General features: G+C 36.4%; 1 protein-coding gene across 1 annotated transcript; it reads right to left on the bottom strand.

Moving 5' to 3' along the window:
* Positions 1–15,409: 15,409 nt before the first annotated feature.
* Positions 15,410–50,848, bottom strand: LOC122790921 (CCN family member 1-like). Its single transcript, XM_044058606.1, has 5 exons — positions 50,395–50,848; positions 43,477–43,690; positions 41,959–42,357; positions 32,173–32,378; positions 15,410–17,821 (listed from the first exon to the last, which is right to left on the bottom strand). Exons 1-5 carry the CDS (start codon positions 50,461–50,463, stop codon positions 17,519–17,521), a joined length of 1,191 nt encoding a protein of 396 aa, XP_043914541.1. The 5' UTR covers positions 50,464–50,848; the 3' UTR covers positions 15,410–17,518.
* Between the last annotated feature and the right edge of the window lie 21,241 nt (positions 50,849–72,089).

The raw sequence follows: 72,089 nt of genomic DNA, 5'->3' as shown, positions 1-72,089 counted from the left end.
CAGGTCTCATCATCCAAAATTGGTAATCAGCATATCGGCGCTCCAATGATTGGACCTCTGTATATTTTGGAGCCAACATCGTTGACTCTACATTAGTGTCCAGTAGGCAACAACTGAAGTTCCTGGATATGAAACTCTTCTCAGTTATCATAATAGCCTTGTGTCAGTATCCATCTAAGTAATAAGCAGATGATTCCTGTAGTGTGGTATATAATGTAGTAGGACTCACAAGTTTGACTGTTACCAGATAGCTGAGTGACACTGCACTTTTTTCTTTTTTTTCTGTTTTAAACTCTTCTTGGAATTGTTCTTTGGAGCATGCAGAAATGAGAAGACAGAGGGCCTGCAGAAGTGTTTTATGGGTGTTTTCATGAACAGTGAATATTTCTAGATCCCCAGTTATTGGTGTAAATTGAAAAAGGCAGATGAAAGATGCCAAAATGAAGACCGCAGTGCTTTTCATGCTTTTTGGCCAGTGAAGGATTATGCGTTCTAGTTGCACATATTGTAAAAATCCAGATCAGCATTTTTTGTTTTGTTTAGTGTTTGGATACAGGATTACACTTTTAGAGTGATGCCTTGCTTGAAGGTTGCCTTGCAAGACTCACTGAATATCTTGGCGACTGTTTTTTGGCCACTTTAACATTTTGGATTATTCTCTTTTTGTTTTACTGATAACTTCATTTTAGTGCCGTGTACACTATTGTTTTATAATTTTGGTTGAGAGCTTTTAAAATGTGTCCTGTGGGACTCCATCTTTTTATATTGACTAGTGACATATTAAACTTGGCTCATTTCTCTCTCTGTCAATATTGCTCGACTCATTTTACAGATTATCATGTACTGTGTACTTCTGAGCATTGCTAGGATTCAGGGCCATAGTCATTTTTCAATGGCTGCTCTAATCACTACAAGCTTCTTAAACCATTTGTTTGGATATACTGCATTTATGTTTGAAGTATGTGTGTCATGGGCTCTTTATGCCATAAGTTTTATTAATTTTATTAATTGCAGTAGCTTATAACAATATGTGTTACTTTATTACAGTAGTATTAACTTTTCTATCAGCTCTGTTAACACTTTTTTGGTATTGTTTGTACTGAATTTTCTGAAGAACTAATCCATTTTATATCTTAATTTCTTTGCTGCTATAAGTTTTTTGGTAATTTTTCCAGTTATTCATTGTTTGGTGTCTTGTGCATGTAAAGCACTTTGGTAGAAACTCACTCTGATAAAGTTGAAGTCGACCTTGAATGGAGCCAGTTTTGACACCATTTCATTTTGAATTTGCAGTATAGTTTTGAGTCCTTGTCATTGCCGTAGATTGGGAGTTATTATCACTGACTATATTCAGTCAGTGAAAGTCAAAGTTAGTCAATAATAGATTTAAAATCTAGACAAAAATACATTTTTGTACCTCTAAAGTACATTAAACCATTATTCAACTATTTAAAATAAAACTACAATATCAAATAACTGATTCTGTTGCCTAATTTAGTTAAATGACATTTCTTACATATATAAAAAATGCAGATCCATCAGCTTCTTCTCCAAGGATATTTCAAAAATCTGTCCTAGTTGCTGCCTCTGCACTGTAGGCATCAGGGCATTTCCAATGGTTTGCTAAACCGTTTTAAGGATAAGTTTGAACTAGATTGTATACTTTATCATTTAAGACTTCAGTTGTAATGTCTGATACTGTATCTTCAATTTGTTTCATGAACTCAGATTGAGATTTTATAAAATACATTTGGAAACTGATTGCCCTAAACATTAAAGGTACAGAGGCATAGACCTCTTAATCGGTCCAGGATCATACTTTCCTTTGTATTTGGGAGTATATTTAATCCAGATATCATCTTGCACCCCCCCCCCCCGTAAGATCACTTCTGGGTTACCCATCAGATTTTATCAAAGCATGTAAGCATGACAGAGTGAAGCTGTAGCAGCTTTTAAAGCTGTTTTACCTTCTTCTGCAGATGTTCTTCACTGATAATTACTGTCTGTTGTTAATCTTTAGCATAAGACCCAATCTTAATAACACTTAGCTGCCCTTAAAAAAATTTAAGTACCCTTAAATACTTTTAAGACTGATCTCCTGCTAGAAAAGTGTTTTAACTTTTTTCCCATTTCAGAGCTGAACTGCAGAACTCCATGTGCTACATCAATGTGTAGGACTCAGTTGTGTGACTGAACATGTGTATTCTGTGGTCTATACTAGAAAGAGGAAAAATATGTCCAGGCAAGGATGGTGGTATGGGATATTAGGGACAAATTACATCAGGACAAGATATGTTGCTTGAAACACCTGAAATTGAAGGAAATGGCACCTAAAAAAATAGCATGTGGGACGCATCTGTTTTGGGTTCAGGGATGCTATTGAGCAGTGTGCCATGAACTGATGAAAAGGGGAAGGACTAATAGCTGTTCTGATTTTTCAAACAGGTCAGAAATACATCTTGGTTCTAAATGCTGATTGTAGTAGGATACAACTGTAAGGTAAACCAAGGGAGAAGTAATGGTAGCAGTGCAGCAAGACATGGAAGACAATCTAGTGGAGCTGATCACGTTATGGGAGAAGGGCGTTCATGTCAGTTAGAGCCAAATGATGTGCAAAAAGCCAACATTTCTGGCTGAGACTTTGACAAAAACTCCGAGACTTCAAAATGCAAGAAGGTACGCTTATCAAATATTTCATCACAGCTGCTTTTGAGACAAGGATGAGAGATACCTGGGTTGCGAAGATAACAGGCTGAAAGGATATGGGGGGAGGGTAATGGACCAATACAAGGAAGTTTAAGAAGTGCTGTAAAAATATTGATGCGGATAAATCTAAGCAATGCATTACAAGCCATACAAGTGTAGCCTATGGTTTTCAGGAAGATATTAACAGGGTTTTTCATGACTTTTCTCAGTTAGTTTGGCATAAGATAGATGCCAATTTAATCTTACTGTTTAAAATATAGATCTGTGATGCACCCAGGCAACTCTAAGCCAGTGAATATATATATCTGTGCTGCTGTAGCAGATATAAAATGATAAAAAGCTACAGGGCATCAAAGCCAAAAATGAGAAGCATATTTGAATAAACACCCAGAAACACAAACAATGTATTTCTTGATGAAATAGTTCTAGTCCTTATGCTTTAGGTCAATGGCACTTCCCGTTTTTGCTTTCTACTGTTTATGTAACTCTGACAGCACCTCTTCACACTACACTGCTATAACTGGTAGAGTGTTATCCAATGGCTGTCAGTATTAGTATGGTTAGTGGTTAAGGGCTCTGCCTCATACCTCGACATTAGTGTACAGTGTTCAGTGTTCTGACCTCCAATCACTCTCTGTATGGAATTTGTATATTCTAACACGTGTGTGTGTGTGCGTGCATGCGTGTATGTGTGTGTGTGCTTGTGTGTATACATGTCCATATACCTTTGGTTATATTGATGTTGGTTAACTAGGTCTGGCTATTCCAAGACTATTATTCATTTTATTTATTAATTTATTTATTTATTGCCATTTGATTACAATGAAGAAGCTCAATTTTCAGCTGAGGCCTGGGATAAAAACTGCAATGTATTACAAAACATTTTAAGAATAATAGTTTTCAGTCTTTAAAAATAATACAAAAATAACTACAGTCTAAATAATTGCACCAAATTAGACATAATATGGAAACATTGGTTAAGAATAGATACAAGTAATATGAAAAAAGATTTACTAGTTAGAGAAATGTTAGCCAGTTTATAGAGAACAGGAATTGCAATATGAATTTAAAGAAAAACAAGCTTATGATATATTTAGGAAGAAAGTCAGGGAATCTTGCTTGTTCTGCTTGAAGGAGGGTCTCTGTGTGAGGTTTTTTGTGAGTGGTTACAAACTTGAGCAGAAGGTTTGCCTGTGGCTAGTATCTCTTGACTTGAAACAGTTTGCCCCCTTCTTAGCCCACTTTCATAACTCCATTGACATCTTCCTCTAAACCTCTTAAAACCTAGTTGTTGCCTTCTTTTCAGGCTTGTTTTTGCTTGTTGAAGGCTGGTTTGACTGTCTCCTTCAGGCTTGAAGGCTTTTGGCCACTTTGAGAAAGGTTTGATTTTTTTCTCTTTTTATTGTTGAAACTGTTCTGTTTTGCTGCCTAGCTTGTTTATTTTTTTCAGCTTCTGCATTTTAAATTCTGTTTCTGTACTTCTGGTTTTTTTTTGAGCATTTTCTGGCTTTTGCTCTGTTTGATTTGCAATTTTTTGTTTATTTTTCAATGCTTTTTCTTAGTTTGCTAATTTATTTCTGTTTTTCTTTGTTGACTTTGTTTGGTTTCATTTGATTTTCACTTTTATTACTTACACTCATTGTGAACCATTGCTATCTGTGTAAAAACACAAAAAACAAATCTGCTTTTTTCCCAAACAAAAAGAAAAAAATGAAAGTTTCTTTGTCTTCGTTTCTGAGAGTTAGTTAAAACTTGGCTTTGTCCCTCCAATTTCTGGTTGTTTAAAGTTCCTTGTGTTTTTCCTGCCAAAGCAGGTTAAAAACCTTTACTTTTATTTAGTTGCTAATTTGCAATTTTTTGACAGCTGAGTTGCGATTGTAAATACAGGAAGCTGGAGTTCGCTTTGTTAAACTTTAGGGCAGCCGGGTTAAAACTTTACTGTTTCCTCTTACCTAACTACTGATCCTCTCAGCTTTTTCCTTCTGATAAAAAGATCATCTCTACTTAACTCCAAATCTAATCATCTTATCCGTTAAAAAAAAGCACTTGCTCCTATTAAGTAAACCTAATTACTTCACTAATTCCTAGCTGTGCACTAAAAAATACAACACTGTGTATTCCTCGGGTCACCCACTATGGCGGATAAATTTCATCCCCCCTTTTCTACCCTAGGACTTTTTAAAATCTTTTGCTAGTATCCTTGCTGCTCAGTCAGTGCCATGTCTAATATTGAGTTGTTGTTAATTTCCTCATTGACACAGAGTGAACCTTGCCTCCCTCCCACAAACACAAATACATGTAGAGATGCAAACATACTCTCCCACTATTGGAGGCTGACAAATAATACAGAGAGATGCAATGCAGCTGCCTTGACAAGGGGAGACTACTCTCTAGAGGTAGTCCTACACGCACCATTACAAATCTACAACTACTCACATACACACACACACCAGTACTACATACACATCAACACAAACTAAAATCATACAGCTCAACACAAAAAGACATACCAAACCCTCAAACCCACAAAAGACCACACCACCTCAGTACCACACATAAGCACAACCCAAACAACCACCAGACCTCAACACACTAAGCACAAATACAACCAGAGACACACACAAGTCATTGGCAACACTCACACCTCACACCAGACCGAACCACAGCCACCACACTGGAGGTCACAGTAGTCACATAGTCAGCGCAGTCGATCACGTCAAGACACCACAGGTAAAAAGGGAGAAACAGCTCAAGAGCTGCCTGATTCGCTAGAATCGGCCACATAACGCAAGCATTCTCACGCTCCAGAATTGTAGTATAATGGTCACACCATTAATGTGCTTGGTGGTAACGACCCGAAGCCGTAAACCACCTGACTCTGATGAAGACACAGACATGGACCTTCACCATCAATATCGATGCCACAATAGCCTGACCATGCCTTCATTCAGACTCCCACTTAAACAAAGGTGTCATTCAAAATACATCCAGTAGCTTCAGTTTTAACAATTGTTTTGACACCTGGTGTCATTCTCGGGCGCTAAGTGTCTGCCTGTACTCGGGACTTGATGGCCGGAAGCCACTTGCTTTTTCAGGCCTTCCGCTAATTCCCTATCACGGAGCTTGGCTCATATTGGCAAATTCCCACCTACCACCCTTAGAACCTTGAAAAAGGCTCAAATCTCTAAACCCTGCACAAAAGATACAAAAAAAGAAAAAACAAAATGCAATGCTGCTGCCAATGATCTTCGAAAATCACTCATACCATCGACAGTTCGTGCAGTGAGGTATGAGAACATCATGGTCATGCTGTGCTGTTCAAGAATATCAAGATGCTGCCTCATGCCCTCCGCCCTCCATATGAAAGGACAATACCAAGAAAGGAGGGGGTAAAGGTAAGAAATCAAGAACATACCCATCAAGAACAAGGACACGACGGACACCCGAGACTTGCACGACTGGTGGCATAACAGACCATGCTCTGCAAACCTGTGGCACTAACCAGTCTCTCAACAATGTAGCATGTTACAGGCCGGCCTCCTGAAACCACTAGATCATAAATACCCATCTCAAAACACCTAAATAAAGGGCAGACTCTACTACATCTTACTAGACTGGGAACATTACCTCAATACTGACCACCAGCCCAAAAAAGCAACAAATCCATTACCAAACACCCATGGACAAATTAAACTCCATACCTAAACTCAGATAACATAATTTAACTTCTCATCATCACCACACATGGGGAACTCATCAGGAACAATGAGGCACACCCCCCAACTGGTCGGAATCCCACCACCAGACCTCAGCCCCAGGTCTCATCATCACCCCACACCTAGCACAAAAGACCACCTGAAATAAAAAGACTGAAGTAAAAGACTTCAAATAAAGACTCACACTTCTAACTTCTGGCCCCCCCGAGGGCCGGAAAATAGTACCAAGCCCAACAGACAACCCTAAAATGCCCACTACCGCTGAACAACTACCCTACCCTTCCTGCCTGCAGGACTGGACAAAAGACCTAGCAATCCAACCACAACAAAGACTTGGGTACCAGCCCAAAAACAACTCTACCAAAAAAAAAGCCAAAAACAAACACAACAGCAAAAGGAGGAAGCTACAACAAGAGAAGCTAAGATCAAAAAAGGTAAACTATAAGCCTCCAAAATCATCCAAAAACTAAGAGCTCTCATAAAAAATTTTCCAAAGAAAATAAAAAAGAGCAAAAAAGGACAAGACAATCATAGACACTCAACCTCAGAAAAAAAAATAGAAGAATGAAAGGAGGAAGTGAGCAAAAATTATGTGAAAATGATGTTCACTACAATGATCCCAAGATACTACATTCAGACATTGCCAACATACTGGCAGTGCAAAACTTCCATCCCCCCCAAAGGAGAGAGATATAAATAAAACAAATCCACCCCCCCCCCCCAAGCCTTCTCAAGCTAAAAACAATACAGCTGCAATCCAAAAAACTCACCATGGCGCGTGCTCCATGAACTCCCCAATTGTGCAATTAAACCAACAACGAGGAATACAGCCCACAGCTCAACAGCTGTTTAATCAAAGTGTCTTGATGGATACTCCGACTGCACTGTACAGCTTGCACAAGTGGTACCATCTAATTCCAAGCGTGTGCCTCCACCACCCCTGAAATTACCGCCCATTAGCTTGACAAGCCTTATCTGCAAAGCCATGAGACCAAGTAAATGGGACATCATAAAAGAAGAATTTGCAGACTTTGATCATAGTTTGGCTTCCTTTTGTCAAACTCGCATGGCAGATCATTTAAACTTGACTTTTTCACTTTTTTCAGTCACCAAATTGATTGATGAGGGAAGGTCCATAGTACCTACAGCCCTCTATGGCTAAGGCCTTCGCAACAATAATCCCCCATACGGTATCAAACTTGAAAGCTCAGCTTAAAAATGTCAACCCACACAAAGAGTGGCCCCTAAACTGGTTGAGTGACAGAACCCACAGGGTCAGAGCTGCTGAGCGACAGACAGTCTGTCACAAGTGGTGTGGTGTGGCGCCACAGGGCTCAGACTTCCCCTCTCATCTTTGTTTGGCATCACCTTTCCGAGGTACAAGCACAGAACAGGATGTTTGGACAAAGTTTGCAGATGACTGCTGCAAACTGTATTTCATAAAAAACAAACTGACACACAGATGGTCCAAGAAGGGTCTCACAGAAACACTATTAACTGGTGCCAAGCCATGGGCCTAAAAATAAATGCCAAAATGTATAGTCAATTCCCTCTGAAAAAAAAAAGGGTACCTAGTACCAAATAGGTGGCAATCCACTGAGCACAGAAGAAGTTCAGGGACCCTGGGGGGACAGGGTTTAGTAGGTCTGTCTAAGTCTGGACCCAGACTTAAGCAGGTAGGAGAAAGACCTTTGATTCTCATCTCCATCTGAAGAGATGAAGATCCAGATATCAAGATCATCAGGGAGGTCATTGTACTTTCATGACCTCATCTTCAGATGTGGCAATGATCAATGATTCTGCCCATTCCGAATGTATCTGAAAAGACATTTGCAGCAGCAGGAGGTATGAAAGTCTTCCTCAAAAAAAGGATAAGGGTCTCAAAAATCTGTCCTATGCTGCCCAGCTGAAGAACTCCCAACTCAGAGAGTCGCTTTGCTGCTCAGGAGAGGTACAACCAAACAACTCACCATGATGAATATGTTTTGATTCAAAAATCTAAAAATCTCAAAGGCCAAGAGCCACAAGAGATTTCAAACCAGACTTACGCTAACCACGGCTAGGAATGGAGGATAGAGGAGGAGGACAAAGACTCAAACCAACGTGAAACAAAATCCCCGCACATGTGAGGCAGATAATCTTACCTCTGCCCCTTGTTCAGAGAAATCTTGACTTGACCAATGGATGGGAGATAGATAGGCCCATACCATACTCACCTCAGTGTCACTGCTCAGAGCACAGAAAAATAAAAAATAATATCCCCCATACTAAAGGTAGGGTGGCAAGCCAAGCCAAAGGCTAGGCTTAGGTTGTAAATGCCCTCGGGCAGATAGCCTAGTATGAACCTATGAACCTATGAACCTATGAGAGAAGTTGCTAGAAGTAAAGACGTGAGTAATGAGGGGATGATAGGGAGATGTAGGTATGGAATTATATTAGTCCATATTTAGGGATATGGTTTATCCTACTGTTGAGCAAGAACAGAGACAGCTTTTGGCTAGGGAGTCTTTCATAATGGTTTTCAGGATGAGAAGGTAAGGTATTGACCTGATGGATACAGATAAGCAGTTCCAGGCCTTAAAAACATGGTACGTGTACTGACAATGCCCAGCTGATTTTATAGGTTTATGGACAGATAGGAGTTTTTGGTCATTAGATCATAATGACTGACTAGGAACACAGTTGTGTAGAATGCTATTTAGTGCTTGACAGTCGGATTCTGGATAATTTTATAGATGGTTAGAAGCTGTGTATATGTTAGTTGACGGGCTAGTTCTATCCAATGTGGGGTGCTATACTGTGTGGGCTTCTGAACGGGATATTTGCTGCAAATTGAGCAGTTTTATTATAGTATTGTTCAAGTTTTAATTTTTGTGATGCCTGTTGGATAGTAAAGATGGAAACACCATAAAGAAGTGTGAGAATGAAATAAGTAGTGGCAAGTTTAGCTTTAGTTTAGTCAGTGACAAAGTTTTTGGCTCTATAAAGCATCCCTAGTTTTTGATGAGTTTTTAGGTTCATAGGTTTATACTAGGCTATCTGCCCTGGGGCATTTACAAGCCTAGCCAGAGTGTGTTTGGCTTTCGCCACCCTTTTCGATCGGGTTACTGTGCCTCTGTAGAGTAGGTCACAGAAGATAGCCCTTTTAAGGTTAGTTTGCTGTGCCCCTGTCTAGTAGGGACACAGAAGAGATCCCAGGGGTGAACTTACGATCTCCCATCCACTCGTCAAGATTTCTCTTGAAGAAGGTCAGTGAGGGGCTCTGCCTAACATTGACTGGGATTCTGTTCCAGAGGGAGAGCAGCCTCTGGGATATGAATCTGTCTCTCTAGCATGTCCTATTCATTTCTGTGCTGAGGTTTAAGTCCCTTGACCATGTAGCTCTAAGGGATTTAGATTTCCTGAGGTGGAGCATGTCCATTATTTCTGGGTTGGACATGGCTTTATACATCAGGCATAGATCACCTCTGAGTAGGTGGTAAGCAACTGAGTAGAGCTGGAGTTTGAGTCCCTTGATCTTCTTGGTGAGGTACTTTTGGGGCCTCTCCAGTTGCTGCAGGTGTCGGGTAAGGCACATCCCAAATGGGGCATTGTATTCAATTATGGGCCTGATGAGGGGCACAATGACCTCTCTTGTTCTAGATGTGAACCCTTTCATGATAAGGTGGGCTATACAGAAGATCTTTCTAACCACTCTGGCAACGTGATTGTCAAAAGAGAGGTTTCTATATACTTGGGTCCCCAAATCCCTAATTACTTCTTCCGTACTTAATGGATTACCACCTATGTGGTAATTTGTGGGCACTTTGTTTTTCCCGAAGGGGATGACTATGCACTTTTTGGCATTTAGCTTAAGGCCATGGCTCTGGCACCAGTTATCCATCTCTGTGAGACCCTTTTGGAGGATGCTTGTGTCAGCCAGAGAGTCGATTATGGCACCCAGCTTGCAGTCATCTGCAAACTTGGTCAGCCATAGTCCTCCCGTATTAGCCTGTACCTCAGAGAAGTATATACCGAACAAGAGAGGTCCCAGGACTGAGCCTTGGGGGACGCCGCTTGTAACTGGTTTGGAGTCTGACATGGCACCTGCAATACTGACCATGTGGGTTCTATCCCTGAGCCAGTTTGCAACCTATCTTGTGACATAGGGGGTAGATATTTAAGCTGGTGAGCTTATTTATGATGCCTGAGTGGGGTATTGTGTCAAAGGCTTTTGAGAGGTCCAGGTAGGCCGTGTGGACTACCTTCCCTTCATCTATGGCCTTGGTAACTGTTTCAAAGAAGTCAACCAGGTTCAAGAGGCAAGATCTGCCCTTAACAAAGCCAAATTGGATGGGATCCAGTGTCTGGAGGTTACCAATGTCCTTGTTTATGAGTTCCATGATGATACGCTCCATAACTTTGCAGACCAGACTAGTCAGGCTTATAGGGTGATAGTTGCTGGGTCTGTTGTGGCACCACTTTTGTTGAATGGGACCACTGTTGCTGTATGCCATTCCTTGGGTACATATCCTGTAGCAAGGCTGAGATTGAACAGTGACTTTATGTGAGGGTTTAGTTCTTCTTGGAGCTCATGTAAGATGCAGCCCGGGACACCATCTGGTCCCATTGATGCTGTGTTTTTTGCTTTGGAGAGGGCAGCTCTCACCTGTGCATTTGTGATGTCAGGGAGGCTACATTCTGTTGGGATAGACATTTGGTCTTTTGGGGGGGAAGGGAGGGGTTGCACTGAACCTGTCTGCCAGGATGTTGGCAATGTCTGTGGGATCAGTGTATTTTTTGTCAATTTGTACTAACTCAGAGCATATCTGGGAGTTGCCCCCCAGATTCCTGACGTAACTAAAGAAGGCCTTGTGATTACCTTTAGTGTCTTGTGCAATTTTCTTTCGAGGCTGGCCTTAGATAATTTTATGAGGGATCGTAGTTTCTTGCTAGTACTGATCAGAGATGCCTTCCTTTTTTGGGATTTTGTTCTATCATGTAGTAGCTTCCTCCTTCTGTTGTATAGCTTATTTATGGCCAATTTTCTTGCACAATTTTGCACATGCAGGTCAAATTTAAGATTATCATCCATAATAATTTGCTATGAGAACTGACTTTGATGGTTGTAGTATTGAGAGTGGACTTTACATTTTTGTTTTTTCATTGGACAGAAATTTGGAGGGGGGGGGTAGTTTTTTTTTTTTTTTTTTTTAGGGTTGACTATGAGTTGTGAGTTACAAAGTCATGTATCAGTTTATCAGTTGCTGTTGGAGCCTCCTGAGTATTTCTTTGGAGGTATGCCATGTTGTCAGATGTGCAAATGAGTATGGAATCATCTGCATACTGTATTATGGAGGCCTGTTGTGTGGATGTGCGGAGGGTGTTGGTGAGAATGTTAAAGGGGCGGGGGCAAAGAAAAAGCCTTGTGGTACACCAGTGGTTGACTGGGAGGTATGGAGAGAGGGTGGAGTGTCATTTTATTGACTGATAACTAATGGATAGGTAGCTTTTGAACCATAAAAGAGTGGGCTGAGACAGACCTAATGAGGACATTTGAAGTAGAAGTTTGCTGTGACAAACCATGTCTAAGGGTTTATACTTGTCTAGAAATAAGGACAAGACTACTTTGCTGTTATCTCTAGCTTTCTTGAAAGTATCTATATAGGTTAGAAGTGCAGTGTTAGTACTATGGGAAGGATGGAAGCCATGTTGTGTAGGAGATATGAGTTCTTCCTGCAGGAGATAATTTAGCAATTGTTTTTAAATTCATTTTTCAATTATTTTGGTGAGGTTAAATAAGATTGCTGTATGTCTAAAGTTAGTAATGCCTGTTGAATTTTCTCCTTTGTGCAAAGGGATAATGTGTGGCTTTTTCCGGAGAGAAGGAACACTGGATTCCTAAAGTGACCTATTTGTAAGGATTGAGACAGGATAGGCAATACTATCAGCTGCTGTTTTATGGTATTCACCTGGAAGGCCATCAGCTTAAGTAGAACATGATTTGAATTTGTTTAAGAGTAGATTTTTTTATAGGAACTGGGCACAGGTTTGAAGGTGAAAGTGGATGTGGTGATACATGGCTTTTGGGCAGGGCTAGGATTAGATGCTGGAGAATCCTTCGTTGGAGATCTATAAAATAAGAGTTGAATTGCATTATGGTTTCAAAAGATGAGTTATTGGGAGAGGGATTAGGGTTGAATTTATAGCCGGGATGCAAGAATTCTTTAATAGCTGTCCAGTATCTTTTAAGGTTGTGTTTACTGTAATTGAGAAAGTTATTATAGTACAGTTTTTTGTATTCATTAATTTGTTCTTTAGTACAATTGTGAAGAATTCTGAAGTTTTCAAGATATTGTGGTATTTTAGATTTTTGCCATTCTTTCCTGCTTTTTCTGTGTCCTGCATTAGCATTCTACTCTTTTTGGATAGTCAAATTGCCTTATTTGTTTTTAGTCTCTTTCTTCCAGCAGGCGCAAGGCTATTTAGGAAGCTCCAGTCAGTAGATGATAGGTTAGTAAGGAACATTTCCAGTTTGAACTTATGAAAGTTGCATGTTTTGTAAACATGCTGTTTAGGTGGATGTGTGAGATGACCAGTTGTTTAGATTGGGAGATGGTCGCTGAGACAGTCAGACATTGTACCTGAGGTGGTATACTTGCTAGCATGTGATACTAGGACCCAGTATAATAGGGAATTTGAAGTTTTGCTATAATGTGTGGGGCTATTAATTAGTTGTGTGAATCTGAGTAAGTTCACACTAGATGTAGGGGAGTTAGAGTTTATATCCAATCAACTGACATTTACATCACCTAGTAGTACTATTTCTCCTGGAATTGTTATAGATATCCAATGTAGGATGTCTTCCGGTATAGCTGTTATTGCCAGGAGGGATGTAAAGAACAGTAATGCATATTTGTTTATAATTGTTTAATTTCAGGAAAGTAATAAAAAGGTCTGCTGAATTGAATTTTGGTATTGGCTTGTTGAAAGGGGAAATGAGGACGTTATTGGGATATATTAAAGCAATACCACCACCTTTCCTCTTTATATGGTTATTACAAATGATATTCATAGTCGGGAGATGTAATTTCAGATTAATTTATGATGAGTTTAAGCCAAGTTTCAGTTGCAACAAGAATATCGGGCTTCTGTTGGATAATCCAGTCATGTAGTTCAGCAATTTTATTTCTTATGCTTCTAACATTTATGGCAGCAAAAGTTATACTACCAGGGTTGGTGGTTGTTTGTTTTAAGGTTAGAGAAGTGTGTGGAAGATAATTGTCTTAATGTTCATTGTGACAGGCAGGGCCAGGATTAGAGTGAATGTCACCTCCTAGAATAATTTTAGTATATTGTGGAAAAATAAAGACTTGTTTTTAGGAAAATATTTTTCCACATAATTTTGTTTTTGTTTTGAATTGGTATTTATAGGTAATACATTTGCCCTAATCCTTGTGAATTAGGCTTGTTCATATGGTTAATTAATGAATACTTTGCAATTACATTACACAGCATTAAGATACTCATCAGATTGCCAGGAATAAAATATACTGATATAACTTTCATTGTAAAAACTAATAATGTATTTTCAAGATATTTAGTAGTAAAACTGCTGATATTCTGACCTCCCTGTTTAATTCTTGCATCATATGTGTCATTTAGTGCAACAAATCTTTTTATAAATATAACATCAATTGATTTAGTCAGTCTGGATATATTGTACGACAATATAACAGAAATATGAGATGGTGCCAGGTTTCCATTTCAAGCTACAGTAGACAAAAAGAATATCATTTTATTGTTTCATATATATATAATAAAAGTTGATCTATATGTAAAGGTTAGAACCCTATCAAATCCTTTGCTGACTGAATACTTCGTGTCTAATTTTGTTCTCTGTCAAAAACTTGACAGAAGCAAAATGTCAAATTTATCCCCTTCTTTGAATAATTCATCAAAAATGGACAAGTCTGCTACAAGAAGACCACCAAGCTTGAGAGACTGACTCCCAATGCATGCGCAAAACCCTTTAAGAACAACTAGCAAGGAATTTGTCCTCTACAAAGGCATCAAGGCTCCTTAGTGTCAATGTGCTATACAGTTCTGTACAACTAGTCGAATCTATTGAAAAAAAATAACTCATGAGCACGTGATTCCAAAATGAGAGAATACTATCTCTACAATTCATTAACACCTACACTAAGTGTACACCATTCGGAGTTAACAGACAACACAGACAAAACTCACACCTTCTTCCTCCTAATTTTAGTTTTCCTACTGATACTCTTTTAGCCTTAAATATTAAGGGGGACTCATAAAGGTTGACACAAAGCATAGATTACACGCACAATTAGCATAATCTTTCTGAGTAACAAGAAAGCACAAAAACTGTGGTAGGGATGTTTCTGAGTACAGATCATGTACACAAAGTGTAAGCATTAATGAATGTGGCCCCACATCTTGCATCTTCCAATTAACCTACTATCCCAAGAGGTTTGTAATAGTCATCTATATCTAGTGATGGGTACAAATGATACAGCCTGCAGGCCTGTGGAGTTATTAACTTATTTATTTAAGACTGATTTAAGACTGTTTACCAGGTTAGGGTGCTGATGAACAATGACTAGTTTCTGGCCCAGTCTGGGTTGCTAGTCATCAGTAAGGTGAAGAAAACTGCTCTAAACTAATATATTGTGCCCAGAATAAATTCTATATTATCATCATCCGCTAAGTGTTGTTTTAATATGTATAATTTAAGACAGGAGAAGACTAACAAAAAAATGCGGATCTCAAGTTTCAGGAGGCAAAAAGCTATCCTTTCTATTACAGATTCTGTAAGATGATACACTAGGAAAGGCAAAGCCAACTAAAACTATACATTAATGGTTTCCAGTAGTAAATCAATGCATGATATGGTTTAGTTTAAATGTAACATAATGAAATATTTCTACCACAATAGCAAATCCACTAAATGAAGAGCAACAAAGGACTCAGAAAGAACACGGTTCCTTAAAAAGAAAAGCTTTTAATATAATTTGGCAGACATATAGAAATATATTAAAATACAAAAGCCTTAAATATACATACAAAAATTATTACATTTATATTACAGCACAGCTCCATTGGTTGTCCAGTTCACGCCTCGATAACGAAGCAGGTTCTATGAGAGTCACTCCACTTCTGTGAAGTCTGTACACAAACACCATTACAGCCTGATATTGACTGTTTCATTGTCTGGTCAATAAACAAAAGAGTTACAACGTTTCTATACAGGTACATATTTCTCCTGCAGGCTGTAAGTTAACAGGTGAGCTAACATATACACACAACCTTTTATATGTACTGTAAGAGTACATAGATGTTGTAGTCATGTATGCAAATAAGCTGATCGTCAGCGCACACAAACACACATGCACATATTTTCAAATCACATATGCACATATACACAGGCATGCATGTTTAGACAAATATGTATATTTGCACACATGCACACAAACCCAGATGCACCATACACACACACACACACACACACACACACACACACACACACACACACACACACACACACACACACACACACACACACAAACATACCGATATATAAAATTCCAGTTTGTACAGTGCATATCCATAAATAATTTAAAAGAAGAAAAATACACGCATGAGAATGTCTAAAAAATTAAATTTGTCAAAAATGATGGGTTTATAGCACTTGAAGAGGCACTAGTTTAGTGGTAACGGGACATTCTATAAGCAATTAGATCCATCTGGCAGAAAGTGATGTTGCACATTATTTATTTCTTTTCTTTGTCAATAAATACCCAGGGCATTAATTAAATACCCAGGGCATTAATTAAATACCCAGGGGATTAATTTTTGTTTTTGCTTGTTTTTGTTCCAGTGCTGCACTATAAATATGCTTTATTTTCTCAATGTAATACTGCTCATATAGTCAGCAAGGCAAATATCTCACAAAACCCAGTGTCTGCCTTTTGGCAATCACTTCACAATGTGCAACAAAAAATATTTTTTTCCCTCTGCAATGTATTCTACCCATGGTTATCTAATAACTGATGTTACTTTAGACCATTATAATGTTTTTTGAAGCACAATGCTATGAACTTAATTTGTTGCCCACCAAGTCACTGCCACAAACATCAGACCATCTGGCAGTGCTAGTTTTGGGATAGCTTACAGCCTCAACCACTTTTAGAATTTGTAGGCACAGCTGACTTAATAAATGTACCCCTATGTTGAAAGTTCTGGATGATTAAGCATCGGTTAAAACCTCTTATTACCCTAAAATACTAGTATTCAGTAAATATTTCTAATTTTTAAGTGAGTAACATTTCACACCGCTCACTCATTTCTTTGGGTCAGACCCTCTTTTTTTACATGTGTGGTGTCACACACTAGGCATATGCTGCATGTATGATGCAGTGTGGTTCTGTTCTTTGTCACATACAAACACAGCTACCCTGTGTAAATGTGTTATATCCTCCTTAACTAAAATAAGCCTGCTTTAGTTAATGTCTTCAGTTTTCTGTAATATGTTGGTTTCTTTATTATGTTTGTTTTTCCTTTCATAATGCATTCATTGGATAAGTGATGTGGTATTACGTAGTAGCAGTTCACTACAAGTTAATGCCATATAACTTGGCATACCTTCCTTCATTTTTCATGCCTTCCTTCATTTTTCTTTCTGCCTCCAAACTGAGATCTAAGAAGCCAAGTTAATAACTACAAACACTATGACTGTAGATTTTCTTTTTCAGCAAAGAAGGGGGTTCTCTTGCATCCTTTCATACATTATCTGTTGGCATTTGTTAAAAAAAAACCTTTGCTAGTCTATGAATTTTGCCATTTCATAGACATATGCTTGAACTGACAGCAAGTTAACAATGCCTTTCACTCGGTTACATTGTTGTGCTTGGAAAAGAATAATCCACCATACCTCTGCTAACTTATAACTCTGAATAAGCTAGTGGCCAAGAGGATTCTTCATTCAGCTCAGATATTAACTTGCAGAGAGTTTTTATGCAACCTCTTGGGGTGTCTACTAGACTGGGGAGGAGGGAATGAGGGGGCTAAAGGCACATAGTGCAAAGAAGTAGTCACTCAGAAAACCTGTGGATGTCATTGTGTAGTACATAGTGAGCAGGGGATGTTTCATTATAAGATGGGCAACTGGGGTCACATCGACACTTCAAGATCCACATCATATTCTTCTGGAAGGTCTCTCCATCATCACATCGGAAGCGGACATGGATGGTGCGAGTTTGAGATGGTGTGCAGCAACGGCCATCTAGACAAGCACCACAGGAACGGGGGTGATACTGTCTAATACTGCTACAGCCTGCATATGTAAAGCGCACTGCCTCATCAGATTTCTTTGTTCGCACACATTTCTTTCCTTTCTGAAAAATAAAGAAAACAGAATGGGTTTGAGGACAGGCACAGAAACCATTTTAAACAGGAAGTAATATCTATTTACATGACTTTTATAAACTGGATGGAGGAGACAAAGTTTTATTCTCTGAGATTATGTAATCATACATTTGCTCCAGATATGTTTTACAAGAAATGCAATTAACAAAAAAATGTTATGCATTGTGCCAGACCAGATTCTTAATTCAATGATTATAAAGCACTACAGTGGTGTACATGAACAGTATTCTTATATCTTTAATTACACCCATGATTCTAAAACACTACTCTGGTATATAATAACAATAGCCTTTAGTTTATTTCTTTAGTTACATGTGTGATTATAAACCACTACTCTGGAATATAAGAACACTATCCTGTACATTATTTCTTAATTACATGTATGATTATAAAACAATACTCTGGTATAAGAACACTGTCCTTAAGTTTATTTATTTAGTTACACTTGTGATTATAAAACAATACTCTAGTATATAACAACCATAACCTTTAGTTTATTTATTTAGCTACACCTGTGATTATAAAACAATAGTCTGATATATAAGAACACTGTCCTTTAGTTTATTTCTTTAGTTATACCAGTGATTATAAAACACTAATCTGGTATATAGGAACACTTTCCTGTAGTTTATTTCATAAATTAGATGTGTGATTATAAAAAGGTCGATATCATTGAACGCTCAAAAAAGTGAACGATGAATAATCGACCCCATGTAAGTGAAAGCTTACAATCTTGAAAGCTTCCAAAAGAAAAAAATTGAAAGGATACATAAAGTGGGGGGCTTTGACCCCCACACCCCCCAATGTGGGGATCTGTGCCCCCAACACACCCTTACTTAAATATACCAACTGCGAGATCACACTACAGTGCTGAAAATGGCAAAGTAATGGAAGCAGCCAAACAAATTCTTTCCCTGGGAAAGAATTTGCTTAAAAGCCGCTTCGTTATTTTGTCTTTTCATTGTTTTAAGATTGATCAAGATGCATTCGATAGAATGCGTCTTCAGTCATCTAATAGGAACCCTTATAAAATAATACTCTGGTATATAAGAACACTATCCTTTAGTTTATTTATTTAGTTATATGCCTTATTATAAAACAATAGTCTAGTTTATAACAATCATAACCTTTAGTTTATTTCTTTAGTTAAACCTGTGATTATAAAACGCTACTCTAGTACATAAGAACACTATCCTGTAGTTTTTTTTTAATTACATGTGTGATTATAAAACAATACTCTGGTATAAGAACACTACCTTTAATGTATTCATTTAGTTACACATGTGATTATAAAACAATACTCTGGTATATAACAACCACAAAGTTTGGTTTATTTATTTAACTACACCTGGGATTATAAAATAATACTCTGGTCAATATATATATATATATATATATATATATACATATATATATATATATATATATATATATATATATATATATATATAAAGAATACTATCCTTCTGTCCTTTAGTTTATTTATTTAGTTACACGTGATTGTAAAACAATACTCTGGTATATAAGTAACTATCCTTTAGTTTATTTCTTCATTAACACCTGTGATTATAAAACAATACTCTGGTATATAATAACCCTAACCTTTAGTTTATTTATTTAGTTACACCTGTTATTATAAAACAATATTCATATATAAGAACACTATCCTTTAGTTTATGTATTTATTTGGTTATGCCTGTGATTATAAAACACTATTCTGGTATATAAGCACACTGTCCTTTAGTCTATATCTTTAGTAACATCTGAAACATGCATTAACGTTTTTAATGAATTATGTCATGTAGTTTCTTAGTTACCACACTTAGCTAGCAGATAGATGCTAGATATCTCTATGTAGTGACTTCACAAAAATGAAGGCTTTGATATGAAATCTGATAAAATGAAGGTGCACAAACCTTCACTATGAGTCTTCAGCCTGTCTTCATTGGGATCTGCTACACTATGCCAATTGGATATAAAAAGATGTACAAAAGTATCAAGGATTCAATATACAGTGGCATGGCCAAGATAGAGAGCTGTTAGCAGCACTGAAACTTTGCTCTGTTTATTTTGATTTATTATGACAGAATTTTTTTATCAGAAAATTCAGCTTATAGTCTTTTTCATTGGAAAATTAATATTTGAGTAGTTATCTACAAGAGTTTTTACAGAAAAATATAGTTGGTGTTTTTTCTGTTCCTGTCAGAACAACTTGTTGCTTCATTACTACGCTGAGTCACTTGAAAGAAACTACGCAAGAATCCACAATGAAAAAAGAACTGCAGCCTATACTAACCAGTATCCAAGTTATTGATACAAAAATAGATAAACTGGAGATGAAAATGGAAATATTAAGGAATAAAATAAGAAGCAGTTGCAGCTATTGAATTAAGTTATTAAGAAACAGCAAATAACAGCAACTGAAGAAACAGTAAATGGCATGGATGGAAAAGTGGCTGGAAATGCAGAATTCTGAACTTATAATAAATAATCTTGAAAGCAGGTCAAGAAGAAATAACATAAGAATCTATGTAATATCAGAGAAGGAAGAAGGAGACAATATTATTTTATTGTTTTAAATAACTGGCTTCCTAAGTCCCTAAACTTACCTGAAGCTCTCTCGTTTGGCATTGAGAGACCAGAAAGCTCTCTCTCAAACACTTCCCTAAAAACAATCCACCTTCTCCTAGAATAACTGTAGTTAAATTCATGTCAAGATAAAGACTTAATCCTGAAAACAGCCTGGGCTAACTCACCTATAAAAATAAGAGACAACTACATAAGGTTTGATAATGACTATTCAACTTCTGTTGACTAAAATAAAGGCATGTGTTGCCTTAATAATAAAAAAAAAACAAAGAAAACATCAAAGCACAGCTTATATTCCTGGCTAAAGTGAGATTTTTTATATGAGGTACAAAAACATTCAACACCTTAAATGAAGCAGATGAGTTTGTACAAAAGAAACTTTTGGACAAGACTGAAGATATGGATTGGACAATGACATGTTTAAAGAGACAAGCCACAAGGAATAGATGGAATTTAAAAGAAAAACAAAGTAAAATACCTAAAGACAAATGAATGAACTTATATTTGACAAGTTGTAAGTTCTTAGTATACTCTTGTTCTCATTAACTTCTAAATAAGAGTATCATCTGAAAAAAGGTAAACGCTTTTTTATTTGATCTTATAGATAATGTTTTAATACAAAGTTACTTATTCAATTTGATCTATATATGGGTTACTGTTGAATACATGAACAAAAGCCAGGGAGCTAGTCCCCCTGATGGTAATAGTAGTATTGACATTGAAATACCAGCTTAAAGTGTCTCATTACTGAATAGTGCGATTAAATGGTATAATATATAAGTTCTATACTAACAAGAAGTAAAGATTAAATATTTAAAGAAGGGCAAACTTTGTAACAATGATAGTTTAATGCTGTGTGATATGTTAATGTGAATCTGTTTTTTCTTTCTCTCCTACTAAATATTTAGTTGTTTTAAAAAAAGCATATAGCTTATGTAGAGTGGCAAACTTACTTCCCTGAGGGATTCTGATGTTAAATGAAAGGTATACTTTTTTCATGAAACAACTTTACAGTTAATCTTTCATGTAAAAGTCCATTTAAAATGGATTTCTATACTGCAGCAGCTCAACTGATATGGTCATGAGTATTATACAAGTTTACCACCTGAAGCATATTTAAATGTTTTCTAAGCTTTGGAATGAGTCTCAAGCTGTTTCTCATTCACAGAAGTCCCACAATGATGTCATAGACTTGCTGTAGTGTCAGGAAGAACTCTTTGACCTTGTAACATTCTGTGAAACAGAAAATACTTCAACAAGGTTGCTGAGGCAGAGATGAGGAGTAAATTAAACAAGGTGAACGTTAAATATAAAGTTTTAATCTTAGTAAGTTAAAAAGTATTAAAGAGACAAGCCACAAGGAATAGATGGAATTTAAAAGAAAAACAAATTAAAATACCTAAAGACAAATGAATGAACTTATATTTGACAAGTTGTAAGTTCTTAGTATACTGTTGTTCTCATTAACTTCATAATGAGGAAAATGTATTTCTGACAGTATGGGAATGTATGTTTGAATATATGTGAACTGCACCGACTTTGCTGTACTTATTGTCTAATTAGTTATGATTTGGTGTCTTACATATGCAACTTGCAACTATAGGTAATATAAGAGAATAAAATAACACTGAAGTAAGTATACAGGTAGGCTGACACAGTCATATAATTGATATAAGGAGATAAGGCTATATATATCATTTATATTTCCCAACATAAAGAGTTAGAAATGTAGTTCCTTTTCATTCACATTGGTATTCTATTTACTTAAAGTAGATGTTTGGGTTTATCTTATGTGCATAAACAGGTATTTGTATATGTATTTATGATTGAGAGCTGTTTAGTGGGTGGTTTGGCTAACACAGAAATTAATATATTACATGGAATGATACATAGTAGATTGGGCATATTTGAAATATATACGAAATATTCCTTTGGGGTCCAATTATGTCTTATATGTATTGATTGTAAAAAAGATAATAGGTACATTTTAATTTTAGTTCAAACATAGTTAGATTTATGGTTATTTAGGTATGTTGTGGTCTGATTCATTAGTACTTTATTGTTTCATTTTTCTCTTTCATTTCATGTTGATAGTGTCAGAGGTCAGGCTATAACAAGTATATGATATAATGCACTTTTAGTGTAATATGCTTATATTATAGGCTGATGTTATGTATTACTTACAAGTGGTAATTCAGGAACTGAAACTAATATATGGGCATACCTTCATTGAAGGTTGTGCGTCAGGGCTGGCAACACGGCACGTAAAAATCTACTGCCAATCATTAGCAGACCTGAGTTCTGCTGTGGTGACCCCTAACCGGGAAAAGCCGAAAAACACAACAATATAAGTCAAAAAATTGATCAATTATCTAAAAAGAGGTTTTGATAATATAGTAATGGAAAGTAAATAAGCCTATATGTTTCATGTTAGTGGTACCAGAGATCCTCAAGGTATTATATAATTCATTTATATGTATACAAGTCATAAAAGATGTTATGAGTGGGGTTTTAATAATAATATATTCTCATTTATACATTTGGTTTCTGTAAATATAGAAGAATAATAATGTTATATACAAGAGCAATTTTGCAGTTTAAGCACAAAAATGGGGAGAAAATACAGACCCTGGGAACTATCGCCCCATTAGCCTGATGAGTCTGGTATGCAAAGCTATGGAGCGCATCATCATGGACCTGCTTAACAAAGACATAGGCAATCTCCAAACTTTTGACCCCACACAGTTTGGCTTTGTCAAGGGGAGATCATGCCTACTGAACCTGATTGACTTCTTCAAAGCAGTCACCAAGGCTGTAGATAAGGGTAAGGCAGTGCATACAGCCTAACTTAACCTGGCCAAGGCCTTTGATACCATTCCCCACTCAGGAATCACTGATAAACTCACCAAAGTAGGCATCAATTCTTACATCACTAGGTGGGTTGCAAATTGGTTCACAGACAGAACCCACAGAATGAAAGTTGTGGATTCCAAGTCAGACTGTTGACCAGTCATGAGTCCCACAGAGCTCTGTCCTGGGCCCTCTCCTGTTTGGCGTCTACTTCTCAGAAGTCCAAGCCAACACAGAATGACTCTGGCTGACTATGTTCACTGATGACTGCAAGCTAGGAGTCATTATCAACACCCCAAGTGATGCAGACATCCTACAAAAGGGCCTCTCTGAGACCAATGACTGGCGTTGGAACCATGGCCTGAAGCTTAACTTCAAAAAATGCTTTATCATCCCCTTTGGAAAAAACTCATTTGCCATGAATTACCACATTGATGGGAGCCCACTGAACACTGAAGGGGTCATAAGAGATCTTGGCATCCAGGTCAACAGCCACCTCATGTTTGACCACCACATTGCCACTGTGGTCAGAAAGTCCTTCTATGAGGCACATCTCAACCAAAGGTTTCGCATCCAGGAAGAAAGAGGTCATCATTCCTCTCTACTCATCCCTCATTAGATCAATCATTGAATATAATACCCCTTTTGGCATATACCTGACCAGACACCTACAACAGCTGGAGATGTCACAAAAGTACCTCACAAAAACTATCCTAGGCCTTAAACATATGTCCTACATGGACAGACTCAAGAACCTTCAGCTGTTCTCAGGCTCTTATCATCTACATAGAAGTGATCTCTGCTTGACTTACAAAGCCATGTCCGACCCAGCCCTACTTGAAATGCTACACCTAAAGAAATCCCAATCTCCCCCATGTCACATGCTCCAGAGATCACAGATCACAACCTCATTACCACAATTAACAGAACATGCTGGAGGGACAGGTTCATCTCCCAAAGACTACCCATACTCTGGAATAAGCTTTACATTCATGTCAAGCAGAGCACCACCCTGGCCCTCTTCAAGCGAAGTCTTGATGAGTGGATGGGTAACAGAAAGTTCACCCCAAGGATCACTCCAGTTGCCCTACTGGATCCACTGTGAACTAACATTGATTGACACGGTGCCTGGGCAATTTTTTGGGCTAGGCTTGTAAAGGCTTCAGGGCCATTAGCCTAGTACACACCTATGAACCTATGTGTCACTCAACAAGAAATGTATGCGTGAAGTCACAGGCAAATTTGCATGGCATGTCAATCATGCATCATTGCCATACTACCTTACAGGCACTAGACATGTCAGTCACTTTGGACATGCCCATTTCTGCACAAAACAACTGGTTGGGTAGTGCTGTAAGGCAAAGCCTTATAGTTCTAATAAAACATATGTAACAAAAGGAAAGGAAATTGAGAAAACAGAAAAGTAAAGCAGAACATATGAAGACTGCACTTTCTTAATGCTTCCTACCTGCCGTCTATTTACTTCATCATTATCATTCTGAAATTGAGTTCTTCTAATTCATTAAAGCAAAATGACAATATTTAACACATTTATTTTGAATATTTTATATAAATTAAAACAATAATTATTTTACATACAAATGTATAATTAAGTTAACATTGTGGATTCTTTTCTGATCAAAAGCCCCATTTCCTTTAAATAACTAAAGTTATATTCTATATGCTGAAGTTTTTTGAAAATTGCACACATGCATGCATATCCCTTTAATAAAACTTTTTATTATGTCTGTCATAATCATTTTTATCTTCAAGAAGTGTAATATTTGACAGGAACGCTAGTATAACCCTTATGCATACTTACTATTTCTCTTCCTGGGTTTAAAATTAAAGGTGTATTATGCTCTTCTCTTTTTGACCATTCCATGTCCAATATCAATATAATAACATTTTTGTAAAGATCTGTGTTAGTAAAAGTGTCATAAATGTAGTGTTTTCCTGGATTTCATTTGATACTCTGTCTTCTTAGGTTTCAGTAAATGAGTGAGATGCAGGTAGACTTATTTGGCTTACATGTGCATCACTATATTGCAACAATTCTGATTTAAAATAACTTGAATATTTAAAATGAAAAATGGTGAAGCTTTTCTAAGACTTAAACTCTTGTTATTAAGATATTAAAATGTTGGTATGTGTATTCCCAGACTGATGCATATTTCACAGTGGACCACACCGTAGATGGGTCTAGACCAGAACTCTTTCTATCTGGGGCTTTTAATTAAATACTTACTAGACTCCAGAATGACCTAATGTCTAAATGCACAAGCTTGCATTCAGGTTGAAATGTTACTTTCACGGACAACTAACTATGGACAAATACCTCACTGAAACAGGAAATGACACTATTAAGCTTCTTACACAGAAATAATGAACACGTTACTATTCCTCCTGTTTGGTGTCTGCAGTTTTAATACTGTATATAATACTTAGAATAGATTATTGCTTTAGGCTTTACTTTTTATTAGGTACTCATTGTTGGCCGGGTTAGTCATACTAGCCCTTTACTTACTGTTATTTGTTTTATCTTTGTAAAGAATCTGGTCAGATATACTGAAGTGTAGTCACACATGTATCCTTGAGAACTGCATTCTCTAATGTCAATTTAGTCACAGAAGTTAGGATTTGTGATGCATCCATCTCCAGCAGACATTGTCATGGGATCAGTGACTTATTCCAATTTGAATAATTTGTTTCTACCAATATTCAGATATATGTATATTTGTCCTGTTCATATATTTCCTTTTGCAAAGCGAAATAGACATGACCACACCACAGGCATATTCATGACTGACCTCTGGATTTTATTTCTTTACTATGGCTTTTTTCTGTTTTAAACTGATAAAGTCCCAGTTAAAGAGACCATAAATAACATTAGGTTTCTTCAGTAATTATAGTTTTTATTGTAAAATTTCATTCTTTTATTATTATTTTTCTCGATTTGCCTCAGCTTAACTGTTCAGTATTTGAAGTTATCGGCATGTTGTTTATGTAAGTTTTTAGTAAGAGAAGATCATGACAACCCTTGAAATCCTTATCTGTTTAATATGGAAAATTGCTCACTGTTGGTTCTAAATTATTAGATATCTTAATTTGTGTAGTAGCATTAAATAAATTACATTGGTCTATATTGCCTTTATCAGTTGTATTAAATCAAGGAACATGTCAGAATAAATGAAATCTCCTTTGCAAAAATCCTTATTATACTCTGATAACAATTAAAAGACCTTCCTTATAGGCATTTAATTGAAGCAAGCACATATCCTTATATGATTGCTCTCACTCTATGGACTGTAACATTTATCTCTGATATTTTATTTTGAAACGTGTAATATGTTTATATGTTTTTTCCCTTTTTTTCTTCTTTTAACTGTATAGTTAAAATCTGGACAAGTTTTTTTCTATAGTAATTTAATAGACTTCAGAATACCTATTAATTTTCATAATAACTCCTTCTATAATTTCTACTTAATTATGCTTATGCTTTTATGTTAAAATTTTAATTGAAACATTTACAAAAACTAGTTTGCTATTTTCAGTACAGAGTGAATATTTTGGATAGTTAGAACAAGGAACAGTTTTTTTGACTGAGTCAGAAGGTACACTTGAATGGTAACGCTAATCAAGTGTGAGGTTTTATACATCCTAATGGGTTTACTTTGTTATTTTAAAATCTTATCTTAATTTCTTCAATGCAAACATCTTTGTCTTTACAATAGACATTGTTTTATGGAAATATATTCATCAAATCTATTTTACTCCACATAGAATGGAATTAATAACTAGTCAAGAATTAGGATGTTGGAGATGCAAACTAAAAGTGATTTCTAACTGGCAACACATGTTTTATGAATGTAAGTTCAATCTTTTTGGGAGAAAATTATTTTTTTGCAAACTATTTTTAAATGATGATTTTCAATTGACCAAGTCAGTGATTTTGTTTAATGCCCCTATTCCCAAATCTATTCCTAAATCTAAATAACCATTGCCTTGGATTCTATTAGCAATTGCTTGTAAAACTATTACTACTCACTAGAAGATCAAGATTTCTCCTACTTTTATAGAATTCAAGAACATCACTCAATGTTTCACAAATGGAAATGGCTACAATCAAGACAAGAACTAAAAGAATTACTTCCTATTAAAATACTTGGATTAAAGTTGTGGAGATACTAGGAACACTGACTGTAATATCATTTGATTCACATGTTTAAACTGTAAAGTCTAAAGTGTTTATTTACTGGACACCCTTGTAAATACTTTGTTGTAATTTTTTTGTGAGTTTCATATGTTTCAAATATTCATTCTGTAAGTTTGATTGATTTAACAACTTTGAATCTATTTCTATTTAGTAATATGCAACAGTTTTCTTCTTATAAAAAAGTTTAATAAAAAATGTTTTCAGTAAAAAAAGAAAAATGGGAATGACAAAATATCAGTAAGAATTCATTTTATGAATGCAATTTGAGTAGAAGTGCTGAAGCAAGGATTCTGAAAATAGTCATAGTTGTGGGAGAAAACTAGCAATGGCAAGTGAGGACTGTAAATTGAAAGAAACAGTGAACAAGATTCTGCACTCCTTTCACAATAGGAACAGCTACTATCTATTCAAACACTTCACTGTGATGTTTACTCATTCGAATTATGTAAGAAGGAATGGGGGAGTACCTAGGGAAAACTAGCACAAGAATAGGGTCAGCATGTAATCTCCATACAGAAAATATGAGGAAGTGTGGAGTGAACCAACCACAGACCAGTGAAGCAGAAACTTTAATGACTTTATTTAGAAGATACAGTAATTAAGCGACTAAGTTCTTTCATCAGCTGTAGTCTCTATACGGTATTAAATAGTATCCTTTACAAAAGCATTACTCAGCAGAAAGGAGCTTGGCACTATCAGATCCAACATGTCAGCATGCTCTTCCATACTAAATTCATGATAGAAAATTGACCGTGAGATTAATGAATTCGTTTAAAAAGTCAGGAAGATAAACCTGAAGCTGTCACTGTTTTTCAAGAAAGCACCAATGTGGGTCTAATGCAACCAGAAAATTACACAGAGATTACTGGTTGCGCTATTTGGAACATCCCCTTTTCCCACCATTGTGTCTTTTTTTGCTTTTTTTCACTCATGCAGCTGACCATCAGTGCATCATGGTGTCTCCATCCACTGTTGGGCCTACTAATCCTCTTAACCTCTTCTGTACTCAATCTGATAGGGTTAGGCTGAGGTATGCTCATCATATCCTGCCACGTAGTGTTTTCTTTCATTTTTTGACCAATACAAATTTTCCCTGTACTTACCTGCACCTGTCCGAGGACCACAGATGCACTGGACAAATGTTGGCTTATCACCCCACCACGTCAGTAGCTCAGCGTATGTCCTCCCCTTCCCCTCTTTGGACAATGCCCCCACCATGAATTACAAACTGGAGGGACACCAGGGTGACTATCCCCACCACCATGGTATGGCATGCCTATCCTTTCCTGCCAGCCCTTGTACATGCAAGGCACTAACTGAAGCCAGGTTACCTGGGCCACAGACAAGGTTTTATCCTTCTACACCATGCAACTGACCATCAGTTTTCCCACTATTTATTTATGCCGAAGTTTCAGTCCAGTAAAGTTCTCCTGTATTTTTTAAAGTGACTCAGAAATGTGTTACAATAAAATAAAAATAATTTGGATTTTAAGTGGTCTAACAAATACATACATATATGTAAATATATGTGTGTGTGTGTGTGTGTGTGTGTGTGTGTGTGTAAATATACACATACACACACACACACACACACACACACATATATATATATATATATATATATATATATATATATAGTCTATATTGAATTAGCGAAAGCTTAGAAAAGCGAACGCTAATTCATCGACCCTTTTTAAGCGAAAGCTTAAAATCTCAAACACCCGGAACAGCAAATATTTTCCCTAGGAAAAAAAATTGCTGTTCCGAGAAACACACACACAACACAAGCACACCAAAAAAACAGCAATCCAAACACATTCACTTAAAATCCTACATCTACCCTACACTAAACTGCACATACACTACTATCTATCCACTTATCTTAACCCAAACCCTAACCCTAAGGTCCGTCACTATCCCACACTTACCTGACCTGCACCCTAACCCTAACTCACCTACCCCGCCCTAATCCTAATGTCTGTCACTATCGCACACTCACCTCACCTGCGCCCTAACTCACCCAAACCGCTCCCTAACTCTAACATCTGCACAACTGCAAACTTACCTGAACCCGACCTGTAACTTCCGACCACAGAGCTGAAAATAGCGAAGCCACAGAAACGGCCAACCGAATTCTTTCCCTAGGAAAAAAATTGGTGTTCTGCAGCTTCGCTATTTTCAGCATTCACTGTTTTGGGGTCGATATTAGAACATTCAATGTTTTAAAACTTCGATGTTGTAATATAGACCCATATATATATATTTATATATATATATATATATATATATATATATATATATATATATATATATATATATATATATATATATATATATATATATATATATATATATATATATATATATATATATATATATATATATATATATATATATATATATATATATATATATATATATATATATATATATATATATATATATATATATATATATATATATATATATATATATGAATATATATATATATATATATATATATATATATATATATATATATATATATATATATATATATATATATATACATACACATATATACACACACACATATATATATAGGCATTATATATGTGTGTGTGTGTGCGTGCGGGTGCATGTGGGTTTGTGTGTGCATGTAGGAAATGCCTACTTAAACTATATATTTCCCATCTCTTATACTCCTTTTCTATGATGAATTTTGTTGTATTAATCTTCTTTTCATATAGTAATCCCCCAATCCTTTTATCTACCCACATGACTTTCTGTTGTTTCACATTTAACCCTTTTTGCTTGCACATTTAATCAGGTCAATAACCATTTCTTCTTGCTCTTATTTTTAATACTTCTGTGTCCTTTCTCAGTACACCTTCCTGCAGCACTTTCAGTTTCATCAGTTTCTGTCAGACATTCATCCTGATTTGCAGCATGTTTCCTAACAAAATGAATTCTACCTGCTGTAATTTCAAATGTCTGCCCTTATTACCCTTCCCATACTAGTACCCACATTCTGAACCCCACTACAGCTTGATTAGTTGTGCAGAAGTAATCTCCTTTCTCTTCAAATTAACCCCCTCCCCCACCCTTGAGTCAAAGATAGTCCTCTTCCATGTATTTCTTAATCATTTGAGTAGGTTCAATTTCCATCGAAATGTTTCCAATTTGCCAGCTCTGTGACAAAGAGCGATAAAGCCATGTCTGGTGTCTAGATGATCCAGGTTCAAATCATGACCTAGGAGCTGCAACAGCCAGAAGGAGAGAAAAGGCAGTCAGAGGACAGCAGTGGTTCAGCCATCTTAAGAGATGGATTTGGATAAGTACTATCATGTGAGCATCCCCCTGGGGGAAGACACTTAACATACACTCTCTATATGCATGGATTAAAGACTGAAAACAGCCAAGGTGTGCTCTCACTCCAGACAAGCAATGAGGGTTTGTAGAAACATACACTCCTCCTGCTCCCAGCATAATGGATATTATGCTGAGCTTGATTGCCAAGAAGGTGAGTGCCTAACATCAAAAATCCCAGGCATTAACAAGGATAAAACCATACAGAGATTACACTCACTTGTCTAACTACTCAAAGATGTGTGAGGGCACCACCTTCATAACCTTGAGTCTGTTCCAGGACAAGTCAGTATTGTACAATGGAGGGAATGGGATTGTAGAGCATGGCTTATGGTCCGACCACTACTCTGACCAAAACGTAATCTTAAAATAAGCTGTATCAATTTTTCCTTCCATGTTACCTTAAATTTGGGCACTTTTCAGTTTACTGCTATAAGATAAAGTTATTCAGATACCTTACTTCTCCTATTTGAGCATAGACTCTTCCGTATCCCAGAGCTTGTTGCCATCTTTCTTACCCGCATTTGGTGGTCACTTTATGGTGGCTAGTCACTACAGGTTGTCTGTCCTATCTTTCTAAATTATATGGCTCACATGCAAGTTCTGATGTGATGAAGTTCTATTTGAATGAAAATACACACAAGAGTTTTATAAAGATCACTGCATTTTAACATTGAATTTGAGGACCAAAAACATAATAAATTCTTTAAAAAGAATGCAAAGACTCCACAGCTTCTCCCCCCCATTTTTTTGTGGTCCACTCCTGCAGATAGTTAGATTCTTAGAAATTAAATGGCAAGATCTGGCTAAAGAGAGACAAGCTCTTGATATAACTGCAGGGTAATTTTAACAGTTCTGTTACTTCTAAAAAGAGTGACAGTGGTATGTGAACATGGTACAGTTTGAAATTACTGCCCTTAGTTGTTTTTCCCTATTGCAGTTGAACTGGTTCATTGATGATGTTTTTTACTGCAGTCACAGTAGGCCCTGGAAAAGTAACTGGAAGTTGTCAAGCTTTACTTTATTTTGGCTACTGCTGCAACCTCTACTGGTAAGCAAAACTGCACTCTGTGGATAAGAGTAGTAATTTTGATTACTGCTGTAATTCTGACCTTTCTTGGCAGGAATACTTTAGTAATTAAATTAGCTACTATCTTATCTGTGACTTTTTCTGAACACATCTCCATCAGACATCTCTCAAGGCAGATTTTTTTATTCTTGAAACTTGAATGTTTTCATAGCATACAATCTCTATGATGACTAATAATAACAATAACTATAAGAAGAAATTCAGTTTTCATTCTGTTTGCCGCATACCTTCTGAAGAATTATGGTTAATGTGGAATTGCATGGTCGTAGCTGGCACAGCCGTGTCTGTTTTGTGAGTTTGCACTGGGGGCTGTCATTGGTAACCCTTGTTGATATTCCTGTTCCACATGACTTAGAGCATGGAGACCACTCTGTTGTTTGAATAACGCATTTTGCTCTGCTAGAGTGCTGGTCCTCAGTGTCTGCTTGCTGACCTAAGAAAACATTGATAAAACATTTTCAAAATGACTGCACAACATTCTCAGATACAATAGCTATTCCATAACAAATATTTCAAATAGAAAATGGTTTGGTTTGTTAACATGCAAGCAACATTTAAACTTTCATCACTGTAAAAATACACAACTATGTTATTAGTTGAGAGTTCTTGCTATGAACCTATTGACATTTTATAATACAGCATCTGGCAACTTATTCTCTACATCATGATTATGTAAAAAAAAAAAAAATATATATATATATATAAAATATGTGTACATATATGCACACATATATAGCTATATATGTATATACCTATCTCTCTCTCTCTCTCTCTCTCTCTATATATATATATATATATATATCAGCAAACATCAAACCAAAAAAAGGTGAAACAAAAAATAATGATCTAAAAAGACAGAAAGTAAAAATATTGAAAATAAACAAATATTAAAAAAAATATTTTATGCAGGGGCAGCCCCACCTGCAACCCCACATGTGAGTGGCTGTGGCCCCACAGTTCCAGCAACTTATACATACCACCTCTAAGATCGCACAACAGTGGGAAAAAGGCAAATTCCCACTACCCACTATATAGTAACCTTGCATATACATTGGCAAAGCCAGCAGTGCTAATGCATGCATCATTCGATATTCTGAACCTTTGGCATTAGTGAGTAATACCATACAAACACATGCACACATACATATAGCTAGAGAGAGCTGGATATATATTTATATTCCATAATTCCAATACTGACATTCAGATGCAGTTTTGTAGTAGTAAAATGAGTAAAAAAAATTTCCACTACCAGACTCATTTATTATCAAAGATATGTGTGACCAAGTAAAGATGCTTTTAGAAAATTAATTAGTTATTCTCTATTACCCAACTTCTTCTATTCTGAAAAATTCCTAGAGCGTGCAACAATTGTCAGTAGATTCTAACTAAAACTATGCAGCATCTTGACTGAGAAACAGTGGGGCACCTGGTCACAGACTGCTGTCAGAGAGTTTGACAGCAATAAGAGAGAAAATTCATATTTAGACAACACAGGGAATCCTACAAACTTATGTCTTATAGAACTAGCAAATAAATAAGGTGAATTAAGAGTAGTTGAGAAAGATATTATTTTGCTGAATTCCTATCCAGTCTAAAGACTGATTTTTATCATCTTCCCATCAGAATCTGTGCATGTTGCTCTGGGTCTGTGCATGGCTTGGTAACATGGATATTAGTATTATTGTCACAATTACTTAGACCCCAGGTATAGTTCTCCACCTCTTAGCACAAAAAGCTAGACAAAGCCCCTAAAATAGGGACACATTTTTAATATTGGTCTTAGAACATTACTAGAATAAAAGGTCATGCATTTTCTGAAGGACATGAAGACTGAAACTCAAATGCCTGTATTTATTTAGTGAATTCAGTCTTCTCTGATTTGCCACAAAAATCCAGAAAACCACAAATACTGTGAAGAACAGACCAAACATATGATGCAAAAAGCTAGATATTCTGTGAAAATCTGGACAGTTGAAAGGTAAGACCCCAGGTTTGATCCTCACCTAGGTGCATTCTGTACTGTGTGTGCTTGTTCTAGCTACCAGTGTATGTAGTTTTCTCTGACATTCCAAAGGCCAGGCTGGCAGGGTGACTAGTGACATTATATTGTCCTTAGAAAAGTGCATTTGCTTGATTGTCTGAGTGCCCAATGCTGGTGATGGATCAGCATCACCTTAGTCAGAGCTGCTTCCTGTCATGTGGCTGTATTACATGATGAGATTGGCTCCACAACACACAACCAGGAAGTGGAAGGGAACAATTGTAGAAAATAGCTGTCTGGCTGTCTGGTTGTATGAAAAAGATGGATAAATGGATGAACTGGAAGATATTGCACTTTCTAGATACTGTAAGGTAGTAACTAAACTAATGTTCCTCTGCAGATACCAACATGTCTCCGTCTTATTTAACTTTACAAGTTCTTATTCAATAATTATGTAAATTGTACCTTCCCTAATAATTATAACAGAAAGATGAAAAGTTCTTTAAGGTCAACCAGCCCACACTGAATAGTCATTGAGAAAATTGTCATCATGTAAATGGCTGACACTAGCCTCACAGTTACTGTTACAGCATGGGCTGCAGTTCTTCTAGTCACTGCTAAGCATCTTGTAAATCCATATGATGGGCACTTGGCCCCTTGAAACCAAATCAGTAATGCATCTCCTTCAGCCATGAGTTATTTCTCTTGTTGTTCCCTGAAGCTCCAAAGCAGTGCCACAAGGGGACACCAGTCCTCTGTCAACAAATCAGTCTCCCACCAACAGCCTGACAAGGATGGATGCAACTTTCCACCTGCTAAAACCAACCTTAACCCACCAGTAGATATCACATTAGACACCTCAAGACACAGTAATCTTATCACATAATAACCCACACTTTCACTTCAAAGAAATGTATTCTAAACAGTTAGAAAACTCATATAAATGTCTCCCAGAAGAGCAGGTAACAAGCTTTGCAAAGGTCACCCTTATCTGATCCAAAATCCAAACTTGTAGACAAATCCATAACTTAAATCTACAGTTTATCACTTACCTCAAAAATGATGCCTGCACCCTTAAAATATGCAGTAATTATTCCATTATTACAATTACTTTCTGCAACAGCTCCTAAGTGTTTCAGACCTATTGCTGACTTGTCTGCTCTATCTAAAACGTTTGAAAAATGGTTTACAAACAGATATCTGACAACATATATACCACCACGGGTTACTTACAGACATACAGCTTGGTTTCATAATGTTGTAAACACTTTTACAGCTCTTTACTCAGTTGCTAATGCCATTTAGACTTATATGAAGATATATTTGTGGATTATTTTTAACAGTATTTCATTAATAAGTAAAGAGTTGTCTGCATCATAAGTGAGGAGTATGAAACGTTAACTTAATCTTTATTGATCTAGTTTTGTAGTCAGTAACGATAAACATTCTTTTATGGTCTTTGCATTTATGTTGACATTATACGTGAGTGCGATTGATTTTTTTTTAATGCCATTGCTTCAATATTCTTTACTTTTATACTTTCCCTTTTAATTCGGCTCCAATGCAATGGGTATTCAGTCATCACTAATTGATTTATTGCCAAATGAGCAACATTAAACCAGTGAAGTGTGTTATTTTCACAATCATAAGTAGATGAAGTGACACTTTGACCAAGATTATCAAAGGCTGAAAAATATTCTGTATGAGGGTAATGTCCCCACATTTCTCATGCAATGATAGACCCCTGTACTTTACCTCATATAAATACCTCTACTTAATTCTCAGATCACATCATTTTAAGGAAAGAACATCCTGTAATGACTTCAGAGAAATGCCATGCTAGAGCTTTTCCCATGCTTGTGTGGTCATCAGGGAGCTGTCTTTCTATCAATAAACCATTCTCATTTTAACTTTGTAACATTCTTTAATTTTTCTAATTGTATTAGCTATTTCTTTTAGTTTAATCTGGAGTTCTCAACATTTCCCTTTCATTTCATCTTTACATTTTATAGAATTGTCTGATGAACCTGGATTTCTTTCGCAAACTAGTTTTGTTAATTGGAGAAGCCTGTGTATCTTGGAAGCCTTCATACTGCTAAAATATACACAAATTGGAGTGCAAAAAGGATTGCTATAACAGAAGAGATTGACACTAAATCTTCCACATGGTATAACATTAGTCTACTTGTGTATTATGGTCTGCCTCGTATTTAATTCATTCTTTTATTCCGTGGCTACATTGTATCATTCAAATGAAATAGATGAGCTTGAGCAGTTTACCTGTCATCTGTGCTCATCAAAGTCTTTTGCTGAACAAAAGTGAGCCAACATGTCAAATCTCTCAGAGGTTTATCTAAGCAAGAGTCAGACAAGCTGCATGCCACATTTCCCAAAACATAGTTTTGCCTTTTTTTCTTATTTTGCATTTACAATGGTAAGTCAGTCGGCTACTGTCTGCCGAGGAGGTGACAGAGAAAAAGTAGGTGGGAGTTGTAGTGTGGTAGTCAAGTGACTGCTATTCAGTTAGGGGATTATCTGATGTATGTTGGTCTTTTGGGAAATTATTTAGGGAGTATTGTATTTGTCATACTAAACATGAAAAGTGAGATAAAGAGTTTTGTTTAGCTTGTCACCTGATGTGGCTTCATTGAAGTATTATTGTTTGATTTAGGAGACCTGAATACTGGTCACACTAGTGTTGCCCCCTCTCATTTTGCAGGGCATTCGTGATTTGGGCTGTGGTGTCCTATGGGGAAAAAACATGAAAATGGTGAATGACTTGCTATTTTAGGGGAATAAATGTTGTCAACCTTTCCTCTACATATTGCAGAAAACCATGTTATTGCATATGAAATACCTAAAATAATATAAAACCAAATAAATGACTACATAAATGCAACAGTGAGATTCAGTTTGGTAATAAACTGAAAGTTAGTCCAAAGTACTTAAACCAATAGACTGTCCTGTAGAATCATACATTTTAATGAGAAACATCCCACTCTGGCCGTCTTAAAAGCTGACAACTCTAAAAGTTGCTCACATACTAATTATCATCAGTAGTATTATTTTACATTTGCTCCCATACTAACTATCATCAGTAGTATTATTTTAGAGATGCTCACATACTAATTATCATCATTATTATTATTTTACAGGTGCTCACACAGTAATTATCAGTATTATTTTACAGGTGCTCACATATTATCATCAGTATTATTATTTTACAGGTGCTCACATACTAATTATCATGAGCAGTATTATTTTATAGGTGGTCACATACAGGTGCTCACATACTAATTATCATCAGTAGTACTATTTTACAGGTGCTCACATACTAATTATCATCATTATAATTATTTTACAGGTGCTCACATAGTAATTATCATCAGTATTATTATGTTACAGGTGCTCCCATAATAATTATCATCAGTATTATTATTTTAGAGGTGCTCACATACTAATTATTATCAGTAGTATTATTTTAGAGGTGCTCACATAGTAATTATCATCAGTATTACTATTTTACAGGTGCTCACATACTAATTATCATTAGTAGTATTACTTTACAGTTGCTCACATACCAGTTATCATCAGTATTATATTTTAACAAGTGCTCTCATACTAATTATCATTAGTAGTATTATTTTACAATTGTTATTTTACAGGTGCTCTACAGAGTAATTATCATCAGTATTATTTTACAGGTGCTCACATACTGATTATCTTTACTGTTATTATTTTACAGGTGTTGACATACTAATTATCATCAGTATTATTGTTTTACAGGTGCTCACATATTAATTATCATCAGTATTATTATTTTACAAGAGCTCACATACTAATTATCATCACTAGTATTATTTTGCAGGTGCACCCATGCTAATTATCATCAGAATTATTATTTTACAGGTGTTCCCATACTAATTATCATCATTATTTTTTATTTTACAGGTGCTGACATACTAATTACCATCAATATTATTATTTTACATGTGCACCCATACTAATTATCAACAGTAGAATTGTTTTACAGGTGCTCACATACTAATTATCATCAGTAGTATTATTTTACAGGTGCTCACATACTAATTATCATCAGTAGTATTATTTTGCAGGTGCACCCATGCTAATTATCATCAGAATTATTATTTTACAGTTGTTCCCATACTAATTATCATCATTATTTTTATTTTACAGGTGCTCACATACTAATTATCATCAGTAGTATTATTTTACAGGTGCTCACATAGTAATTATCATCAGTATTATTAATTTACAGGTGCTCACGTACTAATTATCATCAGCATTATTATTTTACAGGTGCTCCCATACTAATTATCATCAGTAGCATTATTTTACAGGTTCTCACATACTAATTATCATTCAGTAGTTTTATTTTACAGGTACTCATATACTAAATATCATCAATAGTATTATTTTACAGGTATTCACTTACTAATTATCATCAATATTATTATTTTAGAGGTTCTCATGCACTAATTATAATCATTGTTATTATTTTAGAGGTGCTCACATAGTAATTATTATTATTATTATTTTACAGTTGCTCACATACTAATTATTATCAGTAGTATTATTGTACAGGTGCTCACATACTAATTATCATCAGTATTATTATTTTACAGGTGCTGACATACTAATTCAGTAGTATTATTTTACAGGTGCTCACATACTAATTATCATCAGTAGTATTATTTTACAGGTCCTCGCGTACTAATTATCATCATTATTATTATTTTACAGGTGCTCCCATACTAATTATCATCAGTAGCATTATTTTACTGGTTCTCACATACTAATTATCATTCAGTAGTTTTATTTTACAGGTACTCACATACTAATTATCATCAGTAGTATTATTTTACAGGTGTTCACTTACTAATTATCATCAGTATTGTTATTTTAGAGGTTCTCATGCACTAATTATAATCATTGTTATTATTTTAGAGGTGCTCACATAGTAATTATTATTATTATTATTATTATTTTACAGTTGCTCACATACTAATTATCAGTAGTATTATTGTACAGGTGCTCACATACTAATTATCATCAGTATTATTATTTTACAGGTACTCACATACTAATTATCATCAGTAGTATTATTTTACAAGTGCTCATATACTAATTATCATCAGTACTATTATTTTATAGGTGCTCACATACTAATTATCATCAGTAGTATTATTTTACAGGTGCTGACATACTAATTTAACATCATTAGTGTTATTTTCACTAATACTGGTGATCAGACATAGAAAAAGGTTCCAATCATTGGTACCAGCAACTTTTGGTTGACGTACCAGTAAACTGTTTGCTGGAGTTTCCACTGGAAGAGTGAACAATTAGGACAGATATTTTAACATTTGCTTAATCAAGCTCAGGGAAATAAACTCCAATGCATTCAAATCATCCTCTCTCTACCTTGTTTTCCTACATATCTCACTTTTTTTAAATCCAGTGGCTGGATTATATCTTTCTGCTACATTTTCACTTGCTTTCCTCTCCTTTTATCTCCTGTCTTTCAGGCACCCCCCACCCTTATCAGAAGAAAAAATATATATTTCTCTCTCCTAAACTCCCTCATAGCTACAACTACATACTTCATATTCAAATCCTGTTTTATTTTAAAATGGGTAGTTTTTATGGACAATACATGAATCATATATGGCACTAAAAAGCTTTAATATGGTATTACTGTTCAATGTGATAAACATGCACACAATGATGTCACAGATTCTGCTGATGTGGCATTATTTTTATGTATAAAAAATGAAAAAGCAAAAATCTATTCCAACCTTACCAGAAATCTTGAGGAAAAAATAAAAACAGAGAAACTAGTGGTCTTAAAACTTCATTGATGAGCTCAGTTACAATAATTCTAAAAATCATGAAAAACAGGTAGTGTTTCAAAGCAACAAGCCTTTATTTGTCACAGACAAGTGATCCTGAGTAACAAAAATCAGAAATATTTTACAGTGTTAAACATGTCACCTTTTATACACTTAGCAGTAGATGTGGAAAATATATGTATTGTTTAACTTTAAACTAGCCTATTCAAGACAAACAATATAAAGTCCATAACAAGGGCATTTTAGAATAGCAAGTACCCACCCCATCACACTACTACTGATTAGGTCAAACTAAATCCTATTTAAGGAAAATACTACCTATCTATTTGCAAGCCACACTCCCAAATCAGGTATTAAGAAAAGCATAACAGACACATAAAAAGACTAACTTTTTAACTAAAATCACTTTTGGCTAACTAATGCAATAAAGCCTTCATCAGGTCTGTGACAAGATTTTAAATTATATACATTGGTAGACAAGTAAAAAGAGTTAAATGGATTGTTGCAAGAAAAAACACACATAGCCATCTAACCATAAACATTATCTAAGTAGAACACTATAAAAATAAATATATATCTGTCTGATAATATCTATGTATTAGTATGCATAAAAAACTAAGTTATTTATTGCTCAGGAAAAAAAATCATTTAGAAAAAAAATATTTCAGAAAAAATTATTTTATTTACAGCTCAGCAAAACATCAGTGCTTTGCAGTTAAAAACTAATTCATATTAGATATTATTAGATGGATATATATTTATATTTATAGTATTCTACTTAGATAATATTTATGGATAGATAGCTATGTGTTTTTCCTTGTATCAGTCTAATTAACTCTTTTTACTTATCTACCAATGTATATGATTTTAGTTCTTGTCACAGACCTGATGAAGCTTTTATGGCATTAGTTAGTCAAAAGTGATTTTATTTAAAAGTCAGTCTTTTTATGTGTTTGTTATGCTTTTCATAATACCTGATTTGGGAATGTGGGTTGCAAATAGCATTTTCCTCAAATAGGATTTAGTTTGACCTAATCAGTCAGTAGTGTGAGGGGGCGGGTACTTGCTGTTCTAAAATGCACTTTTTACGGCCCTGTTTATATTGTTTGCCTTGAGTAGGCTGATTTAAAATCAAACAATACGTATATTTTCCACACCTACTTCTAAGCATAAAAAAGTTGATACTATGTTTAAATATGTTTAATATGTTTAATATTGTAAAATATGTCTGATTTTTGTTACTGAGGATCTTGGCTTGCTGCTTTGGAACATTACCTGGTTTTCAAAATTTTGGGGAATTATAGTGACTGAGCTCATCAACAAAGTTTTAAGATGACCAATTTCTCTGTTTTTTAATATTTTTATGTATCTTTCCATGTCCTGTACAATCTTTTGTTTCTGACATTTCAAGCTTTAGCTACACGTTTTATCGTTATTGCACTATGATGTTTCAATAGGATTGCCTGCATTGAAATCAGCACTTGGATATATAAACTATTTAATAAACATGAATATGAGATTGAGGGATGATCTATAGCACAAGACAAAATGTACTGACATTATCTTTTTTGAAGGACTACAATACATCATGTTATGTCTCTACTCTTTACATAAATGTTCAGCTTTTGTTAATGTGTGCTGTTTCTGTTTAATAGAAAAAAAACAAGTAATCTCTGTGGTATCCCCAAAGTCTCAAAACAACCCACTAAACAAGTATAGTGGGTCCAAAAACAAAACAGTGCAAGAAACATCTCTGTGTGGAAGATTTTCAGTCCATATATCTCTAGTTAATCATTGTATATTAATCTTGTCTTAAGTCAAAAAATATATATATAATTGTACAGAATTACTAAGTATTCAAATGTAATCCAAGCAAGGCAGGCAGTCTATTTCCAGTTGGATTTTTGACTGGAAACAGACTGCCTGCTTTGCTTGGATTTCTTTCGAATATTTAATAATTCTGTACAATTATATATTTTTTATTATTTTTTTTTTTTTACTTAAAACGGGTTTAAGTTCGCTGCTTCTACTACTACTGTCTGATCTGATTAATATACAGTGATTAACTAGAGATATATGGACTGAAACTTTTCCACACAGAGAAGTTTCTTACACTATTTTGTTTCTGTTTAATAGCAATCACTGAGTCTGTTTCTCACCTTGCTTAGCTTTGGCTTCATTGCGAGACATAAAGACCAATTCATTACTAGACAATGTCTCAGCTTCATCGATTTGATCTTTAGGGTCTTCTTCCTCTGATGATGATGATGATGAGGATGAGGACTTGAATGCATCCTCCAGGTCATCCATTTTCTCTGCAGAATCATCAGGAATGTGATTGTTATCACAGACCCACTCTTCACAACACTGACCAGGAATCTTTACTAAATGTGGTTTACTGCAGTCTTTTGGGGGTACTGAGAGTTCCTGTGGGCAAAGCGGCAGACACCCCACTACTCCATCCATGCAGGTACAATGATGTTTACAGTTTGGCCGGAAGTTCTCCCCTGTCTGGTATATTTTTCCAAAGAATTCACATGGCCTGCCCTCTGGTTTGGCTACAAAATACATATAAAGGTATTGTTACACACTGGACATAACAAACAGACAAATCCGTTGCATATTACCTTATCCTATTACTTTTCATTAGGTTGCCATTTATACCTAGCTAAATATGTTATGCAATAAATGTATGACCACATGTATGTTCAGGATATACTGGTAGAAGTTAGAATGCTGAAAATTAATGAGCTTTAACTCACTTTATTTTGTTTGCTATATTATCAAACAGGCCCAGCTTTGTGGCATAGAGGAATGAAACCCTGACTATGACTCTGATGACTCAAATTTGACTCTTATCAGGTATCTGGAAAAGCTTGGCAAGGAAGGATGGAAGTAAACAAATGCTACTGCTTCATTTATCCTGGGGGAGTAGGGGGCCATGGTTTTAGTCTACCTGTCAATAACCACACGTGTGGAGGCTTACAGTGCATCAAACTGGTTAGCATGGAGGCTGTAGGCTTGATAACCTTAAGATGGCAATGGTACCTCTCACAAGTTGTGGATGAAGCTACATACAAACAGTGGCAGGGAGTAGGGTGTTTTATGGCATCAGAGGTGCTCAGTCAGCCACCAAGAGTAGGGTTAGTGGCACAACTGACATGCCCTTATTGTTAGGACACAGGTGAGGGCACAAACCCCCTTTATGGTTGCCTGGATAATGGCACCCCTTGTAGTATGTTGCTCCAGTACAAAGGGAACCTAGTACAGGTAAGTGATCAGGCTTGTGACTCAAGGGGGGAATGACTGTTTTCAGCAGGCATGGAAGCAAATATATAATAATAAAAACATGGGTCCTGCAGGGGGGCAGCTCTTCTTTATGGTAAAGGCATCATAACTTAATGAAAATTAATCAGTAGTTCCCAACAAGATGCATCACACGCACATGCACACACACACACACACACACACACACACACACACAAAAAAAAACTGAACTCATGCCAATAAATAGATGTAGTATTCAGTATGTATATATTATATCATATGCAATAACATTGTGGGGAGGAGAAACACACCAAATAGTAAGAGCAGTTATTTCAACCTCATTAAGCACCAGCATGTTTAATACATATTCACTACCCTTTGCTAAACACACAGCGCTAAAGTTCACTTACCTCTGCAGATGCCCTTGGTGAGGTTGCCACTGCCCCCAAAGTCACACTGCAGGCTCTTAATGTAGTCACATGGGTAGTCCTGGCTACAATCTTCATTGTACTGCCTGGCACATACCTTACAACAGCCACAGGAATCCTTTATCAGGCTGACACCAGGTGCACAAACAGGTACCTCTGCAGGGCAATTGCAGTCAGAAGGGCAGCCACAATGTACCTGGGATACAAAACAGGAAAAAATTAGGCTACATTTTTCAAGACTGCATGGAGTAATAAAGCACAAAAATGATACATTTAAATTAATGTCATTGCTATACCAAATAAATTCTTAAGCAATTTACGTTTTCCTAGGAACATATCAGTTAAATGAAAAACATGTTATGACAGCTTGGAGTGAACTATGGAATACAGCAATATAGGAACAATATTATATTCCATAGTGAACTATGGAATAGAAAAATATAGGAACAATACTACGTAAGTGTACATTAGGACTATAGGATGCCTAGCCTTAGGCAAATAAACATGAAGGTCTGTGCCTCTGTTTTCAAGCATTTAACAGTGCTCACACTCCAAAATGGTGCCATTAACTTATGTCTGAGGTACTATCTAAACCATTTTTTTGGTTCTGATAAGTTCATGATAAACTTTTAAACAAATGTACTCCCTGTGGATCCTTACTGGTGCATGAAAGACTAGCCACGGTGATAGAAAATTAACAAAACAAACTGTATGACAGTAATATAATACCACTGGAAGCTGTTAAGTGGTTATTTTAAAAGCTAAAGTGACACACCAGCAATGACATCACAGTTAAAGACATCACTGACTAATAGCATGCTAAAGATTGATTGAACTGCTCAATATTGTTCATTTCATTCGCTAGCATCATTCTTTGTTCTCTAGAAATTCTGTATTTTTAGTGAACTGGTCTAATATCTGCATGCTATTTGTCAATTTTTAAGTAACCACCCACGTGTTGCCTATGTCAAACATATTTCAGGCACAGTTGTTGAGAATATTGATATAATTGCTGATGCAAATATACCATATTGTTTTTTATTATTATTATTTTTTTTAATTATACCATATTATTAACCCTTAACAATAAAACAAGAACATCTATTGCTGCCTGGTGTTGCTAATTCATCTGACTTCAGCTGTCAGCACTCATTTTTCATGATCACAGCTTATAAATGAGTACAAACAAGTTTTTAGAAAAAGATGATTTCCTGCAGCAAATACAAAACTATAATTTAAAAATACATATTTTGAAGGTGAAAACGAAATGCAGCATTGTTCACATGTTGCTATGAATGTGGTGCCTTCTGAAATCTAACCAACCATGCTTCATCAAAACACATTTCATAAAGAATCCAAAGAAGATCCATTGATAAGTAAGTAGAACTGTTGAGAAAACAGCCTTTGGAGTATGTTTTAAGTCATCGAGCATGGTTTATGTGAGTCATGGAGATTAAACAAATCAGCTGACTGTAAAAAAACCTATGGATATGCAAACGTAAGGCTAAAATGTCACCTCTTTTTTTTTTTTTAAAACAAAAAATGTCACCTCTTTAGCAAAACAACCATCATCATTTGAGAATTTAAGTTACTTTTAGCTACACTTCTCAAAGCAGTTCACCACTGTCCATTCAACAGTATGTTTCTCAAGAAAGTAAGCCATATTGAACTTGTGAAAACTTCAGATATTTTATACATCAATGAACCAGAGTGCCACATTTTGACTTGTGAGCATGGAAGTAATGGTGAGGCCACTGTACGCTTGTCATACTGTAGTACAGAGATATACATTAGAGAAGGCAGCGTGAAACACTCCAAAGCAGAATTATGCCATCAGCCACACAGCACCTTGACCTTGTTTAGGTGAGGGATGAATTTTTAGCTCTAACAAACACCACTGCAACAGTGTGGACACAACAAGCCCCCAAACACATATTTAGTTTTGTACATATCAACTGAATTTTCTCTGCTAGCCTAGTTTCCTCTTGTAATGTGTTCATCGGTAGTGCCAAAGTTGCATCAGTTGGTAATTTAACATTCTCCTGTTAAAATTTATTTATTTGTATTGTTTTAGTGGTGCAGTGGTTAACATTGGTGCCTCACAGCAAGAGGTTCTCCGGTTTGATTATCAGCTGGGATGACTTTTGTGCGGAGTCTGCATGTCCTCCCTGCATTCATGTGTATTTCCTCTGGGTGCTACAGTTTCCTTTCAAATTCCAAAGACATGCATCTGGAGCGTTTCTCCCTGGGACTCCACTGAAAATAGGCTCTGTCCTAGTCGGACTTCCCCAATCAATAAATGTTAAATAAATAAATAAAATTTACCAGGAAAGTCTGACTGGGCAAAACCCCTTTTCATTGGAGGCCATGAAAGAAAATATTAACTTGCAAATTTCAGTAAGTAAAATAGTTATTGCAAAGAGCTTGTATAATAAATTACAATAGCAAATATAGCAAAATAAAATGCAATGATTAATATGTAGTGAATGGATGAAAGCAATACAATACAGTACAATGAATAGATGAAAACAGAAGCATAAAGGTTTACAAATCAAAATTTAGATACTTTGAAAAAAGGAATGAAACAGACAAACATTTGGATTTCCTTTGAGTATCTAGATGATTGGGCTTCATAGTAGTTTTACGAGGATACAAAGTTTGCTTTGTTCTTTTTGGAGGAGTGAGGCTACTGAAAAAGAAAAATGATTTATTTTAAGTTTCAGGTTGGTTGTAGAAAGCAGCAGCTGATAAAAGTTAGTGAGAGCAAAGTATAAATGAGCTAGCCTTTGTGAAATGGAAGAAATGTAGGTTTATAGTGCTAAAGTGAAGAAGGGATAAAGACTATATACAAGTAACATAATATTGCTCAGGTAAGGCATTTATATAGTGTTATTATACATCTGTATAGATATTAATTAGTTTAGGTCCTTATATCCCATAATGCCAATCTGGCCTGATCATCCCTCCTGACACTCAGATTCACTGTACCGGATTTTCTTCTGTAACCTGCAGGGGGCGTAGTAATGTAAGTATCTCAGCATGCAGCACAAAGCTTAAGCCTACTTATGTATATTACAGTCAGCAACTGGTCACTGAGATGTGCAAAAACTATGCCAGTTACCTAATATCAATGCTTAAAGTAGAGATGATATGTTACTAGAAAAATTGGCCAGTGACTATGACTCCTAAGATCAGAGTGTATTAATGTCTCCTATAACTATGAATCATCTTAAAATATTAATTTATCCTTAAAAAGAGGATAAGAAAGGAAAAAAAGCCCAAGACAAAAAGAAGAAATGTGTGTTTCATATTGTTGATTTTGTTGATAATTTGTGTTCAACACTCTTGAGTTCCTTAGTTGTCTGTATTACAACACTGGCCATTTGTCCAGAGTAGTCCTGTCTAATACACCATGGCAATATCTCCGCAACAATGAACTTTCAAAACACAAGTGGGAAGGCCACATGTGCTCTATTCAATTAGTGGCATACTTCAATGCCAAACGCACACTTTTTTCTAGAGTACTTAGCTCAGTGTAATTTTTCACCATGTATGTGTATGTGGGTGGGCAGGTACCTGGATATGTGTGCATGTGTCTGTGTGAGAGACAGTATGGGTGTGTTTGGTTGTGTGTGTGTATGTCTGTTTTTGTATGCAAGTGTGTGAGTGTGTGTGTGTGTGTGCGCGCGCGCGTGTGTGTGTATGTGTGTGTGTGTACGTGCATGTGCATGTGTGTGTGCATGTGTATGTGTGTTGTGTGCTGAGTCAAATCTCAGCCTTTATTCTTCAGTTTCCCTGTAGCTGTTTTAGATTTTTCATGCTATCCTCACCAACACAGCAGTAAATAGGCACAGACAAACTACCTAATCTAATAAAAAATAATATGCTGGACTGAGGAGGGTTTTATTTACCTTTCAGTCATAACAATAACCTAACAAGAAATAGATTTCAAATATGTGCAGTAAATGGGGAATCAAAGTTTTTAAATTGTGTTCTTCTATGGAAATTACCTGAACAATAAAAATCATTCAATAAATAAAGACAATGAAGTTCTATGCTTTTGTTTGATCTTTCAGGAACTTTCTGAAAAAGATCTCAGGTAGAAATGTTGATTTTAAGTTTTTTTGTTGACTGAGTATTCACAAAATTCAGACAGAAGTAGTTCTGTGATGCTGCTGTTCCTAACCTACACATTGACATATTACCTTGTTTCACTTTAGAAAATAATAGAATATTTCATTTATTTGTCTAAAAGCAAAGGTACAGAAGATAAAATCAAATGCAAATCTTTAATTTTTCTGACTTGTATGATCTACTTTGCTTTTCATAAAAGATTTCAATATGCAAAGTCCAACACCGAGGATATTTCATTTGTTAATCTTACTAGTCGTATCATGTCCAGTGGGTGTGTTTAGGTGTAGCACCACCCACTGGAGCAGGCTGTGGGCAGGTTTTGCAACTGCACATTTGCGGAACCAGTGACCTGGACACTCAGTAATACAGCTACAGCCAGGCAACTCAAGTAAGTAAAAGGTTTCTGATTTGCAATGCTGATAAGGCATAGGATCTGCTATGGACATCACTGGCATGAATATGAACCTGAGCACAGAGCTACTGCTGTCTGTTCCTGAGGAGAGAACTGCAGCAGAATGTGATTTTAGATTACATCTATGTGATATTACAGTAGTAAAGCCATAGTCATTGTCTAACAAAGTATTCAGTACAGATGGGCTCTATGTGATATTACAGTAGTAAATTCATAGTCACTGTCTAACAACATATTCAGTAGAGATGGGCTCTATGTGGTATTATAGTAGTAAAGCCATAGTCATTGTCTAACAACGTATTCAATACAGATGGGCTCTATGTGATATTACAGTAGTAAAGCCATAGTCATTGTCTAACAAAGTATTCAGTAGAGATAGGCACTGCTAGTAACTCACAGCCATCCATCCACAACCCCTTTTCCCATTTTTGCACATGAGGTTGAGGTGTCACTTTGACAGTGACAATCATCTAGAGTCAGAGTTCACATCACTGCGTGGGTAGTCCTTCCATACCTCACACTCACACCTCATTCATACCTATGACCAATTTAGAGTGTCTAATCCTCATATGATGACAGGAAAAAAAAAAACTTCCGTTAATAAAGACATTGTTCTGAGGTCCTGATCAGCATATTGCTGACAGCATGAGAGATGATCACCACTGTCCATGTTGTTGAAGTATCTCTGACATCCATCTGTTGGGTGTATGCTGCTACTGAACAACCCGTGGGAGTGAAAAGTGTATAACAAAATACTATTTCCACTGGAGGGCATACTATCCTGTACCCTTACTCTTGGTGATAAGCCAAATTTTTTCCTTAACTACTTACATAAAATCAGCTTTCAGAGCAAACTTTTTCATAAGAAATATATGCCACTGAGCTACAGCTTTGGGAAGTACAGTAAACACAGTAAATCTAGTGCCAAAGTTACAAATGCACAAACTAGATACATATGCCACTGCTAGTAAGAAGGAAATTATGATGCTACACCTGCCCTCCGCCAAAAACAGGTATACTATATGGCTTAAGAAACTGGCAGATCAGAGAAGCACATCTCTTAGAAAGTTCCAGGATGTCACCACACATAGGATCTTTACAGCCTTCCTCTCCGCATTGGACAGTTGTCTGTGCCACAGATTAACATGAAACTTGTGGCCCATAAATTATTTCCTTCCAGTTGTCAAGGGTTGCTGGGGACATTAGACAGTAAAGTAGACATCTAAAAATGTATTTCATTACATTAATGTTCCTTGTGTGCACCAGCCTGAAGATTAGCCTGGATACAGCTGCAGTTTATCACCATGGAAGAGTAGGCACACAGTCTGCCACTGTTTATAATTTGGGACTGCCCCATAAATAACATTTGTTGGAGGTGCCAAAAAAAAATACTTAGTGTTTCTCTCTCATCATAACTGCATCCAGATAAACACAGCTGTGAGCTTGTCATCACTGAGACAGTTCAAAACCATTGCACAATTGTATTCTACTAGCCTGTACAGAAACATTGACTGTGGTGGCAAATAAGGTTTCCTGCCTAGTTAATTGATGCTTTCACCCTGTGTGTAATACTAAAGCACTGCCTATCAGATGGCATCACAAAAGGATCATTCTTAGGTTAGTATGGACAGAAGCAGAAGAAATAATTCTAATGCATGCAATTCTAAAATCAGTAGATATTTTAGCTTTATCCCACGTGACAGTTCTCCTGCGTCTCTTAATGTTTATTCCTGCATGTTTGTTTTACTGCATACACTTTAACAACTGCGTTTGTGGGCTTTTCTAAATTTATGTCACTTTAATAACTAATGTTTGCTAATTACTTTTTATGTTCTTTTATGATGTTAAGGAATTCTTTCATTGCCCAAGCCATTGTATTTAGGTTTGACCTTTGAGCTATAACATTGCACGTCACATGCTGAATTATCTGTAAATGTTAAAAACTATACAGAAATAATTAATAGATACATATTATTTTTAGAATTAAACATAAAGATGGGAAGCAACCTGAACAGTGTTTGTCACACTAGAGTTCAGCTTACAGATTAGTGGCAGCTTGCTCATTATTTTATATGATTCTATTATTTTATATGATTCTAGTCTGTTTGTGTAGTAAAGCATGAAACCTGCAAATGCACAGCACAGTCATAGAGACAGCAGGTTCTGGGAAAATCATACAAGTGTCAGTTCATTTACTGCCTGCCAGGCTGAAGGAATGCAATGTGCAAAAGTATCAATTTTGAATATGTTATCACGTGAAAATGCACGGTCTGTAAATGTCTCCTTAGCTGGTGCAGAAGGTGCAATTAGAATTAATACCAAATAAAAATAAACTTTGCAGGTGCAGTACTTACCTTAGTGACTATGAAACTGATAGCAAGCATGAACAGGCAAAAGCAGGGTGTTGACTTCACACAGGTCATTCTCTCAGCTTTGCTTTCTTAGTTTTGGTCTATTAGAACTGTATTTTCTTTGTTTTTTAGGAATCCTGTAATTTACAAATTATAGTCAGATGCTGCAGGCATTCAATCCCTGCCTTTGTAAAAAGTGAGGTTTTTGAGACCAGTGAGAGTTCAGTTGTTATATCCTTCTATGCACTTTGCTGTTCCTGCAGTCTTCACTCCCTGTTCTGAGGTTGTCTGACTTTGTTTTGCATCTGTCACACTACTGCAGAGTATGCTAGTCGTCTGCGTTCTGCTACAGCGAGGAAATGCGTCTGTGCTGTCAGAAGTAATGCTAGCAGCTGAAATTCTAGCTGGTGTTTCCTTTTCAACTCTGAGCCCAGGAGGTCAGGTTTTCATTGAAAACACTGTAGACGAGTTGCTGTTTTATAGCTGCTTGCTTGCACACTTTGCCCCTCCCCTCTGATGTCAAACATTCCTGGCTCAAGTCCCAGTAACTTTACGGAGCCGTACAAACATACAGTAGACATGTCCCTCATTAACATGCATGCATTTGTGATATACATTCATGCCACAGCATACAGAGAAATCTCATGCATCCAATATGCCGCTTACAAATGTATTGAAACGGTCCATGCACAGAAGTACATGACCTGTAACATTGATAAAAGGAACTAGTGAAGTCTTATTCAGTAATAAAGCAATCATAAGAACAGACTCCATTACAGATAAGCAATAAATATGGCATAATAACTCAGTGAAATGGCTAATATGTCACACCACAGGGTGCATGCTGCTGAAACATATTCAAGACACTTAGGAACACGTGGTTCTTCTTCAATAAAATGTGAAACTAATCTGTTAGTTATATGTAGCAATAGGAACTGCAGTGGTGTAGCAACTGATTTCTATTTTAGAAATTGAAATACCTATGGTGCTACTTTCTCAGCTTGTTTCTCTCCAGTGTGATATTCTTCAACCTGTATATATATTAAGAAAGGGTGAACCCCCCCCCCTTTCTTTTGACTTGCTATTTCTGTCCTGATAGTTGCTGTAATCAAAATGTACTCTAAACACAGAATTGCAGAAGCATGAAAAACTAGTAATTTTTTTTCTTTTCTTTCCCCTTAAATGTGTTTTCAAAATACATTAAGCTAAAAATAGAAACAGACACGATTCTAAAAGGAATCCTGAATGTTGTATTAAGGAATATGCACAAAATGTATTAATGCTATTTTACAGAAACATTTCCAAAATAAAACTTTATTTAAAGGCTGTTTGAAGGAACACTTCAGAAACAGTGGTGTAAATGCTTACCCTCCTACATGACTCAGTACTACTGTATGCATTCTTGCATAAAACTGCCGGGGTGCAAAAATGATACAGAGCGTAAAACTGCATGCAGTTATATCACAAACCTTCGCACCTGTACGATATATTGCTTGAGATATAAGCATGCAATATGGAAGGGCTGTGTTGCTTTTCACTAATGGCATCTTAATGCAGAGAGTTAAAACTATCAGCTGCTAATGAGCTTTGTTCAGGAATGGATTTTCTCAGTCCCTATGAGCCTTCTTTGTGACTGATTTAATCACTTAACCAGACAGTATTGTCAGGTTGACCTTGGCAATGTCTGCTTTTACTTAGTCGGTTTACCTGATTAACACATAAATAAAATAATATGGAGGATGGCACGGTCAGGGGAGCTACAGTCTCAGGCAAAAACTAGTAAGTGATTTATCAAGTAACAAATCAAATTGAATGTACACGGCCATCTTTTTCAGTATTCTGTATTTTTTATGAGTGGAAATTGTCCATTTAGTTGGCACATGTTGCACACCCTTATAGCCTATCCCATCTGTCTTGAGCAACTACTTGACTATTCTTATATAGGTTATGGTAAGCAATTAGGGATCACTTGTACAGTTGCCATTCATGCTTACATGACAGCATTGGGGATAGACATCTATGGAAGGAAACTGCAAGTTACCATTTCCCTTGTGTTGTGTTGGAAGGGGAGATGCAGTGTTACAGCCTCAGTTCTCCTTTACTGAATTGCTGGTTGTCTGTAGCAGCTTCATCCAAATACTAAACAGTTAACCATTCAAAGATAAAAAACAGCAGTCTGAGGGGATTATAGCACTCCATTATAGCCAGTGTTCTGAAGACCACACACACTTCTGGACACTGGGGTACCAGGAGTAAGTATGATTATTTCAATATTTTTTAACTAGATTATCAAAACTGTATCAGACTGTGCTGAACCATCTAGAGTTAGTAAGTCAAATGAATAATGATTCAGGTCATGATATGAAGAAACCCTTGAAGATCTGTTTAATAATCCTAGGGAGTGTGGAACCTATTGACTAGATAAAGCCATTGTTTGATTTAAGGTGGCACCTTTTGTACTCTTGTCCAACAGGATACAACTCCTGCTCCACCTTAAAATTCAAACTTATCTCGAGGTGCATAGAAAAAGAAATCCATGTAAACAGAAATCATTCAGCTGGGAGGATATAGCTGAAACAGCAGAAGAAACTGGGATCAAGCAGCATTTTACCAGCTTACCTATCCTTGGTGAGAATTAGCATGCAGCACTGTCACATCTCACCTATCCTGGGAGGTAAAGAACAAGCAGCATTGTTCCAGCTCAGCTATCCTGGGAGAAAAGGGAACAGGCAGTATTGTTCCAGCTCACCTATCCTGGGAGAAAGTGAACACACAGCATTGTTCCAACTCAGCTATCCTGGGAGAAAGGGAACAGGCAGTATTGTTCCAGCTCACCTATCCTGGGAGAAAGGGAACACACAGCATTGTTCCAGCTCACCTATCCTGTGAGAAAGGGAACAGGCAGCATTGTTCCAGCTCAGCTATCCTGGGAGAAAGGGAACAGGCAGCATTGTTCCAGCTCAGCTATCCTGGGAGAAAGGGAACAGGCAGCATTGTTCCAGCTCAGCTATCCTGGGAGAAAGGGAACAGGCAGCATTGTTCCAGCTCAGCTATCCTGGGAGAAAGGGAACAGGCAGCATTGTTCCAGCTCAGCTATCCTGGGAGAAAGGGAACAGGCAGCATTGTTCCAGCTCAGCTATCCTGGGAGAAAGGGAGCAGGCAGCATTGTTCCAGCTCAGCTATCCTGGGAGAAAGCGAGCAGGCAGCATTGTTCCTGCTCAGATGTCCTGGGAGAAAGGGAACAAGCAGCATTGTTCCAGATCACCTATCCTGGGAGAAAGGGAACAAGCAGCATTGTTCCAGCTCAGCTATCCTGGGAGAAAGAGAACAATAATCATTGTTCCAGCTCAGCTATCCCGGGAGATAGGGAATAATCAGCATTGTTCCAGCTCAGCTATCCTGGGAAAAATGGAACAAGCAGCATTGTTCCTGCTCAGCTATCCTGGGAGAAAGGGAACAGGCAGCATTGTTCCAGCTCAGCTATCCTGGGTTGTTCCAGCTCAGCTATCCTGGGAGATAGGGAACAATCAGCATTGTTCCAGCTCAGCTATCCTGGGAGATAGGGAACAAAAAACATTCTGACAACTCAGGTATCCTGGGAGATAGGGAATAAGCAACATTCTACCAGCTTACCTGTCCTTGAAGATAATTAGCATGCAGCATCATCACATCGCACCTATCCTGGGAAATGGGGGATTACGCAGCATTCTGCCAGCTTACCTATCCCGGGAGATAGGGGAAAGCAACGTTGTACCGACTCAGCTATCCTGGGAGATAAAGGGTCAAGCAGTATTGTTCCACTTCAGCTATCCTAGGAAGAGAGTTTCCTGACTCAGTGCTAGAACCATTGATGAAGATTGGGGATTCTAACCTCAAAGCAAAAGTGTGGGAACACACCAGTAGCTTATTGGTAGATGGTACTTTGGGTAGGACCACTGCTCAGGGTGCTGTCATAACAGGTTGTCCTGATCTCTTCTCCACTCATTTCCTGACCTTACATACTGATAATCCCAGATTAGCAGTGCACCGTTCCATCAAGGAGCTCCAGAAGTACTGGGTATGTTGGAGTGCAAATCTGGAGGGATTCTGGGCATAACTGATGTCAGACAGCAATAGAAGGAAGGGTAACCTTTCAACTATTTTATTTATAAAGGGCAAGCAATTATACATAACAGCATGCATTAGGGTCAGCAGAATGTACTCAGTAAATGGTAAGCATAAAATACTATTGCCTCTTATGTTAAGGCTGTAGTCTGTTAGATTCATTGAACAGCAGGTTAGATAGATAGACGGACAGATACACAGGCAGAAAGATAGATTTTAAACTTGTATGCTTTATATCAAATTACTAATCTGGACTGTCACTGAAGTTATAAAACAGTATTAAGTAATAAAAGTTAATACAATGCAAAGAATAAACTGTTTATTGACAAACCAGAATGTAATGTAAAACGATATGTCATGCAAATTATATTAATCTCACAATAAATATATCTTTTTTTATTTTCATGTTCCCTGACAGAATTAGCATATGTTTGTAAAATGAAACCTATCCATAAGGAATGACAACACAGGAGAAAAAAACTAAAAAATATAACTGGATATAAATGACTATCCTATGCCTTTTTATATGCCTTGGATGTTAGCCTGCTAGTGTACTTAATGAAGGCATTATAAAAATCACAAGCTAATGTATATAAAATTAAGAGGTTGTTATTTTATAAAGGTTGTTTTTAGAAATGGAAGGGACCATCCTTTTTTGAATGCTTGGTTGACAGAGTTATTTTATTCAATGACTGTGGCAGGTAATGCCATAAAAGGAAAAAAAATGGAACCCGTGAATCATGTTATTTTTCTGGCTTTTCATATTAGTTTATAAGTGTAATTCATATCCCACTAACTGACAGTGGCATCCATGTGTGTACGAGATGCATCATTTTAAAATCCACTCAGGGAATCTGAATGAAGCCTAAAATAATGGAAAGAGAAAGGCACAAAAATAGGGACAAATTGTAAATGTTGCTCTTATAAACTTGGAAAGTTGCTTCAATAACATAATTTGTGTTGGTATGCATTTTCTGAAAGATATAAATTCTGAAACTCAAATGTATGTCATTATTCCGACTTCAGTACTCAGTGATTCTGCAGAAAAATGCAGATTTTGTGAGGAACATACCAAAAATGTGAGGCAAAAATCTGGACAGTCTGTGACAATGTGGACAGTTGGACATATGTTAAATGATCACATGAGAATAATACAATGTTAAGAAAAATGAATTTCAAACACTGCCAAGCAGCCAAACTCTAACTTTTACATAAACTCAATGAAGTGTTCTTTAATATATAATGTACATGAATCAGGGTTATGGTATATCAGTGATAGTTATCATCAACAATTCTAGAGAATCTCATTAAGAAAAATACAGACATTTAAAATGGGATTGAGAAATGCTGCTTTAGAAATATTTGTATTCAGATTTTATGGTAGTGTATGTGAATATAATGAATAACTGTATATGAAGTGGCGGAACAATTTGTGTGAAAAGGAAGGTTTTATTTTGTAATGCTAAACCAGTTAACAAGTATGAGTACCACTGCATAACAGCTAATAGTTTCAGGATTCATTCTACCAACATATTACAACCAGATATTAACAGAATAAAAGAAATAACAGAAATTTCTATTAATCTGGCATGTGGGCATAGAATAGGCTGAGAAATTTAATTTCAGTACAGTAAAATTAGCCATATGGCAGGCATATGGTAGACAATCCAATGTAGCCACATTTCTGAAAAGGCAAATAAAATTTGGCCAGCGGACAGGAGCTGTTATGACCATACCTTCCTTTGTGTATTAAGTTACATTGACCCAGGAGATTAATGCATAAAAGAACAGGGGTGTAACATCAAATTGCATGAGACTATGGGTGGCTTCAATTCCAAAAGAAAAAATGCTTTCTATTTCCTGAAATGATGCTTGATCAGAATTTCATCTATTTTTTCTAGTCATAAAGCTGTTTTTGGCCCCAAATATTAGACCATGCAGCATCTTTGGTATAAACTCATCCAAGAAGTGCACCTTATTTGTTATGAAAAATTGTCCTCTGTTAAACTACACAGACTCCTGATGTCTAGAATAGCACACTCAAAAAAAGGACAAAAAGAAAATTTGCCTCACTTCGAAAACTTTATACTAACTGTATAGAAATGTGTCAATACCTAAAGACTTTCCATGTATGGAAATGTTTTTCACTTACTGTTTTATGTTTCATGTTAACTAAATTATTAATTATGAACAACATCTTTTTCTTTGTTGTCTGTGTAAAAGATGTTTAATTTATTCTCAAACCACATTTAAAATGTTATTCCTTTTTGGTATGTTTGTCATTTTATGAACTGCATAAAATGTTGCTTTAAACTCGACAAAAATAGTTTTTTGAATTATACAAAATTTTAAAATTTGGAGTAAATTTTAGTGGCCTAAATTACAAAGAACAAATTCTACAAAAAAGTATTTTTGATTTTCATGTTCTGCTTCCACAATGGCATAGCTATAAGTATTTTATTCTCACAGTGCTTTTTGCTCCAGTTCACAACTCATTTGGGATACGTTCTGCTCAGAGTCTACAGATCCTACCAGTATCAATGTAGGTTTTCGCTGGATAGTCCAGCTTCTACTCACATCCTAAGGTCATGCCATATGTGGATTGACATTTCTCTAATTGGCTGCATATGTGTCTGTATGGGGGGTGGCTTGTGGGTCTGTGCGCATATGCGCATGCCTGTGTATGATTCTTGTGATGGTTTAACACCCAGTTCGGGGTTCCCTCTGCACATCTTAGTGTTAGTGATGTGTGCTAGCCCTAACTCTAAAACTAACTCTAAACCTGCTCCTAACACTAACCATGCAGCTTACCATTAAAAAGCCCTTTCTATAACACACACACACACACACACACACACAATAAATCTATCACCTACCTAATGTTTATGTAACCCTAACCTTAAAACACTCACAAGCATAGTAAATCTATCCCCTTAACTGACAGTTACTCTAAATCTAAAGCACACATGCAGTCACACACAAACTCCCAGCTTAGCCTTACTTTTGTCGACCAACCAGGAGGTTGCCTGGAAAAATGTTCATAGAAACAGCCATTCGCACAACACATTCTATGCTTTACTTAATTTATATAAATCTCTGTCAACCAGTTCGCAGTTGGTGTTGATGGTTATGGCTGTGTGCTGTAATTCACATGGCACAGGTTTTGATTCCCTTAGCTTTCATTTGCTTATTGTGTGACTTTTAGAAAGTCACTTAACCATTCAGTGTTTAGGGGCAATTGGTAATTTAGGCTAAACTCTTAAATGGTTCCTTGGACTCCAAGCCTTGCAACTACCTATATATTAAATATATATATATATATATATATATATATATATATATATATATATATAATGTGTGTGTGTGTTTGTATCTTGACACAGGGATGGTTAAGGAGGGATGAAATGAAAACAAAATATGAAAGGTTAATAATAGTGGCCCATGATAGTGGACTACATACAAGTTGGTTCCAAAATCCATGAAAAAGGTGAGAGAGACAAATGCAGGCATGGTAAGAAAAAAAAAAGAACTGAAAACAGTCAGATATCTTACTGCTCAGTGAGATCCACACATGGCAGAGGGCCTATATACTGAAAGTCACAATAATGTGTCCAGACTGTTGTACTGGGGATTGTGCAAACACTACAATATAGGAGCAACTAAGGAGCATTGCAAACATGAACCACAAAGCATTATAGAGAATGAAGAAGTGTATATTAAATGAGATCACTCACTACCAACAGTTCAAAAATTAGATGTGAAAAAACATATATAGTAGTCCATGAAAAAAATACAAAAATAGCAGTGATCAGTAAACCTGCTTCATGCCGTGATTACAGTGTGTCATGTACAGACAACGAGAGATGCAAAGTCATAAAAGGTCAGTATTTGCATGCTAAAAATGAAAGTAATGTGGAAAAAAATATACTCAGACAGTTCCAAAAGTAGAAGGAGCAATGCACGTAATAAAAAAAGGATTTACAGTCATACTTAGATATGTTACCAATACATGCAATCCCATATAAACTGCAGAAGGAATTCATTCTGGACACATTGTGGGTGCTGAGGCTAGCACTTTGGCTAACATGCAAGAATGAAACAATGTTAATTTCATGAAGTATAATCATACCCTGACTTAGGAGTGAGGTCCATTCCATGAAATAGTATTAGAAACCCAAAATACTTGGAGAAAGTAAATCAAGCAAGTTAGGAACATCAGAAAACAACATTTACTATGGGTACTATGGGTAGTTTTAATACTATGGGTACATATTCCTGTATGAGTAGGGGAGTAATTTATGTGATTAAATGTTCCTGTGGTAAAAATTATATTGGGGAAACTAAAAGAAGTCTAGCAGAGAGAATAAAGGAACATATTAGGGATATTAAAAACAAAAAAATGTCGAGTCCAGTGGCAGAACATTTCCACCTAATACATGGTGGGGCTGTCAAAGATATGAAAGTTACAATTTTAGAACAAATAGAAAATCAGCATGGTGATGAGAATTTGTTAAAGTGCATTTTAAGGAAGAAAGAAGCAGTATTGATTTTGAAATATGGAACTTTGCAGCCTAGGGGGCTTAATAAGGAGTGCAATTGGCAGGGTTTTACATGTTGATTGTTTTATTAATTAATTATGAATGAATTTTATTTAATTATTTAATTGATTCATTGGAAATGTTAAGAGAGTATATAATGTGGATGTATTACTGGAGAAAGTTTTTGTACTCTGTAAAGGCAACAGCCGAGGCGCTAGAGACGAGATTACTAAGTTTTACCAATAAATTCATCTAGGTGGAAAGTAGAGCTGTCTTTCACTGTTTTTTTCTTGTGGTTACAATAATATTGTCTTTTGGTTTGTGGTTGCAAACATTAACTTTTGTTTATTGAGTACTCAAAGACACTCGATTGTGAAAACCATAACAAACTGAGAAATTAGCATATTCAGTCATCTTCTTTGTCTTCTAAGGAGTTTGTATGCAGACGAAGAAACAACAGTTAGAATGAAGTATGGAATTACTGATTGGTCTAACACCAGGAAAAGGAGTGTGATAAAGCTATGGTCACCCTACATATGTATATAATAAATGTGTGATAAGGCTATGGTCACCCTATGTATGTATATAATAAATATGTGATAAGACTATGGTCGCCCTATGTATGTATATAATAAATATGTGATAAGGCTATGGTCACCATACATATGTATATAATAAATGTGTGATAAGGCTATGTTCACCATACATATGTGTATAATAAATGTGTGAGAAGGCTATGGTCACCCTACGCATGTATATAATAAATGTGTGATAAGCCTATGGTTGGTATATGTATGTATATAAAAAATATGTGATAAGGCTATGGTCACCATACATATGTATATAATAAATGTGTGATAAGGCTATGGTCACCATACGTATGTTTATAACAAATATGTGATAAGGCTATGGTCACCATACGTACATTTATAAAAAATATGTGATAAGGCTATGGTCACCATACATATTCATATAATAAATGTGTGATAAGCCTATGGTCACCATACGTATGTATATAACAAATATGTGATAAGGCTATGGCCACCCTACGTAGTATATAATAAATGTGTGATAAGGCTATGGTCACCATACATATGTATATATTAAATGTGTGATAAGGCTATGGTCACCATACATATGTATATAATAAGTGTGTGATAAGGTTATGGCCACCCTACGTATGTATATAATAAATGTGTGATAAGCCTATGGTCGGTCTATGTATGTATATAATAAATATGTGATAAGGCTATGGCCGCCCTACGTATGTATATAATACATGTGTGATAAGGCTATGGTCACCCTACGTATGTATATAATAAATGAGTGATAGGGCTATGGTCGCCCTACCTATGTATATAATAAATGTGTGATAAGGCTATGGTCACCATACGTATGTTTATAACAAATATGTGATAAGGCTATGGTCACCCTATGTATGTATATAATAAATGAGTGATTGGGCTATGGTCGCCCTACCTATGTATATAATAAATGTGTGATAAGGCTATGGTCACCATACGTATGTTTATAACAAATATGTGATAAGGCTATGGTCACCCTATGTATATATATAATAAATATGTGTCTTAGAAAATGTTGGGTTAGAGGAAACAGATGGTAGGATTAAGACTGCCAGGATAAATAGTAACAAACCCACACATATGCGTATGATAAGACTGATGGCTGCATGTGAGACAGAGTTAAAGAGCCTGCTGATGAAGGTGAAACTGGAAATCACAAGGGCTGGTATGTTCCTCAGCTTTAAAAATCAAAGATTGTGTATCTAACTCTATGAATTCTTTGTAGAAAGAACTGGAGAAGAATTTGTAGAGGAATCGGTGGCAGTGACAGATGATCTAACTGGGTGCAAACATCTCCACAGATGGTTACAGTGGCCAAGGAATTAAAAGGCACCAGCTCCTTGGGAGGAAAACTGTGAAAAATGTGGCAGGTTTAGATAAGGTGCTCTTCAACTGATAGTTTTATATATATCAACTCCAGGGTCGCACCACATTGGGGAGGGGGACAAATCCCTGTTAATCCCTCTTAATTGCCTTGAATACTGGTTTTAGATCAAATGAAATTTCGACCAAATAAGTGTCGATCAAATGGTCTGTCGATCAAATGAAGTAGACCCAAATATATATATAGATAGCTAGAGAATGAGAGCTCTAGATGATTGTCACTTTTGAAGTGACACACTACCCTAAAGGAAAAAGGGGGGAAAGTGGGTTGCTGATAGATATACATATACACACAAATATATATATATATATATATATATATATATATATATATATATATATATATATGGTTCCCCTTTATAATCTTGAAATACTGAAATCTCGAATTTCAGTATCTCGAAACCATAAAGGTGAATCCACAAAACACTGACAGCCCAAAACTGTGTAATTTGAAATCCTGAACACAAAGCATACACCACACCACACATACACCACAATACCCACAGTACAAAACAAAAAAAATCACGCAAAAACATAACACCACACATCCACAAACCTACACTATAAATAAGCAGGAGGGCAAGCCCCCTTGCACCCCCTACTTATATATACTAACTCCGAGATCGCACAAACAGAAAAAGAAAGTAAACTCACACCCAGACATTGTACAGTCCCTCACACACACACACACACACACACACACACACACATATACAAACACCAACACATCCAAAACTTACACACTCATACCTACCCTAACCCACACATACAACTAACAAACACACTCACATACACTCAAACCCCCACCCAAAACCCTTACAAAACAGTCACTTACTTTAAATTTCACCTAAATCCACACAAAACACCCCACAGAACATAGCGTAAAGCCATAACCACGAATTTGAGATATTCGAATTTGTGATTATGCACTTTTGCTATTTTAAAAGTTCACCTTTATGGTCTTGGGATACTGAAATTCGAGATTTCAGTATTTCGAGATTATAGAGGGGAACTATATATATATATATATATATATATATATATATATATATATACACACACATACATATATACACATACATATATACACACACAAGAAGCAAAAGGAAAGTATATGAGTATGAAATAATTAATTAAACTGTATATGGTCTAGCAAAGAAAATAACCTTATATTTACAAGTCATTTTCAGATATGGTTCACAGCTGAAATTAAGCATTTTTAATATATATATATTTATATAAAAGATATGCACAGATCCTGTACTGGTAGTTAAGTCATGTTGTTGCTTTTGTTGCCAGTGGCAACAGCCCCACTGTACACAGTCTGGTTTACCTCCTTAGCCATCGACTACTGTCACTGTCATAGCCAAACTATTTTGGACCCTACTGCTGTACAGCTAATGTGAAAAATAATAAAAAAAACATTGTTTAAACAAATCAGGCATTCAAATGTTATGAAGGTTAAAAGTATTAACACTTACCAGTTTTGTGACCTGCTGCTAAAGCTGACAAGCTCCCAAAATTAGACAGTTGGGGGAAGGGATATTTTCTTGCTGATAAATGAACATGCAGGCATACTTGAGCACTTCCTTATTACGAGATCAAGCGTTAAAACACATCAGGATCATGTCCGCGTGCGTCTCTTCCACATGAGGGCACTGTTTTCCTTGAAACCAGTACACTTCATCTACTGTGTAAAATTAAGTTGGTTTCTCATAACAGTGTAACACAAGTAAGGCTTTTCACAGAGCAAGATTAAACATAACTGGTAATAGCATCCAAGTTTGGAATTCATGTTAACAGTATGAACAAAGGCTTTTATTGATCAAAATTAAGTTTTACTGGTAATAGGATAAGTTTTAAATTCATGTAATGCACAGGAATTGAATCAAGTGCAGGTGGAAAACGAGAATTGCATTATATTAACTGGCTACTTATTTTTGCATTTGGTAACTTAATAATCACACTAGAACATTAACGTCTTTAGTTTTTGCAAATATTTTCTATGAAAAGGGTTCCCTGCATCCACAGCAGTACCTCAGCCCTGCTCTCTTTCTCTAACACTATCCTGCAACAAAAAAACAATGGCTTTTACCCCTCTGCCATTTTCCTGCATCTATCTAAAACTTTTGCCATGGTATCCCACAAACAATTAATCTCTGTTGTCACTAACCTATCCTTTTCCCAATTAGCTACAGACTAGTTTAACAACTACCTGACTGCCAACAATCTATCTGGCTTAATGAACTATCCCCTCGACTTCCTATCACACTTGGTGTTCCCCAGGGATCCATCTTTGGACCCCTACTATTCTCTCTCTTCACCAATAATCTCTTCACAGATAGCAAGCAGGCCTCCCTCATACAGTATGCAGACTACTCCACCCTCATCTGCTCTGCCCCTACAATACCAGGACTTCATAAGATCACTCAAGAAGCCTTTTCCTTAGTGGAAACTTGGCTATCTGATGTCTCAACCCTAACAAGACCAAACTCCTCATCTTTCAACCCACAAAATCTAACCTTCCCAAACCTCCTAGCCAGTGACAATACCATCATCTCCCCAACAGAAAACACCAAACTACTTGGTGTTGAGAATGATAATCATCTGAGATGCGACATTCAGATTTCACTAACCATAACAAAGTACACAAAAAACTAGGGGCCCTTTATAGAAATAAACAATTCCTCATGAAAAGTACCAGAACTTCTGTGGCCCATTCTCACCTCATCTCCTCTCTTCTTAATGCCTCTCCTATACTTACCAACCTCAGGCAAAGAGATCTAAACAAGCTTGAAGCTTGTTACAATAAAATTGCTAAATTCACAACTGGAGCATCCTACCACAGCCACCACTGTATCTCACTTAGAGAAATTGACTGGCTTGAACTGCCTCAGCTTCTACACCTGAATTAACTCATTGTAGCTCACAAGATTGTAAACCATCCTCTCAAAGTACCATCCATGCAAAATCTTCTCCAGCCCTACCATACCCCCAGACCTCTATGCTCCATCAACAAAAAACAACTTCTTATAACCAAACCCAAGAAACTCTGCTAGAGAAGCTCTTTTTTCCTGTAAAATAGCCAGGTTATGGAACAACCTCCCCTCCATAACCACACTAACATCATGCAGTCTCTTCAAAACTGCTCTAAAAACCCACCTCAAAGAACACTGGTTATGTCAATGCATGCATCCCGACTAAAATTGTCCAACCTATGTTTTCCTCTCCGTATATTTCTTCCCTCCTCTAACCACCACTGCCTTCCACTGTGAGAAAATTGCTCTCTCTACTCCTATCTTCATCCAGACTAACCCTTAACTCTTTCCCAGCCAGTCCCTCCATCTGGATTAACATTCTGCTTTATATACTGTTTCAGATCATAGGCTAATCAGTCTATGAATTTATATGCTAATCTGTCTCAACAACATCTAGTTCCCAGCTGGAGCATTGCCAACAACTACTATGTCATATTTATTTGTATACTAAATGCTATAGTTTGTATCATTGACTATTTATGTTATCAATAGCCCTGCTTGTAATGCATTGTCCATTTTATATGTGTGTGATTGCTTCTACTATCACTGTTATTTATATTGTTTCCATTTCTTTCTGTGGAGCTTTTCTCCCCAGGCCGCCACTGAAAAAGGACCTGTGTCCAGTCTGAACCTCCCAGTAAAACCTTTAAATAACTAAATAAATAAATAATAGACCAGGTACCATCTAATGGTGTTCGGATGAATGAACTTGGACTTCCAAGTCCATTTTTCCTTTGAAATGTATTTCTGGTTTGATTTCTGTATGCCGTCAGTAATTGCATTCTTTAGGGAAGTTCCCACTTTCACGTTTGCATGTCCAAAAAGTTGATATGTTGGAATTTATATAAGTGCGGAGGCTGTTAGAAGCTTGCACCTCACAACAGGGGGACAGCTTAATAAAATATGCTTTTGAGAAAAATTTCATGAAGTAGTTGGTTCTGCTAGTTGTTTTTGTCTGGGTGAATTTTTTTCCTGACTTTTAACTGAATGAGAGGAAGGGGAACCATATGAAAATATATGCTATGCTTAGTGAATGAGTTTCATGCCGAGTGGTGAAGTGCCAAGCCATGATATTGCATTCTCTAATCCATCACTGCAGGATAGTTCTCGTCACACAAATTGCACACTTGCAGTCTTTATTTTTTTCAATTTGCAATCAGTTTTCCCTTTCCCATTATTTTAGTTGGATTCAGCAGTTATATAAGTGATAATCAACTCCATAGGACTTTATATAGGTTCTCCAAACTTTCATGAGCATCCTGTGTCATATCTAATTTTCTCTCATAGTTTTTTTCTTTTAATTTGTTAATATATATATTTATTTATTAATTTATTTTGTAATAGTGTTGTGTAGGTTTCTGGTGTTGTTTTCATACTATTATAACAGTTTTGTTAGCTATGTTAGTTTTATTGGCTAGTTGTCCTTTTTCAGGTAAATTGTATTTGGTATTTATATTTAGAATCAGATTGATTTTGACGGTGCTGTAATATTCCAAGTTGTCTGGTTGCAGCTGTAATTTTCTTTTTTTTATTTTATTTTAAAAATGTTCTATTTTTGTTACATTTTTTCTAGGTGTTTTTAGTTGTAGTGATTTTTGTGTGGCACACAATTTTTTATGTTTGTGGGTTATATAAATGTGCTGAAATACAGGGACTGGTTAATCTGTGAATGATTCATGATGGGCAAAGAGTGGTTATAAATACTTCACGATGTACACAGAATTGTGATAAAAATATGGCCTTCTCTCAAAGGTATGACTGCTTAGGTCACAATGCCTCCTGATTATGTTGTGCAGACTGCAACACTCGGTGCTGAGGTCACAATGCCTCCTGATCATATTGTGCAGACTGCAACACTCGGTGCTGAGGTCACAATGCCTCCTGATCATGTTGTGCAGACCGCAACACTCGGTGCTGAGGTCACAACACCTCCTGATCATGTTGTACAGACTGCAACACTCGATGCTGAGATCACAATGCCTCCTGATCATGTCGTGCAGACTGCAACACTCGATGCTGAGATCACAGTGCCTCCTGATCATGTCATGCAGACTGCAACACTAGGTGCTGAGGTCACAATGCCTCCTGATTAAGTTGTGCAGACTGCAACCCTCGGTGCTGAGGTCAGAATGCCTCCTGATCATGCTGTGCAGACTGCAACACTCAGTGCTGAGGTCACAACACTTCCTGATCATGGCGTGCAGCAGCAACACTTGGTGCTGAGGTCACAATGCCTCCTGATCATGTCATGCAGACTGCAAGACTCAGTGCTGAGATCACAATGCCTCCTGATCATGTTGTACAGACTGCAACACTCGGTGCTGAGGTCACAATGCCTCCTGATCATGTTGTGCAGACTGCAACAATGTCTCCTGATCATGTTGTGCAGACTGCAACACTCGGTGCTGAGGTCACAATGCCTCCTGATCATGTTGTGCAGACTGCAACACTCGGTGCTGAGGTTGCAATGCCTCCTGATCATGTGCAGACTGCAACACTCGCTGCTGAAGTCACAATGTCTCTTGATCATGTCATGCAGACTGCAACACTCGGTGCTGAGATCACAATGCTTCCTGATCATGTCATGCAGATAGCAACACTCAGTGCTGAGGTCACAACACCTCCTGATCATGTCGTGCAGACTGCAACACTCTGTGCTGAGGTCACAACGCCTCCAGATCATGTCATGCAGACTGCAACACTCGGCAAACATTGTATGTGCAAATTGGGTCATACAGATTAGCACTGCATCCAGCAAATACAAATAGACTTTCACCATGCCAAATACTCTCTCGATGATAATCATTGTCCGGGACAGGACAATGTTATACCTCTCTTAGGCAGCTACAAAAGGGTTCTTTATAGAGCATCAAACAGAGCTTAAGTGAGTGGCCTACATCAACTAGAAGAAAAGAAAAGGTGGGAGAGACACACAACAAGGGAAGGGTGGTTTAGTACTAAGTAATACATTTACCAAGGTATAACTAATTTTGCAATTATTGTACAAATTTCCACTTACCAACAAGGTGACCATGCCACATCCTACCATACAGGAAGAGGTGGTAGAGTCAGCTTGTGTGCCAGATATGGGAACATGGGTACTGTCTGAATATTTGGTCAACACATCAGTGATGCACCCCCATGTGTCATGCTCTACCTGACAGGTGATGGAATTGTAGCCCTTCCTATTTCAGTACTGCTCCCCATGGTCCTCATAGGGCCCTAATGACATCATGGGTGCAATTATTGCACCAAACACCTCAGGAAAATGTGCCATACTGCTCAGTACTGTGGTGACACTGGCAGATATATACCGATCCACTGCTCAAGTATCCGCAAGGCAGAAGACCAAGATATAACCAAGTTCCCCATTGCATGTATGGTGAGGGCCATACATACCTTGGTATCCAGCAGTATAGGAAGGCCATGCCTCCTAGCAGTTCCTGTCTGTGGGCAATAAATACTCATTAAAGCCCTTACAATATCCCTGTCCACTCTGAATCTATAAAGAAGCTCTTGATTATCAAAGTTATACAGGGATTATACTTTGTCTATGCCTTGTCACACTAGCAACACAGGAAGCAAACAATTTTGTCTTGGCCAAGACAAGCAGCTCTCACCGAAAAATAGCTAGGCTGAAAGCTACAGCAAGCATCTTGTCAAATGCAAACTAGATATAAATGGCATGATTTTGCTTTTTATAATGCTTCTACACACAAAAAGAAAACTCATAAAAAATTACTATAAATCACAAACAGGTGGGAAGAGAGCTTATTGACATAAAAAAGTTCTAAATCATTTCTCATTAAAATCTCATTAGCTCTTTATTTGCATATGTTCTTTGAAAGCTGTCACACATTAATACATCTGGCTGCTATTAGTCACACCAAAGCTGCACTGAGAAGAAAGAAACAGAATGTCTGAGAATATATAATTTGTTATTTAATGATATAAAATTTTCAGTTTATATAACCACTTATGATTCAGTGTAACTGGAGTTTTCCCATCCTTTCTTGTCTCTTTTTTCAAAAGTATATTATTTTTTGAGCTATAATTCTGTCAAACAGATTTCACTGAACTCAATAACTAAAAGCACGACTCTATAACTATATATATATATATATATATATATATATATATATATACTGTATATTGAAAACTTTTACCTTGAAAACTTTAAACCTCTACTTCATTCCTACCTTTATTTAAACAGGAAATGCAACTCTACTCTTCATCCCACCTTACCTCTCAAGCTCTTGTCCACTTATACTCCTGGCTAACCTCTCACCTAGCTAACTATCTCACAAATGTAGATTGTATATTTAACTAAACTAAACTGTAAAATCTAGCCATTATGCTAAATACCTGTCTTTCTCACCTAAACAAAATTGTAATTGTTTGTTTTCTTTGCTGAATGCTACCTGTTGTTTGTAATGCAAATTTTCTTTATAATTATTCATGTAACTAAACTATGTATTGGAGCTTTTCTCTCCTGGCCTCCACTGAAAATTGGGTCCCCGAGCCCAGTAGACCTCCCTGGTCATCAAACTAGAATAAATAAAATAATAAATATGTATACACACACACACACACACATATATATATATACATACACACACACACACACACACACACACACACGTGTGGATGTGCTTGTGTTTATATATATATATATATATATATATATATATATATATATATATACATGTATGCATGTGTTTGTGTGTGTGTGTGTGTGTGTGTGTGTATGTGTGTGTGTGTGTGTGTGTGTGTGTGTGTGTGTGTGTGTGTGTGTGCCCTTATATATATAATTATATATTATATATTATATATATTTATATATTTGTATGAAAATGCACACACACACACACACACATGCATATATATATATATATATATATATATATATATATAAAAATATATATATATATATATATATATATATATATATGCTCACTTTATAATCTCGAAATACTGAAATATTGAATTTCAGTATCTCAAGACTATAATAGTGAAAGCCAAGTTCTGTGAAAGACCACATAACCGAATCCAGAAATGTCGAATTAGCAGTTATGGAGGTTTGCTGTGTTACTGGATAGCTGGAAGTTCAAATAAGTGTTTATATTTTAAGGGTTTGGGGTAGGGATTTTATTGTATGTTAGTGTGGTGGGAAGTTGTAGGTGTAGGTTAAGGTATGTAGGTGAGAGTGTGTAGGTGTTGAGAATGGTGTTGTTTGTATGTATGTGATGTGTGTTTGTGTGAGGGGAATTTAGATTGTGCAGTCGTGGGTTTCATGTCTATGTCATTTTTAGTGTGATCTCAGATCTGGTATTTATAAGTAGCTGGGGGTGGGGGGTGCAGGGGGGCTTGCCCCCTGCTTATATGTAGGGTAGGTGAGTGCATTTGTGTTGTTTTCTTTGTGTGTGTTTGATTTGTTTGTTATAGTGTGGGGAAGAAGTTGTATGTGTGTTTGTGTGGTATAAGGTGTGTTTACAAGTCGCAGTTTTGAATTTCACTGTTTTGCGGTTTTGGTATTTTGATTTTTTTGGCTGTATAATCTTGAGATACTGACATTCGTTATTTCAGTATTTCGAGATTATAAAGTGAATCTACACACATATATATATATATATATATATATATATATATATATATATATATATATATATATATACATATACACACACACACACACACACACACACACACCACCCTATATTTCTTAAAAAAAAAAAAAAAAACTAATAAAATATTTTCAACATCAATAAGTAATTTCTTGTTATCTAGATCCTGGAAAACTCTTATTGAATTCATCTTGAATATTAGCTTTAATTTCATTGCCAGCCTACACGCATCTTTAGAGGTGAGTGAGTAGGATTTTAATTTCACTTTTTCTAAAGCTATTGCAATTGCATGACCAAAGACCTGTTGAGATTTCTTACTGAAAGCTGTAAGTATGTCATAAACGTGGGTTCTCCTTTTTGTGCTTTTAATTTAGAAACATTTAAATTTTGTTAACCATCTTTCCATTTCATCCCTTTAATTTATTACTACACCAAGCTGTAATTGTGTGAAACGGATGATTTCATTGAATTTAAAAACAAACTTTGATTAATATCACCATTATAATAAATTAACAAGAAATGTTTAACATTCTTTAAATTTGTAGTTTAATCAGATAATAAGGAATTCTATTACCTATAACAATTTTTACAAGTAATTATTAAAATGGATATAATGGCAATGTGATCTGATAAAAGACATGACCAGGATGGTACTGTGGAAAAGGAAGCAAGTAGTGTGGCAGCATAAAATGCAGCAGTTAAAACTTGCACATCAGTGACAGGAAATAAAAGCAGAAAGTAGCAGCAAACCAAGACGGTGTCTGGTTTTGTGGCAGCAGATAATGTGGTAATTAAAACATATGAAACAGTGGCAGCAGGCAAAAAAGGAGAACACCAAACTGCAAATAAAACAGTTTTTAAAAAGAAAAGAACTTTCAGAATAAGAACAAAAATATGAGAATGTAATAGATAATTATGTATGAGATAATTTGGTAACTTAAGTGTTTGAATGCTCAAGAAATTCAGTCTTTTATACATATTGGGACAGACCTCAGGATTCAATAAAGTCCGTGTAGGCCCTACATGTAATGTATCCATGTACACAGCCACTGTTCCCCCTCGGCAGTCCCCATATTTATTAATTATGGTGGGCGCCTAAGGGAGGTCACAACAACACGGATATTGAATCCATATAAGACTGATGGCGCACCTTCATACCTTTCAGCCCGTAAACCTTGGCCGAAAGGTGTACAAGACATTTATGTCCACTAGACAGATAAAAACAGAAACAAGATATATTCAGTTGTTGTAGGTCTGCTGTGCTTAGCAATGCACAAACCAGCACAGCGAAGATGATCTATGCTTACAGGCACCTTCACAGTATATCTGAAGATATTTGAGTTTTCTTCACTATCCTAGTGGTTAGATAGAATAAGTCATAATCTACAGTGTAGTAGTTCCCATATTCAAGTCCTGGCTAGCAATATTTTTTACATGTAGTACTGTGAAATTGCATCAGGTGACTGAAACACTGGTTGACTTTAAATTAAATAATTGTTAAACATGGATTGTGCGAGTTTGCGCAATGCTAGGTGATGCTGCATATTTTTGAAGGTTACAATATGATGTGCAAGCGTGGGAATGCAGCCTATTTAAAGGCCAATAGGTGGGAATTTCACATCATTCCTTGGAGCCTGACCTTGACTGTGGGTTTGGCTGCTCTTGTTTGTCAGGGAGTGCACTTTAGTGCACAAAAGTGGGGTGTACAAGAGTACAGTGTTTCTTTTGGACTCTTTGTATGACACCATGAACCCCAGCTGTTGCTGGGTAACTACCAGGGCTCAGAGTGTAAGTCTGAGGCCTGGGATCATTTGGCCAGGGACCTAACCAGTACAACTGGTATCCCCTGCACTGGTGAGCATTGTATTATAAAAGACCAGGCTGTATTATGCACTATCACAAATAAACTAAAAAATTCAGTACAGGTGGAAAAACTTAGAAGATACACAGATAAATATAAAGAAAAAGTACAAAATAAGCAGTTTATTGATGACCCAAAAAAGTTTTATAGAGAATTGGGAAACAAGGTAAAAGGAATTGAAAGACTTCCAAAAAAAGAGGAAATAGATACATTTTGGAGAAGTATCTATGAAGATCCTGAGGAACATAACAAAGATGTTAAATGGATAGAAGAAGTAAAAGAAAGAATAAAAAGTTTAAAGGTACAGGGTATGAAATGGGATGAAGTAACAGCCAGAGAGATTGAAACAAAGTTAAGAAAAGCCTCTAATTGGAAAACCCCAGGTCCAAATGCAGTACCTAACTTTTGGTTAAATGTATTAACATCTTTGCATGAAGATTTAGCCATGAGTAAGAACTGTTTATATGCGCACACTGAACAGACACCAACCTGGCTAACAACAGGCAAAGCAGTGCTCCTACTTAAGAGTGAACCTGCAAGCTACCCTAAAAATTATAGACGAACAA

Source organism: Protopterus annectens, chromosome 16.part0, assembly GCF_019279795.1.
Source record: "Protopterus annectens isolate FY-2018-M chromosome 16.part0, PAN1.0, whole genome shotgun sequence".
NCBI classification, from domain to species: domain Eukaryota; kingdom Metazoa; phylum Chordata; order Ceratodontiformes; family Protopteridae; genus Protopterus; species Protopterus annectens.
The sequence above is the reverse complement of the archived record's forward strand: the minus strand, read 5'-3'. Positions and strand labels throughout refer to the sequence as shown.

Excerpts from the sequence above, each read along its gene's own strand:
- LOC122790921 (XM_044058606.1), bottom strand. The coding sequence starts at position 50,463 with ATGACCTGTGTGAAGTCAACACCCTGCTTTTGCCTGTTCATGCTTGCT. Across the intron at positions 43,691-50,394 it reads TCAGTTTCATAGTCACTAAG|GTACATTGTGGCTGCCCTTC; the intron begins GTAAGTACTGCA and ends TTTGTATCCCAG. Across the intron at positions 17,822-32,172 it reads TAACCATAATTCTTCAGAAG|AAAGGAAAGAAATGTGTGCG; the intron begins GTATGCGGCAAA and ends TTTATTTTTCAG.